The 60948-nt window shown below is 51.7% G+C and overlaps 1 protein-coding gene and 1 pseudogene across 1 annotated transcript; one reads left to right on the forward strand and one right to left on the reverse strand.

The window, feature by feature from the left end:
* Positions 1–18106: 18106 nt before the first annotated feature.
* LOC130017582 (cytochrome c oxidase subunit 7B, mitochondrial-like) lies at positions 18107–18417 on the reverse strand (annotated as a pseudogene).
* Positions 18418–33224: 14807 nt separating this feature from the next.
* CUNH14orf132 (chromosome unknown C14orf132 homolog) lies at positions 33225–60677 on the forward strand. Its single transcript, XM_056108280.1, has 2 exons — positions 33225–33430; positions 60459–60677. Exons 1-2 carry the CDS (start codon positions 33404–33406, stop codon positions 60675–60677), a joined length of 246 nt encoding a protein of 81 aa, XP_055964255.1. The 5' UTR covers positions 33225–33403.
* The last annotated feature ends 271 nt before the right edge of the window (positions 60678–60948 follow it).

Raw genomic sequence — 60948 nt, forward strand, 5'->3', positions numbered from 1 at the left:
ACTATTGCTGCAACATGGGAAGATGCCATTGTTGACAACATTGACGAAGAATATGATCGACTGGTTCAGCACCTCCATGACTATGCAAGGAACGCCAAGAGAGATAGCCACCAAAAAACGCCTGTCTTCGAAAACTCTTGAGCTTATTCACCAACGTGGTTTGGCGCATGCCTCAGGCAACCGCAAGCAAACATCCGAGCTCGCAAAGCAGTGCAGAGATGCGATCAAGGAAGACCTCAAAGAGAGAAGAGCAGAAGTGCTGGTAGATGCGGCAGAAGCCAGGAAAAGCATTCGTAACACCCGCCTGTCCTTCGCCAACTACAATATCAAGATGACTGCCCTCCAACGTCCTGATGGATCCATCAAATCTTCCAGAAGGGCAATGGAGAAGATTATCCATGACTTCTACTCAGATCTCTTCGATAGCCATGTCCACCTGCCCACATACCAAATTCCACAGGATGGATATGTCATTCCCAATGTTCTCCCTTCCGAAATCTGACACACCATTTTGTCAGTAAAGAAATGAACAGCACCCGGCCCAGACAAGGTCAGACCTGAACACCCGAAGAACCTGCCATCAATACTCATCAATACGCTGGCTCAGCTCTTCACACGCTACCTGTCTGAATGCAAGGTTCCGTCCCAGTGGAAAACCAGCAGGACTGTACTACTGTACAAGAAGGGAGACATCCACGACATTGGCAACTATCGCCCGATCTGCCTATTGTCTGTCATCTACAAGTTGTTCACTCGAGTCATCCTGAATAGGATTGGCAGAACACTAGATGAAGGACAACCATGCGAGCAAGCCAGGTTCCGCAAAGGACTCAGTACCATCGACCATATCCACACGATAACCAAGCTCATTGAGGTTTCTTGGGAGTTCAAGATGCCGCTCTGTCTAACGTTCATTGATTTAAAGAAGGCCTTTGATTCTGTCGAATGGAGTGTCAGGAACGAGGCTGTTTGTCATAAACATTGTCTTCGTAAGATTCAGCTGTAGTCTGTAGATGGAAGTGGTCATTGAAGCCCTAGCCAATCAGGGCATTCAAACTCAATACATCAGGATCCTCCGTGAGCTGTATTACAGATTCACTACCAGGATTTCACCATTCTACAAAGAAGTGATCATCGATGTCAAGAGAGGGGTTTGGGCAGGGTGATACCATTTCACCGAAACTCTTCAGTGCCACCCTCGAGAACATCATGTGATGACTGGAATGGGAAGGAATGGGAGTGAAGATAGATGGTTGGCAACTACACCACCTCTACTTTGCTGATGACATTGTTCTAATAACACCAAACATTAGCCAACCAGCACAAATGCTGGCCGACTTCGACCATGAGTGTGGAAAGGTTAGACTACAGTTGAATCTTACGGAGACAATGTTTATGAGAAACAGCCTCATTCCTGACATTCCATTCACTCTCAATGAAATGACCATCTCCGAATGCAACAGTTATGTGTACCTAGGTTGAGAGGTCAACATGATGAGTGACCTGGCACCTGAGTTGCACAGGAGGAAGAGAGTGGCTTCGAATGTCTTCAAGAGTGTTGAAGAAATAGCTAAGAGGACGAAGAACCTCCGGCTCTGGGCACATCTCTTTGATTCCACTGTTCTTCCTGCATTAACATATGCCTCAGAGACCTGGGCCCTACGCAAACAGGATGAGAACGCTATTTGGGTCTCCCAAAGAGGAATTGAAAGAGCTATGCTTGGACTATCACGTTTCACCCAAATGAGAGAAAGAATCCGGAGTTCTGACCTCCATCGAAGATCAAGAATCAGGGACGCTGTCTTGTTTGCCAAGGTGTCAAAAATCAGATGGGCTGGACACGTAATGAGATTTAGAGACAACCACTGGACTAGAGCCGTTAACGACTGGATTCCACCAGAGGTCAAAAGACCACATGGCCACTGCCGCTCACCTACCAGATGGCCAAACTTCTTCATCAAGATCATGAACAATCGGTTTGAGGCTCTTCGTGTTCCTAGAATGAACAGACGCCATTGGGCTACACTGGGACGGCACAAGGACAAATGGAGATGTTACTGGCGCCCGCTCAAGCAAATCGCCAATTAACGGGAAGTCAAGTGATCAAGTGATCATGAGGTATAGTTGTAGACGTACAAATTTTTGTGCTTGGGTTTCAGTTATACAATGATTGAGTACCCATCCCTCCACTAGTGCCCATTCTCCACCTCCAATTCTCCCAGTATTCCTCCCAGCCCCCCACTCCTCTTCCCACCCCACCCCTGTGGCAGGGCATTTCTTTTTGTTTTCTCTCTCCTTTTGGGTGCTGTGGTTTGCAAAAGAGGCATTGAGTGGCAATCATGTTCGGTTTATAGTCTACTTTCAGCATGCGTCTCCCATCCTGGGAGGATCCTCCCAACACCCTTTGTTTGATGCTCCCTTCTCTATCTGAGCTGCCTTTTCCCCCAGCATGTGCGGCTGGCCACCAAGCCATGGAGTGAACCTCCTGGTACTTATCTCGGCTATTCTTGGGTGTTAGTCTCCTATACTGTGACTTGACATACCCCAGATGAATGCAATCTTTCTATGTCTGTCCCTCTCTTTCTGACTCATTTCACTATGGCTACAGGGGTTTTATTTGTTTGTTTTTGTTCCTCGGCCACCCCTGGCCAGTGGCCAAGCTTACTCTTTGCTCTGAGCTCAGGGATCAGATCACTCCTGGTAATCCTGGAGGATCATATGAATGTTGGGGATTGAACCCCAGTCAGCCAACTTGCAAGGCAAATGTTCTGCCCACTGTTCTATCACTCCAGCCCTGGGAGGAAATAAAAAGCCCCATAGAAGGCAATTCTGTGGGAGGATTTTTCACATGTAACCTCTTTTCCTCCTACTAGAAAACAACAACTGCATAATGCAAATATTACAATCCTGTGTTTGAGGGCATGACCTGCTTAAAGGTGTCATTTATAGGCTAAAAATAGCATAAAGAAGGGGGCGAGCAGAGCCATACAGAGCAAAGATTTTGCGCATCATTAAAACCAAATTGGTATTCATTTGGATGGTATTATTCTAAATTACGGTTTATGGTAATTACTAGGACAACCCCTAATCTAATAACTCACGAGGAATAAAAATTGGGCTTTGAGGAGGTGAGTTTGCAGGGATTTCTTTTTGTCAGCCATAAAGAGAAGAATACATTCCCTGCTAGGCTGGGAAAGTCCCGCAGTCCCCAACCCATTTACATTCCAGCCCCCCCTAGGATTCAGCAAGAGACCACCCACAACACAGCAGCCCTGGGCAGGGCCAGTGTCCATCCAGCAGTAAGAAGACGAGTTTTCTCTTCTTCTGCATTTCCTTGCATCGTGGATGGTTACTGCCTCAGATAATTGGGGGCCCCAGAGTTTAAAATAACCATTTTAGCTAACCACAAGTGTATGGAGGGGCTGATGGTAGCTAAGATAGAGAAGAGTCCTCTATGACAATAATAGCTGGGAATGATCACGTTGGACAAGATCTGAGGGTTGAAAGTGGGTAAGAGATACTCTTGATAACCTTTCAGTATCAATATTGCAAACCACAATGCCCAAAAAGAGAGATGGTGGAGGGAGGGAGTGAGGGAGGGAAGCAGGCAGGGGGTAGGGGTAGGGGTGATGGGAGGGAACCTGGGGATACTGGTGCTGGGGAATGTGTACTGGTGGAGGGATGGGTGTTGGAACACTGTATGACTAGAATCCAATCATGAGCAGCTTTGTAATGGTCTATCTCACAGTGATTCAATAAGAAAAGTTTTAAAAAAATAAAATAAAATAACCATATTTCTTGTTTATCCAGGATTTTAGAAATAACCGTAGACTTGGCATAGACACGCTTTGTTGCTTTTAAAATGTGATTGGGGCCGGAGCCATAGTACAGCCAGTAAGTTGCTTGCCTTGCATGTGGCCAACCTGGGTTCGATCCCTGGCATCCCATATGGTCTCCCAAATAGCGCCAGGAATAATTCCTAGGTGAAGAGGCAGGAGTAACCCCTGAGCATCACCGAGTGTGGCCCCAAACCAAAAGACTGAAGAATTCGAATGCTGTTATGATGTAGATTTTCCTTCCCAGCACAACGCTATGTAAGCCAGAGTTTTTCCCAGGGCAGCTAATCAGACTTTTTCTGTTGCCTCTTTCTCTGGACACCCCAAAGGTTAAACTTGAAAAGTCCTGAGCAATAGTACAGAAAGCAGAGGATGATTTTCTTGCATGACCTGGGTTTGATCCTCAGCACAACAAATGGTCCCCTTATCCAGACCAGGAGTGAACTCTGAGCACAGAGCCAGGAGTAAACCCTGAGTATCACCGAGTATAACCTTCCTAACCCCCCAAAAAAAGAAAGAAAGAAAAGAAAGTTTTCTCTCATTGTCTATGCAGTGATGATAATGATGATACGTTAGTTTAGTTCTTTCTCATTTAAATTGACTTAAATATATATATTTGATACAAAACTCAACCCGGGAGCAGGTTGAGTTTCCCTCCCCACCCTGACCAGAGCTCCGGCAGCTGAAGACCTCCAGAACCAGCCACCACCATGCTGAGACCACTCTCCACACGCATGAAGGTACTGGCAGAGGTACAAAGGCATGCGGGTCCCGGGGCTGAGATCTCCAAGCCTGCTCGGATCAGGGCTGAGCATCCCCCACCCAGATCCTCCAAATTCCAGTAGATAGGGGTCACACCCACCAATTGGCCCTCTGGCACCGTGTAATCCCATCAGTGGCCAAGACCCAGAGAGTATAAAACCCAGATCCCGGAAGCTTATTATCTCATTTTTACTTTGGACAAAATGGCAGGTTTCTGAATGTAACCTGCCCACACAGGCAGAGTCTGGCAAACCCCCCGTGGTGTACCCAATATGCCAAATACCAGTAACAATGATGGGTCTCATTCTCCCAACCCTGGAAGAGCCTTTAATATGGCACTTTTTAAAAAATATCAGGGCTAGGACGAAGGAGATGTTACTGGGGCTTGCTCGAGGCAATCAACAAACAACAGGATGGTCGTGATCGTGATCGTGATACAAAATAATAATGGGATGAAGAAATAAAAGGTCTATAACATAGAAAACAAATACCCCAGGCAAAGCATATTTCTATCCTATCCATGATCATATTAAATTTAAATGGTTACATTTACTGACACGTAGACTAAAATGATGATACAGATATATTCTATCTTTAGAATATGCTTTATATTCAAAGAAACAAACAGGTTGAAAATGAAAGGATGGAAAATGATTAACTCTGCAAAGTTAAGCTGAAAGGAAAGCTGAAGTGTCAGGCTAACGTCTGACAAAACAGATCTGAAGCAAAATGAAATGTCTTAAGATGAAAGGAAATGGATATACAATATACCAAGATTCAGAGGCTGCTGTTAAAGCAATGCTGGGGGGATATTTATGGCTCTAAATTCCTATATTTAAGAAGAATAAATATTTCAAACCAATAACCTAATCTTACTCTTAAGATGCCTGGTGTGGGGGCATGGAAAATGAAAAAAACAAACTCCAAACAGTAAGGTAAAGGTAAAGGCCCTCCCGTTGATCGTCGATTTGCTCGAGCGGGCCCAGTAACGTCTCCATTGGAGACTTTGTTGTTACTGTGTCTGGCATATCGAATACTCTCGGCAGCTTGCCGGGCTCTCCGAGAGGGGCGGAGGAATCGAACTCGGGTCGGCCATGTTGGCCGCGTGTAAGGCGAACGCCCTACCCGCGATAGCACAGCGGGTAGGGCGTTCGCCTTACACGCGGCCAACATGACCGACCCAAACAGTAAGAAAATTTTAAAATAATGAAAACAAAAGGGGAGTTGGAAGAGTCTATAAACTCAATAGAGAAATCAATGAGACCTGAAGTCTGTTCTTTGCGAACAATGAACAAAACTGACAAGGCTTTAAAACACTGTGAACGATTATCAGCTGCTTGATAACTGGGCATAACGTTCGTGACCTTGCAAGGAACAATAATCTATTAGCTATGACATCCGAGGCCCTAGCAGCAAAGGAAAATAAGTGAATTGGCAGACTACAAAATCAGGAACTTCCGTGTTCTAAAAAATTAAAATCCACACAGAAAATAAAATTTTAAACAAATCACAGTATTGAGAAAATAGGGCCGGAGAGATAGTAGAGCAGGTAGGGCATTTGCCCTGCACGCGACCAACCTGGGTTCAATCCCCGGCATCCCATATGGTCCCCTAAGCACTGCCAGGAGTAATTTCTGAGAGCAGAGCAATCCCTGAGCATTGCTGGATGTGACTCCCCAACCTCCCGCCCCCCCCCCCCAAAAAAAAGAAAGAATTGAGAAAATATTTGCAGAGCCAGGAGTAAGCCCTGAGCTCTGTCGGGTATGGCTCAAACAACAACAAGAACAAAAATCATACTTAGCTGAGAAGAATTTAATAGACAGACAGCAAGGTTCTATCTCAGTTGCATTGACCTCAGTGAATGCAGTCAGATGAAAAAAAAAGATTCTATTTCTGAGGCTTTTTTGGCTGTGGTTGTTTTGTTTGGGGGCCACCCTCGAAGAACTCAGGGCTTACTCCCCCTCTGCACTCAGGGATCCCTCCTGGTGGGACTCAGGGGACCAGATGGGGTGCCAGGGATAGAATCCAGGTCAGTCGTAGTCAAGGCAACCTCCATACCTGCTGGATTTCTCTCCAGCCTCCTATGCCATTCTTAAGGTAAAACAAAATACTAGAGATCGATAACAGATCAGAGACTTGTGACTGGGGTTACCTGGGGACTGGAGGTGGGGGCGGGATTGGGGAAGCAGCAGGCTGGAGGAGGCTGGAGCACTGAGGGGGGGATCTTACATCTTGATGGTGGTCAATGATACTCATTGTCTGTTTGCTATTGTGTGGTGAACAGGGGAGTTAGAATGTACATTAACTTTTTTTAATGTATTTTTATTTTTATTAGTGAGACACCATGAGGTACAGTTGTAGACTTACAAATTTTTGTGCTTGGGTTTCAGTTATGCAGTGATCGAGTACCCATCCCTCCACCAGTGCCCATTTCCCACCACCACGGATCCCAGTGTTCCTCCCACCCCCCATCCGCCCCATCCCGCCCTGCCTCTGTGGCAGGGCATTCCCTTTCGTTCTCTCTCTTATTGGGTGTTGTGGTTTGCAAAAGAGGCAATGGGTGACAATCATGTTTGGTCTATAGTCTGCTTTCAGCATGCTTCTCCCATCCTGGGAGGATCTTCCCAACACCCTTTATTTGGTGTTCCCTTCTCTATCTGAGCTCCCTTTTCCCCTAGCATGTGTGGCTGGCCTCCAAGCCATGGAGTAAAATTCCTGGTATTAATCTCGGCCATTCTTGGGTGTTAGTCTCCTATTTTGTTACTTTATGTTCCCCAGATGAATGCAATCTTTCTATGTCTATCCCTCTCTTTCTGACTCATTTCGCTTAACATGATACCATGTAATACCATGTAGCACCACTTGAATGTACTTTAACTTTTATGTGCATTATCCCTTCCTTGAATGTTTTACTTGATGCGCATTATACTTGAATTTAAGATGTAGGTAATCTTTATTTTTGTTGCTTGTTTTGTTTGGGGATCACACCCGACAATGCTTAGGAATTACTCCTGGCACTGCATTCAGTAATTACTCCTGGCAGCACGTGATGGATGCTGGGATCTAACCTGGGTCGGCCACATGCAAGGTAAGTGCTCCCCTGCTGTACTATCTCTCCGGACCACATATATCCGCCCCCCCCCCATCCCCAAACATCTTAGAAGATGTGTTAGAACTAATGTGCTAGAACTTGGAGTCTTTACATCCTTTTCAAACTTCTGCAAGAGCATTTCACACCCTGGGTAAAGCCTAGATCATGGATTGTGGCCTTGACTTAGCTGAGTTATTTCTCCTTCCCCTCTTGCAAATCACGGCATTGCTTCTCTCACCTTCTCCACGTGCTTCTTTGTTGTTTTTTTGTTGTTTTGTTTGTTTGTTTTTGTTCTTTGGGTCCCACCCGGCGATGCTCAGGGCTGACTCCTGGCTCTACACTCAGGAATTACTCCTGGTGGTGCTTGGGGGACCCTATGGGATGCTGGGAATCAAACCCTGGTCGGCCGTATGCAAGGCAAGCACCCTACCCACTGTGCTATCACTCCAGCCCCCTCCACATGCTTCTTAAGTCATATGCTGCCTTTCTGCAAGATATAGCTCCGTACACAGAGCTCGGAGACCAGCTCTTACCCTGGGTGTTTACTGCCCAGAAGCAACCCTCAGGAATTCCTCAGCTTTGAGGTAGCCTGGGACCCTCTCTCTGCTGCCCAGTGTTGGGGGCTGGTGCTGATGCTGATCACTGCTCGGTTTCATTTCCTAAGGGCTGGTTACTTTTCCATCAGTGCTCTGGCGGGTGATGTTGGCTGCAACATTTCCCTTTTGTGGTCCATGCGTCTTGCTTTCCAGCAATGCTCTCTCTCAGTGGGTGGCTGATGGATTTGGTTCTCAAGCTACAGAGGATTTGGAGGGCAGCAATACTATTTTTAAAGCGATGGTCGGCAGCCTCCAGGACCATCCTCAATGCACGGATGACTCACACGGGCATTTATGTGTATGCCTAATTGGAATTCTCGAGGAAACCTTGGTTTCCCGAGGTAAGGTAAACACCATCTATTTTTTTAATGTATTATGAGTCAGAGTCTTCAAACTAGGAGGCAGCCTCTCTCCCTGCAAGGGAAGGAACCATGGATAAATTAATCACTTTGAAATACTCTGGCTTGGTCCCTGGCTCGCAGTAGGAGCATGATAAATATTGAATACACAACCCCTCTGGGTCATGCCAGGGAATCTAGTGAGTCAGTTGGAGTGTTTACCAGCTTGAGATTCCGACTGCCTGACAGTTCACATCTGCTACTCCCACCCAGGGTTCCTTCCTGAGCCCCAGACCCCCCACAGGTTCCTGTTCTTCCCCCCACCTCTGCCGGGAACCAACACCCTCTCTTCACCCCTTGACATGCTCCTCCTCCAGCTTTCTGCCCCCAGGAAATGGCAGAGCCATCTATTGGGCTGACCGAACCAGAGACCTAAATACCATCAGTGAAGGGTCTCTCCAGTGCCCTCCCGATTCTCATTCCTTTTCATCCTACCTCCCAACCATTTCTCCTAACTGCTAGTGGAACCTGCCGACTCTTGCCACCCGTTATCTTCAGAAGGTCCCCCAGAAGACAGACACTTGCTGTTGACTTCTGAGACATTTTGCAATTTGCAATTTTAAATATCTTTCTAATGTGTACTTTGAAAGATACCTGGTTGACACTGAGCCAGAGAGATAGCACATGGGTTAGCGCCTATACCTTGCAGACAGGTGGCAAACCTGGTTTGTTGGATACCTAGCACCACAAGGTAGCCCCAACATCACTGGGGTACAGGCCTGGAGGCCCCCAAATGGGGGGGTCCCAGTAACTCCTGGTACCACAGGGCCCAACAGCACCACTTCCTCAGACCCTCACATTGAACTGCTGTTCTGGCTGGCTGAGACTCATACAGAGTGGTCCCTGGCCTCCTGAGCAGCAATTGGGAGTCCTCATAACCCCCTCCCCCAAAGCCCCTTCACTTTTTTCTGTGCTTCCCAGGCTCTCTCTTATGCAGAGTCACTCTCTGCCTCACCTACGGGCTCCTCGACACCTTTCAGGGCTCAGCCCTTCAGCGTCCTTCTCTCCAGACCATTGCTTTGATCAGTTTGGGTCTTTCATCAAGGCAATGTGCTCCTGGAACACCTGGTCTATTTCCATTCTTCTCAAAATGCACTGAAATTGTCTGCTTCTCTATCTGGCTTTTCCAAATTGTCAAAGGGCGGAGGGAACAACTGTGTGTTCTTAATCATGTTAGCCCCTGGTTAATGAAATTCCTCTCAGTGATAGTTGAAAGAGGAAGATAGGGGAAGGAAGAGGAGAAAGAAGGAAGGAGAGGGGAGTCAAATGTGGAGTGTGGAAAGAAGAAGAAAAGGAGGCGGTATGGAAAATGAGGAGAAAAAACAGCTAATATATGGATTGGGGGTGTTGGAATGATTGGATAGATGGATGTGTATATGGATGGAAAGATGGGTGTGTGGATGGATAGTTGAGTGGATGGATGGGTGGATGGGTAGATGATGGGTGCATGGATGGATGGATGAATAGATGGTTGTGTATATGGATGGATGGGTGGATGGATGGATGGGTATGTAGATTGATGGATAGAAGGATGAGTGGATGGATGGGTTTGTGGATGAATAGATGGATGGATGAAGGGATGGGTACATGATAGGTGCATGGATGGATGGATGGCAGATCTGGATCCTTAATTCATTTGGCCACTTAAATGTCGTGCTCATTGGGCAACTGTAGACATTCAGGATGGTGCCCCTCTACCAGTGTGGAATCCCCAGCCAGAGTCTACAATTAACACAGCTCCCTTCCCAGATTGCTAGGAATGTGTAGTAAGAACAAGAAACTGCATTTACCATGTTGAGCCATCAAGACTGCAGTTATGCATTACTGCAGATCAATGTCTCCCGTGCTGATGGCTACACAGCACCTGGGCGAGTTAGCTAACCTTGGAGTGTTCCATTCTCCTTCCTGTGAAATGGGGGTACAAAAACCAATGTGACCACTTTTTTTCCAATTCTAGGGAGAAATAATCAACATATATCACAAAGTTTAAATACAGAGCTTAATGCATTAATTTACATATGTTATTAAATTATTTTCACAATAGCACTGTAGCACTGTCCTCCCGTTGTTCATTGATTTGCTCGAGTGAGAACCAGTAACATCTCCACTGAGAGACTTGCTGTTACTGTTTTTGGCATATTGAATATGCCATGGGAGCTTGCCAGGCTCTGCCGTGCAGGCGGGATACTCTTGGTAGCTTGCTAGGCTCTTTGAGAGGGATGGACAAATCAAATCCAGGTTGGCCTCGTGCGAGGCAAATGCCCTACCCGCTGTGCTATCACTCCAGCCCATTAGTCAGGTATTCAAGAAAAAATGAGAGAGTTTTTATGGACTGTATTTAGAGGTGGTTCAGAAAATAGAGTTTCAGAAGCTATGAGAAATTTTATAAATTGTTCCACAATAGATACAGCTAATATCCATCTTCTCACATCAAAACAATAAAAGGGGACTGGAGAGATAGAACAGAATTTCGGGGGCAGCAGACTTTGCATGCAGCTTCCCCCCGTTTGATCCATGGTACCACATTTTCCCCCTGAGCATCTCTGGGTCCATCCCAGAGGCCTCCAGCCTGCCTGGTGTGGATCTGGAGGACCTCCGAGCATCTGTGGAGTGGCCCTGGGAATTCTGGAACCCCAGAGTCCGAATAGCACTGTACCCTTGAGGTCACTCTCCCTGAACTACTTGGGAAGGTCCTCAGGTCTCCTGAGCACCCTATGGGCAAGCCTCAAGCAGGCCCCAGTAACGTCTCCTTTGTCCTAGCCCTGAAGTTTTAAAAGGTGCCACATTCGAGGCTCTATCAGAGTCAGGGGAATGAGGCCCATCACTGTTACTGGTCTTTGGCATATTTAATACGTCACAGGGAGTTTGCCAGACTCTGACGTGTGGGCAGGATACTTTTGATAGCCTGCCAGGTTCTCCAGAATAAGAACTAGATAATAAGATGTCACAGCCGTGTGCTTCAGAGAGCAGGGTGTTATAGTCTCTGGGTCTTGGCTGTTGATGGGATTACACGGCACCAGGGGCAGTTGGTGGGTGTAATGCCTACATACTGGAAGATTGGGGATCTGCGTGGAGGAGGCCCCCGTCCCAATTCGAGCAAGCTTGGAGATCTATGCCCCAGGTCCCGCACACCTGGGTTCCTCTGCCGGTTCCTTCATGCATGAGGCTCATCTGAATATGTGGAGAGTGGTCTTTAGCATGGCTGTGGCTGGAATCAGAGGTTTTCAGTTGCCGGGGCTCTGCTTGGGGTGGGAAGGGAAACCCAACCCACCCTCCTCCAAGGGGCCCCGGTGAGGACAGCCAGGTGCGGAGGCAGGAGACTCTGCGCTGTTCTCTTCGAGGAGCAGGGTTTTATAGTCTCTGGGTCTTGGCCGTTATAACACATGAGTGAGACAATTCAGTTGCTCACTGCCCCAGTCACTCAGCCTCTCCAGAACCTCCTTTCTATGGATTTGCCAATGGGAGGTCTTATTGAAAATCAAGGTTCCCTTGGTTTTAAGATCCTCTAAACTCATCCGAATTTTTGCCGTTCCACGCCCCTTTCAGCCTCTGTCACCTCCTAGTCATAGCCTCCTGAGTTTTCTCCTCTTTCTTCACCAGTCCAGAAATTCACTCCTGTCTCATCTGATTTCCTCTCCAACTCTCCTGATGAAACTCATTCTGTGACACATCCTTCAGGGTTTGGCACTTCAGGCTCAAAGACAAATTTTTGGAATGGACAGAAATTACTGTTTTTTTCAATGGAATGAGAACCTGCCATTCAGGACTCCGTGCTTTGGATGTGAATGTAGAAAATAAGGAACTTCAAAACACAATTGAAAACTTTGTTCTCTGAGAAATAGGTCATTCCCTGGAGGGCTATAGGCCTCAGCTACCTGCTCTATTTTTAGTGGTGGAAAGATTGAAGGGCAAAAAGAACGATCCAGGGGCTTGCCTTGCATGTGACTGACCTCAGACCAGTCCCTGGCATCCCATATGGTCATAGTTGATCCCTGAGCACAGAGCCCTGAGCACTGCCGAATGTGTCCCCCAAACCAAAACCTGAATCAGATTCAGCCTTGAGCCCTCCCTGTGAATTTCCAGAGCCCCCACTGGCTGCCAATGCATAGCCCCCTTTTCTTGCAGAGACACCAAAGACCCTCCGGTGCTTGTTTTAGACCCTGAAATTGGGGGTGAGATAGGGCAGGAGAGGACTCAAGGAGCTGGAGGAGGAATGGTGTTGCGTGAATATTCTTTCGATTGGAGGCGCAGAGCCGAGACACGTGAGAGGAATGTAGAGAGCACGGAGGGCCAAGGCATCGATCTGGCTTGAGGCGAAGAGCAACTGCCAGAGGCCTCCTTTTATTCTATTTTTTTATCAGTTACATTCTAAAGGACTGGAGTGATAGCACAGCGGTACGGCGTTTGCCTTACAAGCGGCCAACATGACCGACCCAAGTTCAATTCCTTCTCCTCTCTCAGAGAGCCCGGCAAGCTACCGAGAGTATCTCGCCCGCACAGCAAAGCCTGGCAAGCTACCCGTGATGTATTCAATAGGCCAAATACAGTAACAATTGTCACAATGGAGCCATTACTGGGCCCGCTGGAGCACAGTGACATTCTAATGACTTCATCACAGCGAAAGACTCACTAACGAAAGTACAAACAGTTAGAGAATGAGCATTTGTCAAAAGAACATCAGGGTATACATTGTCTTGTCAAAGCTATGCTGTCAAAGCTATGTTGTCATGATTAAAACATCAGAGGAAGATATGGAGCTAGACATGTAGCTCTACAGATTACATCCCCCACATCCTTGTGGCTGGTTACACATAGGGCGAAGAGAAGGCTCATACTGATACTTGAAGGTCAATCCAGATTAAGGATGTGTAAGAGAGGGGGAAACTGCTGCTTCGTACTGCCAAGATAAGGTTTGACCAGGCGGGCATATGAGAGCATGCTGTACTTCTCCAGGTCATCCGGACTCACAAGTTTTATCTTGCCCCCTTAATTCATAGTAGGACCTTGGTTCTGCTTCCTGCTTGTAGGGCAGCATCCAGAGGCTCATCCTAATGTCCTGGCTTAGCACCAACAGGTGGCATCTGGGAGACTCGGCTTCTATCCCTGGTGCCACCTGGTCCCCAAGCAGAGCCCAAGCAACCCCCAGCTTAGCCCTGAGGGATGCCCCTGAGCATCTCGGGGTATGTTCCCCTCCACACACACAATGCTGGGGGTAGCTGCCTCTCTCCGTCACCTCTGTGTTCCCACCCCTGCCTGCTGTGGCTTTGTGGGACGGAGCGCAGCCCTCTCACTGTGGGAATGTGCCCTGTCGGCCCTTTCCCAGCACGGGCCTCTCCTACCCCCACCCAGAGCTCAGGAACCAGCAGCTGCCTCCCTGGAAGAAGCAGTAGCTTCGTTAGGAAACCCAAATGCTCTCTGAGACAGAAGAGGCCGCCTCAGCCTGCTGTGTCTCCCTGCCCCACCTTGTTCCCCGTGGGCCCAAGGAGGGGACAGATTCCTTCTTATGTTTACTAAAGGTTGCAACCAAGAAGTCAGATGCTAATTAATTTGCCCAGTACTTGCTGTTACCTCAGCTTTCCCACAGGTGCCTGGGAACAAATACACCACAGCTGGCAATACACCACGGAGTACTAGAGGCCAGAGGAAGGTGTCGCACTGGACAAACGCCAGCCCAGGTGTCTCAGCAAGGCTCTGGGCCTCGGATGGGCTCTCCAGAGGCTTCGATGTTGCCCTCTTCAGGGCTCAAAATCCCAGCATAGACTGTTGGATGTCATGTCTAAACCCCAGCACTACAAATGCCAGACTCCCATGGAAAAGGGTCTCGTCCTTCTCCTGGGCTGGGGTAGGAGTCTATAGTATTGAATCAGGTCTCAAAAATAAGTGCTAGGAGCCAGAGTGATAGCACAGTGGGGAGAGCGTTTGCCTTGTACACAACCGACCTGAGTTTGATCCCCCGGCATCCCATATAGTCCCCCAAGCACCACCAGGAGTGATTCCTGAGCACAGAGCCAGGAGTGACCCCTGAGCATTGCTGGTGTGGCCCAAAAACTAAAAAAAAAAAGTGCTGTAAATAAAAAAAAAAATAAGAGATTGTGAAAAGGACACAGAGTCCAATTTGTTGTGACTCAAAGGAATTCCCAGTGGCCACTGCCGAGGCCCTGTGGGCATGAAAATATCTCCATTGCTTAGAACTAAGCTGGGGCTCCCCCAGATCATAGCAACAGACAAGGGGTCCGGGGATGTAATGATGATTGACCACAGTCATGGGGGGGGGGGGGGCTTTAAATAATCAGTGTCCACATAAGTAATTAATTGCAGTTAAGTCACTGTAAGACAGGGTGTCCAAGACTGTGCTTTCTCTCTATGCTTGAAGGGGTATGTGTGAGCCACGGCAGGGAAAGGAAGTGGCATCATACCACAGGTGGCCAATATTACTTGGGTTTCTCAGCAAGGCTGTCAGGGGATGGGGGGAAACGTACTCCTCAGTGGCTCCTGCAGGCTCTGTTGCTGCTTTTTAGGGCACATCCCTTCTTCCTTGGCTCTCCTGCGGGGTCCACAAGGTGCTCTGTGGGGGCCGGAAGTCTTTGGTTCTCCAGCTGCTGTTGGGCAGGCCTGGCCTGAGCCCTCGCTCTCCTCTGGGCAGTTACTGAGCCCAGCGTAGTGAGGAAACCTGGGGAATTCCCCGTGCCAAGAAGGAAAACAGTTCCAGTAGGGTAATTACGCCATGAGGGTGGGCACAGACCTTGAGCACCTCCCATCGGGTGAGTTCCTGGAGGAGGGGGTGTCTGTGTGGATTCTGGGGGCACCAGGGGATGCAGGCAGGCAGGGCAGAGGCAATGGGGCGGGGGAGAATGTTTGGGGCAGGAAGGAAGCCATGGACCAAGGCCCGGGAGGGGAGGAGTAGGCCTGGTTCAGATTCGCTGGGTGGCCAGGATGGTCAGAGCAGAGAAGCAGGGATGGGAAGGGGTACGGGGGAATCTGAGCAGGCGGAGAGCCCATGGGGAGGAGGAGGCTGAGACTGCAGCCTGTGTTCTGATGGAGGAGGCTCCAGCAGCTTCTGGGAGTCGGGGAGGGGCTGATTCGAGAAAAATCCTCACCCTCCTGGAGCTGGTGGCGTGTGCCCCCACATGGAGTTCCCAGTCGACAGATGGACAAGGATGAGGCTGATGCTTAACGTGGCTGGCCTGGGCCTCAAAAAGGTCCCCAGGAGAGGTTGTCGACTACAGGAAGTAGGGGCGTGAAGAGGCGGGTGACGGCAGCCAGATACAGAGCTCACCCCAGATTCTGCTGCTGAGCTGGGGACTCTAGGAGAGTCAATAAAGACGAGTGTGCAGACACAGGAGACGTGTGTGCAGATATTGAAGATGGGCATGAACACACAGAGACGAGCGTGTACATGTAGAGATGGGCATGCACACACAGAGATGGGCGTGCACAGGGGAGACGAGTATGCAGGCACAAACGAGTGTGTACACACAGGAGATGGGCATGCACACAGTATACGGGCATGCAGACCCAGGAGACAAGTGTGTACACAGGAGACGGGTGTGCACACAGGAGACAAGTGTGCACAGGAGAGACAAGTGTGCAGACACAGCAGATGAGTGTGTACAGAGGAGATGGGCATGCACACGGGAGACATGAGTGTACACAGGAGATGGGCATGCACACGGGAGACATGCGTGTACACAGAAGATGGGTGTGCACTTGAGAGACAGGAATGCCCATGGGGGACTAGCATGCAAATACAGGAGATGAGTGTGCAGACACAGGAGGTAGTGTGCACACAAGAGACAGGGGTGCACACAGGAGATGGGCGTGCACACAAGAGACAGGCGTGCACACGGGGGTTGGGTGTGCACACACAAAAGACAAGTGTGCAGATACAGACGAGAGTGCAGACACAGGAGACGGGCATGCCGACACCAGCAGCAGTGAGGGCTGTACACTGTGGATAACCACGGGAAGCCAAGAAGGGGTAGGAAAACTGCCCTATGTGGGCCTGAGCCATGGGTCACCACACATCCCCTGTCCTGCTATGTTGGCTGTTCCGGGAGGGGTCAGGTAGGGGCTTCCTGGCAGCAGAGTGGGACAAGCGTGTCCCGCCCCGCCCCTGCAAACCCAGGGCCAGCTCCCTCCCAGCGCAATCAGGGTTTTAATTAAAATGAGTTCTCAGGGCTCCAGAGACAGCAGCAACGAAGGAAGCAGAAACAGTAATCACCTTCTGGGGACCGTGTCTGGGGCTCTGGAAGTTTCCTATGGCTCTGAGGCTCTGGAAGCTAGTGGGAAGGGGGGCAAGGAGGGGTTTTGCCGGGGCTTGGGGTGGGGGCGGGGCCCCCTTTCCAGCCTGGGCCACGGGGTGGCAATTTCTGAGGGGAAGGCACCACTGCTCTGCTCCTTATCCCTCTCTGGTCTGGGTGTGTGTGGAGAAGGCTGACCCCCCCCCCCGCCTCCAAGTGCACCCCTGCACGCAGCTGAACTTCAAAAACTCATCTGCAATATCCTTGGAAAACTGGGTACTTTGGGAGAAGGTACAACTGTCAACCTACTTGAAGTACCTTGTCTGTCCCCTCTCTGCTCACCTGTCCCCAAAGCAGCCCGACTGCAAAGACCACAGAGCCTGGGGAGGGGTGGGCTGGGGGGCTGCCCCCATGTCCCCTTACTGGCTAGCATCATGGGTGAGTTTTGAGGCTTTGATCAGGTATAGAATGGGAGCAGCACAATGAACCTCAGATTCTCTGGTCACTGCATCGCACAAAGAGAGCTGGAGCAATAGCACAGCAGGGAGGGGGCTTGCCATGCATGCTGCCCACTGGGGTTCGATCCTTGGCACCCCAGAAGTGCTTCCTAAGACAAGCCAGGAATGATCCCTGAGTGCTACTGGGTGTAGTCAAGAGCCCCTCCCCCAAATGCAACAACTAAAACAAAACCAAGACTGGAGAGGTAGTAAAAGGATGATGGCATTTGCCTTGCATGCAGCCGACCTGGTTCAACCCTCAGCCGCGCATATGATGCCCCAAGCATTGCCAGGAGCGTGACCCCTGAGCACTGAGCCAGGAGCAGTTCCTGCACACCCCTGAGTGTATCCCAATACCACTCCCACTCCCCAAAGCAAAAGTGAAGCTATATAATTGCTTTTATTTTTTTTTTTGCTTTTTGGGTCCTACCTGGCGATGCAGAGGGATCACTCCTGGCTCTGCACTCAAGAAATTACTCTTGGTGGTGCTCAGGGGACCATCTGGGATGCTGGGAATTGAACCTGGGTCAGCCATGTGCAAGGCAAACACCCTACCTGCTGTGCTATCGCTCCAGCCCCTTTGTAATTGCTTTTTTTTTTTGAGAATCTCAAATTACTTTATTGTTTTCAATCACATCGTATATTTAATGGGTACATTATCGTATCGTATATTTAATTGAGCTTTTATTTGGCATAAATTATGACTTGATGTTGAGACAACTCATTATTACACCAGTCGAGATGATTACTGATCTCTCCATTCCTTTGGGGTGACTCTGCCAACTGGAGATAGGTTCCATTCTACTCCAATTTGTGTTGCTGTATAAGTCCATACAGCAATGCAAAAAGCAGCTCCACTAGCTAATACAGCATTACCATACTTATCATGGAAATCAGGAGTTCATTTCTGGTGGCTCTGCCTTGCCACTGCCTGCTGAATACTTTAAACTCGGAGACGACTCAGTGCGTCTTTGCCCAGAGGAAACATCGTATAGCTGAAGACAGGCAAGACAACAGGAACAGTAGTTGCAACCCAGTACCCTTGCTGTAACTGCTTTTAACCTCAGCCATTTTGTCTAATGTGACCCAAATGCTGTCCTTTCACCAGGGATCCGTATCAAGGTGCGTGACATTTTTATACTGAGCCTCTGAACCCTTGAGTACTTTGCACTTCCACAGAATCCAGGGGGATGGGCCAGGGCTGGTGAACCAGGTTCGTACTCTGCCAAGGGTGGGAGCAAGCCGGCCTTGGTGCATTTCTCTCCCACGGAGCTACAGCCCAACAGGGGTCAACACAGTCACCTCCATGTCTGTTCTTGGCATCTCGAGTGATGGCCCTAGCCACATCGTAAGCAGTGCCAGGAGATAGGTGGTGGGTGGGTGGTGTTTCTGATGTACTAGACTGGCCCTGGCCTGCAAAGGTGTTTTCAGAGGCTGTTTTTGAAGACATTTTTTTGAGGGTGTCAGGAGATCCCATGCCCGAGGTGCAGTGCTCGGGGCATCTTATGTGGTGCCACAGGGGTTGGAACCCAAGTCAGCTGCATGCAAGACAGGCATCTCCACCCACTGTGCTGTCTCTCCCCCAGCCCAGGAACCTTACTCTGGGTTCCTTTTTATTCCTCTGCTGCATCCGGACTTCCTGACCTGGGGAGAAAAACATGAGCCCGGAAGGAGAGAGCTCATGCCTCTGCATGAGCTCACTCCAAACATCAGCCCTGGTGGGGAGCAGGTGAGGTCAGGGGGCCCCCAGAGAGAGGAGCTACCTCTATCCTCCTACTAATTCCATCCGCTCATTTCTTCGACGCATAAACACTTGTTCGTCTCATTAGCTTATTCAGGCAGGAGCTGTTCCAGAGCGAGCTCCATGGAAGGGTCAGCGCACTGCAGGAAAAGCTAGACTCCCTCCCGCTCTCTCGGGCAGCCCCTCCGTGTCCTACTCTGGCAGAGAGCGGTGCTGAATGCGCTCCCGTCGGAACCGGGATCCACGGGGGTTGGAAAGTCGTGTCTGCACTCTGTCCACAGCTCAAGACACTGCCAATGCACCAAGGGCTGCTGGGTGCCTGACCTGCAGTCCCCTCGGTGCCCCAGGAGGGTGAAGGCACCCCTGCTCACTTGCCTAATGCCATGCAGAGAGGAAGGGACGGAAGCAAGAAGCCCGTCTTGTCCCAAGGAGGCTTCCCGACCAAACTCCCTGTGGGGGGAGGAGTCCACCTCCCCATTTTTTGACATGGGGACTCCGCCCAGCTGTGTCCACCCCCATTCTCCAGGCACACATAGTAGGTGCTCAGGAACTCACGGTGAAGGCAGGGGCTGAACACATAGATGCATGGTCTGGATTGGAAGGGTGGAGCATGGAGGGAAAGGACCCACTGATAGGCCAATGAGTGAACGGATGGATGGGAGGGCGGGGCATGGAGGGAAAGGACCCACTGATAGGCCAATGAGTGAACGGATGGATGGGAGGGCGGGGCATGGAGGGAAAGGACCCACTGATAGGCCAATGAGTGAACGGATGAATGGGAGGGCGGGGGATGGAGGGAAAGGACCCACTGATAGGCCAATGAGTGAACGGATGGATGGGAGGGCGGGGCATGGAGGGAAAGGACCCACTGATAGGCCAATGAGTGAACGGATGGATGGAGGGCGGGGCATGGAGGGAAAGGACCCAGCGACAGACCAATGAGTGAATGGATACACATAGGGCAGGCACCAGAGCACGGAGGACGCGGAGGCAGAGGGTGGGGTGGGGGCTGTGGACCCCGCTGCTGTGTCGGGGTCACCTATGGCTCTTCCCTGGTTGCTGAGGGTTTGGTTTTGTTTTATTCGGGGAGGACTCACCGGGTGGTACTCAGGACTTCCTCTTGGTTCTGTGCTCAGGGATCACTCCTGGTCGCTCAGGAGACCATGTAGGATGCCAGGGATAGAGCCAGGGCTGGCCGTGCCCTCCCCTCAGTGCTCCCCGTCCAGCTCTGAGCCGGGGTCTTCACCGTCCTGAGCCTGTCTCCTGGGGTTCTGCTGCAACAGTGTTACGGGGGGCGGGGGGGGGGGGGAGGGGCGCTCACCTGGAGCTTCACCTGTCTTGTTCTCTGCTAACACTCCATAAACAGCCAATGAACTGCAGTTTCGGAACAGAATTCCCCAGAGATGTGGAGGAGGGAAGGGCCAGGGCTGGGAAGGGGAGGGCCTCGGGTTCCCATCCTCAGAGAGAGACAGAGACAGAGACAGAGACAGCAGAGGGAGGGGGGTCATCCGGGGAGAAAGCAAGCATCTCAGGACCATTTGGGGAGCCACTCAACCCTCACTGCAGCCCGCCCTTCCCAAGAATCTGCCTGGCAGGAACCTCTTTCACAAGGAGCTCTAGATTCTGATGGTTCAGAATGAGTGGAAAAATCTGGGTTCTGGGGGTGTGGCGTGAATCTCTGGAAAAGCGTGTCTGGCCCTCGGCGTCTGCAGAGGGAGTTTAGGGGGTTCACAGGACAGCAGGATTTCTGCGCCTTCTTCCCCTCCCCCCTTCTCCGCTGGCCCCTGCGTGGTCAGGCTGCGGGAGCCCTGGGCCCCTCCTGAGGTCACAGAGAATCTTGAGTAATGAATGGACAAGGCACTGGTGAGAAGCTGGTGATTACTTAACCCCCAGGAAGAGGCAATGGCCCCCGGCTCTCTCCCACTGGCTGCCAGATGGCGCTCCATGGCCAGGCCTGGCTGCCCTGCTGTGGCCTGTGAAGGGACACAACGTTCCTCCCACAACCCCAAGCTCTCCAGGGCATATGAGTGATGGATCCAGCCCAGCCAAGCGCTATCTGGGGACTGTCACTGAGCTACTTCCTGGAGCAGCACCATGCCAAGGCTCAGCCTTGCCTGGCACCCAGATTCACAGGGAGGAGGGGAATACGCAGGTGGCCCTACCTGGCCGGGCTGGGGCTGGGGAGTGCTCATACCACCTGGTCTGATGGACAGGGCCAGAGGGTAGAGTAGGGATCAGGCAGAGTCCCGGGACCTTGATGCTTCAGAGGGGCAGGGCACGGGGGTTGAGGGGGAGGGGATATTCTTGCTGACCCTGCAGACTGGTCCCCACCCTCACTGTCCCCTTGGCCACCCTGGGCTCTTGACCATGATGAGAGCATCCCCCACTCGAGGATGGATGGATATAATCTCACTGTGTTCAGGGCGCTCTCGGCACAAAGGGGAGGGAGGGTGAAGTTAGGACAGGTGTTAAGGTGCTCGCCTGGCACCCCAGATTGCCCCCGAGTCTGAAAGGGCACGTCTGCTTTCCCTGGCCGGCTGCTCCGAGCAGTCCCGGTTTTCACTGTCCCCCTTCTCTACATTTTTAACATTCCTTCAAATTCCTAGGCTCTCTCGGGTAAACGATAAAAGAAGGTAAAGTGAGATGCATGATACCCTTTTAGTACCTGTATTGCAAAGCATAATACCAAAAAGGAAAGAGAGAGAGAGAGAGAGAGAGAGAGAGGTACTTTCATAGAAGCAGGCTTCAGGGGATGGGCATGTAGTAGAGAAGGGGAGCTTCTGGGGACATTGGTGGCAAGAAATGTGCACTGGTAAAGGTACAGGTGTTGGACTTATGACTGAAACTCAATCATGGACAGATGAGCTAGACACGTAGTGAGATTTAGAGACGACTGCTGGAGTAGAGCCATTACCGACTGGATTCCACAGGACTTCAAAAGATCGCGTGGCCGCCCACCTATGAGATGGTCAGACTTCTTCATCAAGACCCTGAACGATTGGCTTGAGGCTGTTCGTGTTCCTAGAACAAGCAGATGCCATTGGGCTACATTAGCACGCAACAGGGGCGAATGGAGATGTTACTGGCACCCACTCAAGCAAATCGATGAGTAACGGGATGTCAAGTGATCAAGTATTTCACAATGATTCAGTAATTTTTTTAAGTTTTTTTTTTACAGTTACAAAACTTTGCTGTTTGAGTTTCAGTCATACAATGATTGATCACCCAACCCTCCACCAGTTCATATCTTCCACCACCAATATCTCCAGTATTCCTCCCATCCTATCCCTCCCCCTGCCTCTATGGCAGACAATCTCCCCCACACTCTTTTGGAATTCTAAAATTTTAGATAATTAGAGTCTGGAGAAATCTCTGCAGTGAGCTGCTCCTTTTGGAGATTCTTTTGTGTACCTCTGGATCATGGCGGTTATGGGGTTGGGGTGGGGAGGGAGATGAGAAGGACCAGCCCATCCCCTATCCCTTGAGGCCTGAAGTTTGCTGTCACTGAACCTGTGTGCCTGCATTTCTCATTGGGTTATGGAAGTTGGCAGCTGCTGGAGTTTTTAGGGGGCAGGAGGAGAGACGATACCTGCCCCTATCTGAGGCACCCCATGAGGTCGGCCTGGCTTAAAGTCCACAGCAAGCTCCTCAGTTTGGAGATTCCTTTGCGTGCCTCTGGATAATTGCCCTTGTTTCCATCTTTTCCAGAGAAATAAACTATTGGCATATGCCCTGCAGGGTGTGCCCGCTCAACTGCAGTGAGCCACACCAATGACCCTAACTGCGGCATTTGATCTCTTTCGAGATTTATGGGTCTCTGAAATAAGGTCAATAAATGAGCTTGTTTAGCTGAGCCAGAGATGGTTTGTGGGTATGGCTCCCACATACCCAACTTTTGGCCATTTAATTTCTTGGTAAACTTGGCCCCAAGTTGTTGGGGTCTGGCCAAAGGAACAGCGGCAATTTGGGGGTATCAGGAAGCCTGAAGACACCATCAGGCTGCTGATGCACTCGCCCCGCAGGTACAGGTTGACCTGCTGATGGCACCATACCCCCGAAGGTTTTTTTTTTATTTGTTTGTTTTTAGGTTACCCCTAAGTAGGTTTACTTCTGGATCTGTGCTCAGGGATCTCCCCTGGTGGTGCTCGGGTTATGTGGTGCTAGGGATCAAACCTGGGTCGGCTGCATTTGAGGAAAGAGCCCTGCCTTCCGTACTATGTCTCCAGTTTGGTTTCTCATTGACACTTCAAGAAAATGAAAAATACCACAGGCTGGAATGGGGAGGTTTGCAGTATCTGCATCTGCCTTAAGGTTGGGGTCCCAAACACAGAAAGAACTCTGAGGACTTGGTCATAAAAAAAGACAATCGGTGCCGTGTTTCCAAGATTGGGACAGTCCCTTTGTCCCCCAGTCCCCACTGGAAGGTTGGGGCCACGGCAGCCTGAGGACCAGCCAAAGGGAGTCATGGGGCTAGTTGAGTAGCAGCCTGCAGGCGGACTTGGTCCTCACAGCCACTACCCTGTCTACACATCCCAGGAGAATCTGTTAACTGGCAAGAACACAGACGAAGAGAGGGTCACAGATCAGTAGGCCCAGACTGAGCAATCATATCCTCTGTGGTCTGCTCCCCAGGGCACACTTGTCTACAAACCCAAACAAACAGACTTTGGGGGAATAGGACAAAATGAGGAATAATCTTGATCTTTAGGCCTTTTGGTGGGGGCTGAGGAGGGTTAACTGAGGACAAGCTGTCCCTGTCTTCAGGCTGTGAGACAAAGATGGTTGTCCTTGTCTGCTGGATATTAATCCGAAGTGTTTTAGGCTTCATCAGTGAATTACTCCTTTTTTACTCCCCCTAGAGAAGTTTAAGTGCTCTTGTGAGCACCCCAACCCCTTGAGTTTGTCTTTAACCTCTCATTTCTGCTTTACTTTTCATTGTCACAACTCCCCAAGTCAAATCTCAGTTACTTAGAAGTCAAATCTTCTGTTAACTCAGGCCTTTGTTTTTGTAGTGAATTACTTGCTTTTCTATTTCCCCGACAGCCTTGTTTTACTATAGAGCAATGTTTTTTACTTAAACAGAGAAACACCTATAATGCTATGCTCCTGATATCTGGGAGGTGAATGACTCTGAAATATATCTACTTCGGGGCATCCGTCATAATTACTTGACTCAATCATCAGTTGCTGCAGTTCCTAACACCCCACAAAGGGAGATTCTGCCGTGGGACCTGGATGGACCCCAGGCAGGTGGCAATGCTACCCTGGCATCGAAATGGGAAGTCTGGAAAGCATAAAAGCACGGTCTTGATGTAAGCTGTTATGACTTCAGGGACAGAACCCCTATAGGTAAGGAAGGACAAGCTGAATGGGCCTGAGGACCTGCTCTGGGATTTACGGTAAAACATTTGCTTGCCCGCATAACCCAGAGAACTATTTTTTGGAATCTATATCTCTTACTGTGTTTATCCAAATACCTTCAAGTATTAATAAGAAGTAAACTTGATTGTTTAATATGTACCACTAAAGGGAAAGAGAAAAGCAATATGGACATCCCTGGGAGACAGAGTGTCTCCTTGAGTTAATTCCCCTAACAGAATTGCCTCCGCCAAAACACTTTTACTTCTGTAAATGATCAATCACACCTACGTGCAGTCCTACACCTCGGATCCCTTCTGATGTTCTATAAGCATGCTTGCAGCTCTGCATTAAACGGGCCATCTTCACCATCTGTCTGAGGTCCCGTGTCTCTTGGTTCCTTTGCTGGGGAGGACGGGGAGGCGGCTCTCGTCCACTGAACACACGCATTGTGCATGCACCCAGTTTTGGACTCACACTTGTCTAATACTGATCTTTGGCCTGGTTTCACTTTCACAAAGGAAATACATGAATGGTCAGGAATGAGTAGAGAGCAGCAGCAAAGTGTGAGTTGAAACCACAAGGAAAACACACTTGGAAGGACCAGAGAGATGGCAAAGAGGTAAGGCTTTTGCCTTGCATGCGGTCAACCCCAAATTGATGTTATCAACTCATATGATTCCCGCAGCACCACCAGGATGCAGAGCCAGGAGTAAGCCCCAAGAACTGCCGGATGTGCCCCCAAACAAAAAGAAACTGATCAACAAACCCCCAACCTCTGCACCGTGTAAGGACTAGCATGGTTTCAAAAAAAAAAACTAGCATGATGTCAAAGAAAAGGCCAAATGTGGGTGAAAATGTGAAGGCACGGGAATGCCCATTTGGTATGATTGTAATTTTTGTTTGTCTCTTTGCCTTTTGGGTCACAATGGCAATGCACAGGGGTTACTCCTGGATTTGCAGTCAGGAATTACTCCTGTCAGTGCTCAGGACACCATATTGGATGCTGGGAATTGAACCCCAGGTCAACCACGTGCAAGGCAACTGCTCTCCCCTCTATACTATTGCTTCAGCCCTGGGAATGCCCATTTGGAAGCCACAGAAATGTTTGCTTGATAAAATAACTTAGCCATTATTAATCAACACATACCTCAGCACTTCCACTACAGGTTTTTGCCCAAGGAAATGAAAACAGTTCAACAAAGACTTAGACACCAACATTCACAGTCACTTTGTATGCAAAAGCCACAAGGCCCATCACAGGAAAGAAAAACGGTGGTGCCCATCTTAGAATAGAAGTCCAGTTGTCAGTAAACACAGAGTGATCGGAACAATGGTCCAAACAGCAACTGAAGACAAGAAATAGGAGAGAAGAATATTTCCTCTATGAGTCCATCGGTAGAAAAGTCCTGAAGAGACAAGTGTCAGGGTCTGAAACCTCACAGGAGGCAGCATCCGGAAGCTGGTGGGCAGTGGAGGAGGACCCCAGAGGGACAGGAGGATGGCCAGGGCGGAACATTCGACATTTGAGTTTAGACTCGTTCTCATGGGCACACGAGGATCTCTCATGGTTCTGTCTGTGTCCAGTGGGTCACTGGTGGAAATGACCCATGACTGGGAGAATGGATGGGAAAATAGCTCAGTGCAAGCTTTGGGGGCCGCAGGGTTACCTCCTTGGGTCTTTCTCATCACTCTGAGGTCTCAGGAAATAAAGATAACAGAGCCCAGACTGCTGTCCTGGGGCTTGGGCTTGTCTCCTTTAGCCCGGAGTCCCGGATGGGCCGAGGGGTCCCTGCAGCAAAGACTGGGAGCTTCAGTCCCCTTTTCAGATGAGAAGCATGCTCTAGGGTGCAAGATGGGTCCCGCTGAGCTCTGGGCATCTCCTCAATTCATCTAGGCTCGCCCTGTACTGGCATGGGTTCATCCCACTGAACCCTGGGGGTCCTGATGCCTATAGTAAGGCAAGGAGACTCTTGACAAATGGGGCAGGGCCAAATACAGCAGATCTAGCTGCAGATGGCATGACTTGCCACAAAGAAAATCCGAAAGGTTGGGGCTGGAGGGATAGTCCAGTGATGAGAGCATTTGCCTTGCACGCAACCAAACCCGGTTCAATCCCAGTCATCCTCTATGGGGGTCTGAGCCTTCCAGGAGTGATCCCTGAGCCCAGAGCCAGCCCTGAGCACAGCGGGTGTGGCCCCAAAATCCAAACCAAAAAATTCCAAAGGAAAAGGCGTGATGGGGTTGGGAATGGAGGGAACCCAAGAAAGAGTAAGTTCTAGGTCACAGGAGGAAATATCGTTGGTACTTCTATATACTGGCAGTGAAAGGTGGACACCAAGGTTATTCACTTAATCACTTAACTTCCCGTTAGTCGTCGATTTGCTCGAGCGGGCGCCAGTAACGTCTCCATTTGTCCCTGTCGCGTGCTAGTGTAGCCCAATGGCATCTGTTCGCTCCGGGAACATGAAGGGCCTCAAACCGATCGTTCATGATCTTCAGGAAGAAGTCTGACCATCTGGTAGGTGGGCGGCCACGCGGTCTCTTGACATCCCGTGGAATCCAATCAGTAACAGCTCTAGTCCAACGGTCGTCTTTAAATCTCATTACGTGACCAGCCCATCTGATTTTCGACACCTTGGCAAATGAGACAGCGTCCCTGATCCTTGATCGTCGACGGATGTCAGAACTCTGGATTCTTTCTCTCATTTGAGTGAAACGTGATATTCCAAGCATAGCTCTTTCTATTCTTCTTTGGGAGACCTGAATGGCGTTCTCATCTTGTTTGCGTAGGGCCCAGGTCTCTGAGGCATATGTTAATGCAGGAAGAACAGTGGAATCAAAGAGATGTGCCCGGAGCCGGAGGTTCTTCGTCCTCTTAGCTATTTCTTCGACGTTCTTGAAGGCGTTCCAAGCCGCTCTCTTCCTCCTGCGCAGCTCGGGTGCCAGGTCATTTGTCATATTGACCTCTCGACCTAGGTAGACATAGCTGTTGCATTCGGAGATGGTTGTTCCATTGAGAGCGAATGGGGCGTCAGGAACAAGGCTGTTTCTCATAAACATTGTCTTCGTAAGATTCAGCTGTAGTCCTACCTTTCCACACTCACGGTCAAAGTCGGCCAGCATTTGTGCCGCTTGGCTGATGTTTGGTGTTATTAAAACAATATCATCAGCAAAGTGGAAGTGGTGTAGTTGCCGACCATCTATCTTCACTCCCATTCCTTCCCATTCCAGTCGTCGCATGATGTTCTCGAGGGTGGCACTGAAGAGTTTTGGTGAAATGGTATCACCCTGCCGCACCCCTCTCTTGACATCAACGATCACTTCTTTGTAGAATGGTGAGATCCTGGTAGTGAATCCGCAATACAGCTCACGGAGGATCCTGATGTATTGGGCTTGAATGCCCTGATTGGCTAGGGCTTCAATGACCGCTTCCGTCTCAACAGAATCAAAGGCCTTCTTTAAATCAATGAACGTTAAGCAGAGCGGCATCTTGAACTCCCGAGAAACCTCAATGAGCTTGGTTATTGTGTGGATATGGTCGATGGTGCTGAATCCTTTGCGGAACCCTGCTTGCTCGCATGGTTGTCCTTCATCTAGTGTTCTGCCAATCCTATTCAGGATGACTCGAGTGAACAACTTGTAGATGACAGACAATAGGCAGATCGGGCGATAGTTGCCAATGTCATGGATGTCTCCCTTCTTGAACAATAGTACGGTCCTGCTGGTTTTCCATTGGGACGGAACCTTGCATTCAGACAGGTAGCGAGTGAAGAGCCGAGCCAGTGTATTGATGAGTACTGACGGCAGGTTCTTCAGGTGTTCAGGTCTGACCTTGTCTGGGCCGGGTGCTGTTTGTTTCTTTACCGACGAAATGGCGTGTCGGTAAACCCCGGCACCAAGGTTATTATTATTTTTTATTTTAATAACTGTTCTTCCTGTATTAACATATGCCTCAGAGACCTGGGCCCTACACAAACAGGATGAGAATGCTATTCAGGTCTCTCAAAGAAGAATTGAAAGAGCTATGCTTGGAGTATCACGCTTCACTCAAATGAGAGAAAGAATCTGGAGTTCCGACCTCCATCGACGATCAAGAATCAGGGATGCTGTCTTGTTTGCTAAGGCATCAAAAATCAGATGGGCTGGACATGTAATGAGATTTAGAGACGACCGCTGGACTAGAGCCATTACCGACTGTATTCTCCAGGAGGACGTCAAAAGATTGAGTGACAGCCCACCTATGAGATGGTCAGATTTCTTTGTCAAGACACTGAATGATCAGTTTGAGGCGCTTCATGTTCCTAGAACGAGTAGATGCCATTGGACTACTCTAAAACGCAACAGGGATGGATGGAGACATTACTGGTGCCCGCTCGAGCAAATCGATGAGCAACAGGATATCAAGTGATCAAGTGATCAATAATAAAACCATACTCTGCAATGCTCAGGGTTACTGCTGGCTGTGTACTCAGAAATCACAATGGGTGGTGCTCAGGAGACCCTATGGGATTCCAGGAATCGAATTCAGGTCAGGCTCCTGCAAAGAAAAACAAACGCCCTACCTGCTGTACTTCATTCTGGTCCTAACACCAAAACAAAAAGAACAGTACCATTTACATAATGTATGAAAAAATACTTCAGGAGACATCTGGCAGTGGCACCAGTGTGAAGACAAGGGCCCTGGGGCAGAACGCCATGCCTCTCTTCAATGTACAAAAAATATTGGGTATGAACATAGACCACTGGGTGACAATCCAGAGCGCTGCCATGCTTTTGGAAAAGAATGGATAAGAAGGAACGCATGGGATTAGTGCCGCTCGAGCAGAGAAGGAGTGTAAGAGAGAATACGATGATTTCTCTAAGGTCTGCTTCGGCAGGAAATGATCCGTCACCTGCATGCCATCAGGAAGCAGTGGGATAAACTAATCAAGGAAGGAGATTACAGTCTCTGCCTCACTACTCTGGCCAAGGGGAGCCCCGGCCCCAAGTGGAGGCTGCGGGGGACCCTGCTCTTCTCCCCACTGCAGAGCTGAGCCACTAAGAAACTTCTTTGTGAAAGTGTCTGAAAATTAAAAATCGCTCCATCATAAAACAAAAACAAAACTCAAAAACACTTCAGGACAGGAAAGATATCTCAATGGGCTGAGTGGGTGCTTTGAAAACAGGAGGCGTATGCAGAGCACAGAGCCAGGAGGAGCCCCTGTGCACCCCTCATGCCTGTCCCTAAAATCTAAACCAAACAAAATAAACAAACAAAAAAACACTTCAGTCCAAGTTTAACAACAAATGTCCAGGATTTCTAAGCTGCAAACTACACTGCAGCTATTTATTTATTTTAAAAAATTATCAGTGAATCACCGTGAGGAACAGTTACAGACTTACAAACTTTCATGCTTGTGTTTCAGTCATACAATGATGGAGTACCCATCCCTCCACCAGTGCCCATTTTCCACCACCAATGGTCCCAGTATCCCTCCTCCCACCCCCACCCCATCCACTCCACCCTACCCCGCCTGTGTGGCAGGGCATTCCCTTTTGCTCTCTCTTTCCTTTTGGGTATTGTGGTTTGCAATAGAGGTATTAAGTGGCCATCATGTTCAATCTGTAGTCTACTTTCAGCACGCATCTCCCATCCTGAGCGGGCCCTCCTAGCACCCTTTGTTTGGTGGTCCCTTCTCTATCTGAGCTGGCCCAGCATAGGAGGCCAGCTTCTAAGATACAGCAGCTATTTAAAGAGAAAAACATTTTAAAAGGTTGGGGGAATCTATAACAACAGAGACAAACTGTGTGTGTGACTTAGATGCCTCAACAAAGAAAAGATGAAGTATCCCGCGGTTTGATACATTGGTTTAATATGATTCTATGCAGAGGATTTTTTTAATACCCAGTCAATATCATTCTATAATGTAGAAAGACAAATTGGAGGTAGGTTAGTCCCAGTTTTTTGGAAAAGAAGAAATTAAGTGGGGAAAGTCTACTCAATTTCCAGGGCAATCAAGATTGTGTCAGAACACCAACAGGCAGACACCTGAATCACTGGAGCAGAAAAATGCCCGTGACCCTCACAAACATTTCTAGTTCATTTTGGCCAAGATGGAAAAACAATTCGGTGGTAGAAAAATGATCTTTTCAGCCAAAAGCCCATCAGCAGAATATGAACTTCCACCTAAGGCCCATGCTGGGTATAAAAATGAACTCAAATGAACTACAGGCATCGCCATTTAGTGAAACCGAAAACTGCAGGTATTTTAGAAGAAAATGGGAGAAATTTTCCAAGAACTAGAGCTAGGTAGAGTTCCTAGACTAGACATCAAAAGTGCAAGTCGTAGGGGCCAGAGAGATAGTATGCCAGAGAGGGCGCTTGTTCTTTCATGCAGCCAATTCAGGTTCAATCCCCACTCCCTTTCATATAGTCCAGGGAGCCTGACCATAGAGCCAAGAGTAATCCTTCAGCATAGCCAGGTGGGCCCCTTCCCTTCCCCCCCCCCAAAGTGCAACCCATTAAAGTAAGCATTGCTAAGCTGGGCTTTGCAAAAATGTAGACTAGCTCCAGTGTGGTAGAGGGAGAGCCCGACCTCCATCTCTTTGACATAAACAGTTTTACGGATGAGAGCACAAGCACACAGAGGAGCTTTCTAGGCACCGTCCAATGCCAGTGTGTGCCTGAAACACCTTCACAGACACCCAGAATCAGGGCTAACCAGCTCTCTATGCCTTCTGGGGCCCAGACCAGTCAACGCATAAAATTAACCATCAGACTAACAAAGTCAGGATGACAGGATAAGGAACCAGTCAAGGGACAGACTAACCACCCCAAACAGACCAGCCCAAGAGGAGCTGGGAAGCCCAGCGTTGTAGGTAAAACACCTACTATTATTTATTGATTGTTAATCATTTAATTACTAAGATGGGAAAAATAAAGTTGTTTTTATAATTCATGTAAAAAAATCAGGTACCCAAGGGTTGACTTATAAGCATATAAAGAAAATATGCACGAGTATCTGATAGCCTTGGGGGGGATTTATTTCAGTTAGCAGTTGATGAGTTGGAAGACAATATGGCATTCCTCAATAAAACTAGAAATTGAGCTCTCCTTTGACCCAGCAATACCACTTCTGGGAATATACCCTGGGAGCCCAAAATCACAGCAGAAATGATACCTGCACTTGTATGTTCATTGCAGCACTATTTACAGTAGCCAGAATCTGGAAACAACCTGAGTGCCCAAGAACAGACAGCTGGGTAAAGAAACTATGATACATCTACAGAATGGAATATTACACAGCCATTAGGAAAGAAGAAGTCATGACAATCACTTATAAATGGAGGGACATGGAGAATATCATGCTGAGTGAGATGAGTCAGAAGTAGAGGGTCAGACATAGAATGACTGCACTCATTTATGGGATATAAAAAAAATAGTATGCGACTAATATCCAAGGCCAGGGTCCAGGAGAACTGGTCCATGGTTAGAAACTTCCCACAAGTGTGTGTGGGGGGCAAAGGGCATTTAGGACAGAGAGGGGACCAGTATGATGATAGTTGAAAATGATCGCTCTGGACAAGAACTGAGAGCTGAGGGTAGGTTAAGGAACATAGATGATAATCTTTTAGTTCCTGTATTGCAAACCATTAATGCCGAGAGAGAGAGAGAGAGACAGAGAGAGAGAGAGAGAGAGAAATCCTTTTCATAGAGGCAGAGAAGGGTTATCCAGAGGGAAATTAGGGACATTGGTGGTGGGAAATGTGCACTGGTGAAGGGACAGTTGTTGGAACATTGTATCACCGAAACCCAACCACGAACAACTTTGTAACCGTTTCACTGTGATTCAATTAGAAAAATAAATGTTGACTAAAGGGAAATACATGAAACTTAAGCCCAGAACTTCTGCTCTTGCAGGTCTTGGAAGAACCTTCAGCCCCACTGAGCCCGGCCCATCAGGACCAGGGAGGAGTCTCTCAGGCCCAGGTCCCTCACCTGCATCTGGAGGGATTCAGCAGGCTGAGCTGTGGGAGGGCACTGGGTGCAGCCCATGACCAACAGTAGGGGCTCTCCTCCTCCCCCATCTCCTGGGGGTTCCCGCGGCGGGGTGACCTGCACTCTGGCATCACTCCGAGGGGACCAGAGGCACCTGGGAAGGTCTTCAGCACCCAGGGACTGACAACCCTTCTCTCCCGCGACCTCTCAAGACACAGGGGCTGTGTCCCCTCTTTCCTGGGCCAGCCACCAAGCCTGCGGAGGGGCGTCCTGTGCCCTGCTTCCGCGCTCTGCTCGGCTGTGGCCTCCGCACGGTTTGGGGGACGCATGTCAGGCGACTCCCAAGCCAGCCCTCGAGTCACGGTTGTGCGGGTTGCGCACGGCGCAACCCTAGAAGGCGCGTTCACAGGTCACGGGATGTCCTCGACGTGGCCGGGGGCCGTTTCTTTCCCACTATAAACGTGAGACCCGGGCAGGCTGGGGAGCCCCTCACTGCGGGGCTCAGTTGCCCTGAGCACCCCAACTCTGGGCGCACCGACCTGGAGGCCTCGGCGCGCATCTTGGTCCTGCAGCCTGGAGCGACACTCGGCGGACCCCCTGGAAGGCCAGACGGGTCCGGGATCCCCGGGCTCCGGGCAGCGGCTGGACAGCGCTCGGGGAGGCAGCCGGGCCCGCCTCTGGGGGTGGTGCTGGGAGTGGTCACGTGGCGGGGAGCCCCTGTCCCCACCCCCACGCGCCCCGCCCGCCCCCGCGCTCGGGGCCCTCCGCCCGGCAGCAGAGCGAGCAGCCGCGGGCGCAGCGGGGTCGGGGGCGCCGCGTTGCTGCAGCCGGGGCGGCCCCCGCCAGCCGAGCCGCCGCTGTTGCCGCCGAGCAGCCCGGAGCGCGGGCGACAGCGACAGCACCATGGACCTGTCCTTTATGGCCGCGCAGGTAAGGGCAGCCCCCCGCGCGCGCCCCCCGGCCGCCGAGTTTGGGGGCGGTTCGAGGCCCCGATGCGGTCCTTCCTGCCCGCTGGGATGGGCGCGGGGCGGTGGTCCCCGCCGGGGGACACCCCCCCGCCCCGGGTCCGGCCCTTTGTTCCAGCCCAGCTCCCACCTGGTGCGCGTTTCCGAGGCGGCGGGCGCGGCTGCTGGCCCGGGGGGGTGGGGCGGGCGGCGCCCAAAGGTCCACCTGGTCCTAGCGCGTCCCCAGTCGGAGCGGTGCCAGCCGCCTCCTCCCCGCCTGCCCCCACCCGCCTGCCCTTCTCCCTCGGGGGTCCCGGATCTCTCCAAAAGCTGGCGGAGCCCGGTCGGTCGGTGCCTACCCGGGTCGTTGCCTCGCTCCTCCTCATTTGGCATCTTCCCGGGGCGCCGAGTAATCTGTCCCTTACGGGTGACCCGAGGTAGCCCCGACTTCACTTTCACTCCCCTTGAGCGGAGACCCCCAGCCCCACCCCAGCCCCAGCCCCGGGAGAAGGCGCTGAGGACGGCTTTGTGCCAGCCAGCCGCGGGCGGGAGCAGCCTGGGCTCGTCTCCTCGGTGTCTGGGCACCATAACTCACCCCGCGACACCGACCGGGACGGCCAATGACCTGCCGTTGTCTGGCCCCTGAAGGGGGTGGCGGGAGGCATGGGGCGTCCCGATCCCGCACTGATCCTCAGGTTTCCCGGCACTGGCCCCTGTGAGACAGACAAAGGCGGTTCCACGAGGCCGCCAGCGTCTGTGTCCACCGCACATCCCGTCTGCTGGCCGGTCTAGGACAGGGAATCCAGCGCACCCACCCGGACTGGGGCGGCTGTTAGGAGCTGGTGGAGTCCCCACGGGCTCTGTTCCTTTGCAGGGACACTCCCCCGCTCCCCAAACTTCACCCGAAGTAACAAGCAAACCGAGAGGAGTCTGGGATAGTCCTCAAATGCAGGCTTGAAAGGAAGCAGGACCCCTCCTACCCCCTAAGCCCGGCAGGGAAGCTAGAGTCCCGCTCCTGAGCGCCTCTTCACCAAGTTTTCCAAAGTACTGATGGCCCCCAGGGCCTTTGCTGCCCCTCCGTATTTATGGATCCTGATCGGTCACTTCCCGAGATTAGTGAGTTGACATATGCCAAACACAGGAGCTGCCCCAGCTTCCTAGCTGGAGCTGGAACCGCACACACAGCCATCATGCCTGCCTCTGCCTTTCCCCCCCTGCATCCCAGGGAACCCCTGGCATCTCCATGGTTACAAGATAAATTGATCCCTGCTATCCCTGGGGTTGCCTGCAGCATCGCAAGTTGCCATGGTAACATGACAAACTAGACATAGGACTTCTCAGCACCCATCCATGGAGCCAGCCCAGACACTGGATTTTTTTTTTCTGCTTCTGTTTTTTTGTTTACTATAGTGTCATGTCGCCAGCTTCTTCTCCCCATCCTGAGCAGATGTTTGGGCACTGATGGCGCCTTGGAGCTGCCGCAGGAACAGAAATAAGAAGTGCTAGCAAAGGGGGGGGGTGATCCTGAGGTGTCCGAGTGCCCATGAGGGGTCAGATCAGTCATTGGCATGTGTACCCTTTTCTTAGCGTGAATGTTGCAAGTCTACCAGGCACTGGTTCCCATGACGGAGATCAGGGCACACCGGTTTGCAAAGGGGGTCTCCAGTCTGAGTCAGCATCTCTTACCTGCAGGGGCACCCCCTTTCTGCTGCTCCCTGGGGAGAGAGCCCTGTGTGAGGATGGGGCAGAGATGCTTAGGGATGACTCATCTCTCTTGACCCCTCCCCCGGGCTCCATCCTTCCCATGTGCGTCCTGCTCTGATGGGTCATTTGCTGTCATGCCTGTCCCCAGAGGGCTGGGGACCCTTAGAGACCCACCACAGTGGTGCTCCCCGCACCCGACACACCCAGATCCCAGCTTAAGTCATCAGGGAGCTAAATGGTGCCCATGTTCGAGTTAGCACAGGTGGAGGTGCTGGGACCCCATGAAGGTGTGTGCGCAAGTTTTCCTCGTGGGTACTTCTGGAGCACTGGAGAAGCGAGGAACTGGGTTGTTCCCAGCCAGGAAGGGGCCAAGAAGGGGTCAGGCACGCAAAGGTCCGGGGGCAGGGAAGGTCCTCTGCGTGTTTCTGGTGGTGGTAGATGGGTCAGGTGGGGACTGTAGCAGGAAGAAACCAGCCTCTGGGCTGTGCGCTGCCCTCCCCACCCCCACCCCTCCTTTTGCTGCTCCTCAGGGTCTGGTGGGTGGACACGCTTCTCCCGCAGTGGACAGCGGCAGTGGACACCAGGGTCAGGGCCCGTGCAGAGGCAGACGGAAGGAAGCCCAGAACAGTCACGCGGCTGAGGAGCTGCAGGGTGGGGGCCCTGGAGAGAGAGAGGCCACGGCCAGCCTGTACACAGTGCGGAGACTATGGGCTCTGAGACTTGTGGGATTCTAGAAGGATCCACAGGAGTCAGGTGGTCTGCAAGCCTGGTGGACTGAAGACTGGAATGGTGGGCGGGACATAAGGGGTGCGTAGCACCTCGGTGGGAGGAGTTGCGCGTGCGCACCTGCCTGCTTCACGGATGGTGTGAAATCGTTTCCATCAAGGGGGGGGGGGTGGGAATGGGCTGGAGGTATAGTACAGTGGGTAGGGCGTTTGCCTTGCACGCGGCCAACCCAGGTTCGATTCCCAGCATCCCATATGGTCCCCTGAGCACCGCCAGAGGTAATTCCAGAGTGCATGAGCCAGGAGGAACCCCTGTGCATTGCTGGGTGTGACCCAAAAAGAAAAAAAAAAAGATCAAGAAGAAGGAGCAGAAGAACCAGATCCTGTGACCCTCCGCAACCCGCAACCCCCCCAACGCAAGCCTCTCCCTGTTGTGAAACCGCATCCTGTCCTAGGTGTTAGGTTCCTGGAAGCCTGTTCCAGCGAGGGAGTTCCCTTCCCTGAACGTTGGGTGTGCCCGTTAGCGTCGGAGCTGTTGGGTCACCCTGCGTTTGTACGTGCCAGGTGGGGTCCCCGAGAGCTGGCCCTGCAGACAGGGTGCATGCTCTCCCCTGGCTCTGTGCCATCGTCAAAGGATGGTCAGGAGCAGCCCTGGAGCTGGGAGCCCCGAGTGGCCCCCAGCACCAGGTGGCACCCAAGAGCTAGAACAGCAATAGTGCGACCAGAAAAAATAAAGCATCACCAACAATGCAACCACAAAAAAAAAAGCCCAGCAACAGGGATTTCTCCTCTGCTCCATCCGGAGGCAGAAGTTCCAATTCATGTCAGCAGGGACATGGCAGCCCTGGCCTCTCCGGCCAGCGCTTGATGCACCCAAGTCAAACTGGCTCAGCTCTGCACCCTCAGACTCGCTGTCTCCAATGCAGGATGGTCACAGATGGGGGCTGGGACCCAGCGGCTTTGGGGGAAAACACTCAAGATCTGAATCCCTTGAAGAGGAAAGTGCTGGACTGGTGTGAGTGGCCGCCTTCTTCCAGAGAAGCCCCCCCAACCTGTCCTGTCACCTGTGAGACGGGGACAGAATCTCGTCTTACTGGGCTCCTCTGCACCTCTCAGGAAAGGAACCCCTGGACCAGGTTTCCCTGTGGAGTCCCAGGGGGAGGTGGACAGGGGTGGGTCTCGCCATGTGATTGGTGGTGAGGTGGAAGGCGGGAGGGCTCCTGGGAGTTGGGATTGAGCAGGTTTGCGGCGTGCAGAGCTGCAGTGTAGACAGGTGCCAGGAGGTCCCAGGTGGAGGGAATGCAGGGATGGGGACCTGGGGAGGGGAGGTGGCTGTGGATGGCTCTGCTCTTCTGGGGCGACTGAGCTGCAGGCCGCCATTTCTTTGTCAAGGGGCAGGTGGCAAGGGGTGATCCTAAGGCCAGGGACAGGGGCGAGGGTGTATGACCTCATGGGGTGAAGCTGCGCCAGCTGGGGCCTTGGGTGACCCGGGAAGGAGGCACCTGGTTTGAACGAGGCCCTGAGCGGCAGCTGCTGAAAGGGACACCTGGGACACAAGCTTCTGGCTTTTGAAGAAAACGGGATGTTTGCACGCAGGCTGGGATTTGAATTCACTCATTTGAGGTGTGTGTGTGTGTGTGTGTGTGTGTGTGTGTGGTGGAGCTTGAGCCCTGGTCTCCTGCAGGGATAACACACGCACACGTTGCCATCCAACTCCCTGGCCTGCCCCTATCGGATTTTAATAGCTGGCCTTGAAAACAAAAATGTTTAGGAAATCAACCAACCATGGTGGGTTTCGTTCTCAGTTACTATTTCAGTTACTTTTGGCGGATGATTTGAGTTAGTCAGGACTCCCAGCCCTTACCAGGCTTCCTGGTTTTATGGGAATAGGATTTGGGAAGGGCTTGGCCAGGGAGTGAGTTTCTGCTCCAGAAGCCCGTGTTGGGATTCCAGGGACTGGAGGCGCCTGTTGATGGTGGGATTGTGCCCGGGGGAGGCCAGACTGGCCACATCTGCACCAGTTCCTGCCCAGTGTGGATGCTCAGGTCCTGTCAGCCTCACTGAGCAGCCGCTGGGCTTCCTGGGAGACCCACTTCCCCCCTGCACAGCTGAGGTTGGCTCCTGGCTTCCAGATTTATTTTATTTTATTTTATGGCTTTTTGGGTTACGCCTGGTGATGCTTAGGGGTTACTCCTGGCTCTGCACTCAGGAATAACTCCTGGCGGTGCTCAAGGGACCATATGGGATGCTGGGAATCGAACCCGGGTCAGCTGCATGCAAGGCAAACACGCTGTGCTATGACTCCAGCCCTGGCCTCCAGATTTTTGAGGGTCTGTGGTCCTCAGACTGACATGATCTTAGACTCATCATGGGCAAAGGAGAGGTCAATCCCCATCTACACTTGGGGGCCTTGGTCCTTGTCTTTTTTTCCCAGGAAAGAGCTTTGGGAGAAGACAGTGATGCCAGATCATTTTGTTAAGGAGGGAACCAAGTTCTCAGAAGAGAGAGAAGAGGTCCCGGAAGTAAAGGGAGATTTCACAGCTGTGGAGAGGCACACTGACAAACTCGGGGTGGAGGCTTGTGACATTAGATGGAGCAGTGACAGCCCAGGGAGCCCGATGGCAAACAGAGCGGGGGTTGGGCAGATCCTGAGTGGTGTGCTTTGAGAAGCAAGAGGACTATACAGGATTTTTTTCCCCCTTGGGTTGATTTAAGGGCTGTCACTAGAGCGTTATCAAGAAGTAATGCTGATTTCTGCCAAACTGGTTCTGCAGCCCCTACAGCCAGGGCTGGTCTCAGAGAATGAAGCAGAACGATACTGGGGTGGGGGGGGGGGGGAGGGTGGTGGCGGTGTCCTGGATAGAACAACGGGTACGGCACTTGCCTTGCATGTGACTGACCTGGTTCCACCCTTGGCACCCCATATGGTCCCCTGAGATCTGCCAGGACCAGGCCAGGAGTAAGCCCTGAGCATAGCCAAGTGTGACCCCAAATAATAAAACAACCCACAAGATAAAATAAAACAACACACAAGGATTGTCCAAGCTGTAGGGTCGCCTGAGCATCCACAGGTGAGTCAACAGACTGGCCATTAATCCGGTACAGTTGGCTCCCGGTCCTGGACAGTGACATTAAGGACAGTCGTAGACACAGGAGAATTGCCCGGTGCATGAAGACCATAGGGATACCCATGTCGCCGGTCAGCGGGTCCCTTGCAAGTCAAGCCTGAGACTGAGATCCTTTCCTGTTCTCTCCTTGCCTGGGCGCACGTTTGCTGCCCTCATGTTACACTTGGGCTGGAGCGATAGCATAGTGGGTAGGTCAGGTAGGTTCGATTCCTCTGTCCCTCTCGGAGAGCCTGGCAAGCTACCGAGAGTATCCCGCCCGCAAGGCAGAGCCTGGCAAGCTCCCCGTGGCGTATTCGCTATGCCAAAAACAGTAACAACAAGTCTCACAATGGAGACGTTACTGGTGCCCGCTCGAGCAAATCGACGAACAACAGGAGTGAAACAGCACAGACAGTGCTACTATTGTGCGTGTTACACTAGCTGAACTTGTTTTACCCCAAGGACTATCCCAGCCTTGAGTTTTTGTTAGAGAGACGATTTCCCGCAAAGATGCAGAACTTTGAGATCTGATGGGCTCTCTCCTCCTCTTCCCAGACAGCATGGGTGTGTAGTGTAAGGAGCCTGAGCAGACTTTGTAAACCGTCCCGTCTGGGAGATAAGTTAGTGACTGGTAGTGGGGCGGGCTTTTAGGAGACTGAGCAGAGGAAGTGGCTGCGTTTTCATCCTTTTCATCCACTGAGCGACCACTGCATGTGGGTCGACTTAATGACCCCGCGTGGGAAGAAGATAAGACCACCAGTGCCAGGGTTACTGAGGGGAGAAAACTGGGCATGGGGTGGGAGTGAACAGATCTGCGTCTCCCTCCCAGCTGATGTCCTGAGTTTGAGAAGGGGGCTTTCTCCTCTGCTCCTCTCAGATTCCTGACCTTGGGGCCGGACACAGCCGGACACAGTTGCAGCTGGGACCGGATGTCTTTGTGGAGTGAGAACCCATGTAGCCTAATCATGACTGAGGTGCCCAGAGAGATGCTCCCCAAGCCCCGCACACACATACTCAGACCCCTGGTCCTTAGAGAATCACAGAAATAGTCATGTATTTTTTACAGTGCAAAGATACAAACATCTCTGAGTTTTGTGGAATATAAAGTAACAGAATGGGAGACTTATACCCAAGTATAAGAGATGAGTACCAGGAGGACTGTCCATGGCTTGGAAGTCGGCCTCACGTGCTGGGGGGAAAGGCAGCTCAAATAGAGAAGGGACGACCAAGTAAAGGGTGCTTGGAGGACCCGCTCGGGATGGGAGATGCGTGCTGAAAGTAGACTATAGACTGAACACGAGGTCCACTTAATACCTCCATTGCAAATCACAACACCCCAAAGGGGGGAGAGAGAGAGAGAGAGAGAGAGAGAGAGAGGGAATGCCCTGCCACAGAGGTGGGGTGGGGTGGGATGGATAGGGTGGGGGTGGTGGGAGGGATACTAGGGACACTGATGATGGAGAATGGGCACTGCTGAAGGGATGGGTACTCGATCATTGTATGACTGTAACATAAGCATGAAAGTTCGCAAGCCTGTAATTGTACCTCACAGTGATTCATTTAAAAAAATTTTTTAATTAAAAAAAAAATCTATGAGTGCTGTGAAGAAGTGACTCCAGGATTTCTGGAGGTGGTTGTAGCTATACTAAGAGCCTAGGGGAATCTTCCAGAAGGCCTGTAGGAACGGGAAACAGAGGTCTGGTCAGCCAGCAATCCTCACCTAGATGGTTTCCCAGCCAGCCACTGTTCCCTCTCATAAAGCAAAAATAGTCATTAAAATGCAAATTGTCGAGGCCAGAGTGATAGCACAGCAGGTAGGGCGTTTGCCTTGCATGCGGCCGACCTGGGTTAGATCCCCGGCATCCCATTTGGTCCCCCAAGCACCGCCAGGGGTAATTCCTGAGTGCAGAGCCAGGAGTGACCCCTGAGCATTGCTGGGTGTGACCAAAAAGCAAAAAAAAAAAATGCAAATTGTCGAGGCCAGAGAGACACTATAGTGGCTAAGGTAAGCGCTTGCCTTGAGTGTGACTGACCCTGGTTTGACCCACCCACCCACCGGCACCCCATATAGTCCCTGAACCCCACCAGGCGTGATTTCTGAGTGCAGAGCCAGGAGTGAGCCCTGAGTGCCGCCAGGAGTGGCCCCAAAACCTAAGGTACAAATTGTCTCTTATCTCAAATGTTTTTTTTTTTTTATGGGCTTGCTGTACTTTATGTCCTCATGTAAGAGGTGTAAATATTTTGTCATTCTGAGGAGACCTGCTTGGGAGAGTGTGGGAGAGAATGTGTTTCAGCAGGGGCGTTCCCTGAGGCGAAGGGAGAAGAAAGCTCGGCCCTGCTCCAGGAGCCTGAGAATCCCGGCACAGACTCTTCATTCGCCTCCTCACTGTCACCTCAGACGATGGATGTGCTTTGACTGTTGGTCTCCAGTTAAATAAGCTCATGTTAACAGAGCACAGACCTGCCTCCTGCCAGAGCTCCTCCCAAAATGCAGCTCCTACTTTTTTTTTCTTTTTGGGTCACACCCAGCGATGCGCAGGGGTTACTCCTGGTTCAAGCACTCAGGAATTACTCTTGGCCATGCTTGGAGGGATGGCCATGTGGGATGCTGGGAATCGAACCCAGGTTAACCACATGCAAGGCAAACACCCTACCCGCTGTGCTATCACTCCAGCCCCAATCCTATTTTTTTGAGAAACTGAATCACCTTGAGCTGGAGTGATAATACAGACGGTAGGGTGTTTGCCTTGCACACAGTTGACCCAGTTCGATTCCCAGCATCCCATACAGTCCCCTGAGCACTATCAGGAGTAATTCCTGAGTGCAGAGCCAGGAGTAATCCCTGTGCATCTGCCAGGTGTGGACCCAAAAAAGCAAAAAAAAAAAAAATGGAATCACTTTGAGATACATAATTACAAAACTGTATGTGGTTGGATTCCAGTTTCCAGTCATACAATGTTCCAAGACAACATCAGTCATACAGTGTTCCAACACAACATCTCTCCACTCCAGTATGCCCAGTTTCCCTCCCACCACCCCTTCCCCTGCCCCTCACTCCTGCCTCTGTGTCAGGAGCTTTCTCTCTCTTTCTCTCTCTGTGTCTCTGTCTCTGTGTGTGTGTCTTTCTTTCTCTCTCTGTCTCTCTCTGTCTCTGTCTCTCTCTCCTTTTGGGCATTATGGTTTGCAGTACAGATACTGAGAGGCCATCATGTTTGGTCCTTGACCCACTTTCAGTACACATCTCCCATTCAGAGACATCACTCCCAACCATTATTGTCATAGGGGTCCCTTCTCTGTCCCAACTGCCCTCTCCCCCAGACCTTGAGGCAGGCTTCCAACCCTGAACCAGTCCTCCTGGCCCTTGTTTCTACTGTGCTTGGGTATTCGTCTTGAAGTCAGTGGGCCCCACGGATGACTTATGTAAGGCAAAGAGAGAGATGGTCACTTTCTCCCCATCTGCCTCTGCCACCTTGAGACGCAGGGTTACTAGGTTCTTGTCTTTCCTTGCAGAAAAGAATTTCAGAAGTAGATGAGCAGTGAAGTGAAACAGATTTTTTTTTAATTTTGTGCTTATTTTTTTTTAATTTTTATTAGTGAAACACCATGAGGTACAGTTGTAGATTTACAAATTTTTGTGCTTGGGTTTTAATTATACAATGATCAAACACCCATCCCTCCACCAGTGTGCATTTTCCATCACCACGGGTCCCAGTATCTCTCCCAATCCCCATCACCCCATCCCACCCTGCCTCTGTGGCAGGGTATACCCTTTTGTTCTTTCTCTCCTTTTGGGGTGTTCTGGTTTGCAAAAGAGGCATTGAGTGGCAATCATGTTTGGTCTATAGTCTACTTTCAGTATGCTTCTCCCATCCTGGGAGGATCCTCCCAACACCCTTTATTTGGTGCTCCCTTCTCTATCTGAGCTTCCCTTTCCCCTAGAATGCCCGGCTGGCCTCTAAGCCATGGAGAAATCCTCCTGGGAAAGATCTCAGCTATTCTTGGGTATTAATCTCCTATATTGTTACTTCATGTCCCCCAGATGAATGCAATCTTTTTATGTCTATCACTCTCTTTCTGATTCATTTCGCTTAGCATGATACTTTCCATGTAGTACCACTTGTATGCAAATTTCATGACTTAATCTTTTCTAACAGCTACATAGTACAGCTACATAGTACTGGCAGTGCTCAGGGGACCATATGGGATGCTGGGAATAGAACCCGGGTTGGCTGCGTGCAAGGCAAACGCATTACCCGCTATACTATCACTCCACCCACTGATTTTGAATTTTTTCTGACTGTGCCGAAAGTTCACTAGACCCCCTGGAATGTTCACTAGACCCTTTCCTGGCCCTGGGCAGAAGCTTCCCTCCACGTCGTCCTCCTCCATAGTATCCCAGTGTCTGGCGGGGTCACTGGGGAGCAGCCCCAGGCTCACCAGCTCTTTGCACTGAGTCCTCTCATCACACTGTAAGTGGGTTCTTGGAAACTGAGAGTTTATGCAGGTAACCTAAAATGAGGCCAGGTCATCAAATGCCTTCATCCAGTGCCAGCCAAGATAGTTTTTCGTCAATGTCATAGTGTCATCAATATCATAATGAGACAATGTTGAGGGAAAAAGGTGTTTTTCAGTGACCTGCAAGGCACTTCTCTACCATTTCCCGCTGGCTAGCGTCCAGCCAGAAGTTAGCCCCTGTCCCCTCTCTGCCTCCCTGCATGGCGTGGTCTTTGGGCTCCTTTGGCCACGGTTATAACTGGGTCCCCGTGGTTAGTTGTGAGCTTTTTATGCAACGGGTGGCAGCTTCCTTTTCTTCGTGCAGCCTGTGCTTGGACTTGAGGGGACTTCCCGCATCTGTGAGTCTGTGTTTTTGGTGATTCTTCTATTGCTCTTTCTTTGCAGACTGTTCATTTGGGGACTCCTTCCACACCTCTACTAGTCTCCTGAATCGTCTCACAGCCCACAGACTTATGTACTGAATAGTTGGTGTTCAGAACATTTAACTTGTGTTAGTGTTTTGAATAGTTATTGATACATCCTCAAGTTTTTTTAAAAATATGTATTGAGGGCTGGAGCGATAGCACAGCGGGTAGGGTGTTTGCCTTGCGTGCAGCCGACCCGGGTTCGATTCCCAGCATTCCATATGGTTCCCTGAGCACCGCCAGGAGCAATTCCTGAGTGCATGAGCCAGGAGTAACCCCTGTGCATCGCCGGGTGTGACCCAAAAAAAGCAAAACAAAAAAATATATATGCACTGAATCACAGTGAAATGCACATTTACAAAGTTATTCGTGATTGAGTTTCAGTCATACAATGTTCGAGCACCTGTCCCTTCACTGGTGTCCACTTTCTGCCACCAGTGTCCCCAGTTCCCCCTCCCTACACACACACACACACACACACACGCACACACACACGCACACACACACCCCATTCCCCCAGCCTGCCTCTATGGTAGACACTGGTGTTCTTCCTGTTTTCCTTTTAGGCACTGTGGTTTGTATCCTGTGGGTGAGAGGGTACCTGCCTGTCACTTCCCTTCCTTTCAGCACCCAGTTCTCATCCAGAGTGACGCCATTATCTTTTCTGCAGTGTCGAATCTGCTGTGATTCGACAAACCCATCCACGGTTTGTTCTTGGGTGTTTTTCATCTTAGACCTTATGGTTTTCGTGTCTAGGAGCTTCATCTGACTCTGCCTTCTGTTTTCTACTCTCTTCCATATTCAGAATTTAATTGGGTACTCGAAGAGCAAGTTTCATATTTCTTCAAGCTTTGTAAAAATAGACACAGTTGTAACAACTGTTTCATTTTTTTCCATGAGATACACACAGTTGTAAAACTGTTTATGACAGGGTTTCAGTTACAGGATGTTCTGACACCTCTCCTCCAGTGGTGTGCATTTCCCACCACCAATGTCCCCAGTTTCCCTTCTGCCACCCTACCCCCACCTCGAGCCTGCCTCTATAGCAGGCACTTTTCTCTTCTCTCTCTCTGTCTCTCTCTGTCTCTGTCTCTCTCTCGCTCACTCACTCTCGCTCTCTCTCTCTCTCTCCCCTTGGGCATTATGGTTTGCAATACATAAGAGGTTATCGTGTTTGTTCCGTTACCTACTTTCAGCATGCAGTTCTTTTTTAATTTTAATGAACCATCGTGAGATGCAATTGCAGACTTAATTTTTTGTGGTTACATTTCAATCGAACAATGTAGAGAACCATTCCTCCACCAGTGCCCATTCTCCACCACCAATGTTCCCAGTGTCCCTCCCGCCACCCCCACCCCTTCCCACCCCCTTCTTCTGTTGCAGACATATTCCCTCTTTCTCTCTCTTTTTGGGTGTTATGGTTTCAGCACGCAGTTCTTAGCCAGAGTGATCATTTCCAAGTATCATTGCCAGACTGGTCCCTTTTCTATCCCAGCTTCCTTCTCCCCCAGCACCTGAGGCAGGCTTCCAACTGTGGACCAGTCCTCCTGGCTCTTGTTTCTACTGCCGTTGGACATTAGTTTCATACTGTGTTTTTTTTTTAAGTATATCCCCAAGTGAGTGCAGTCATTCTATGTCTGTCCCTCTCCCTCGGACTCATTTCACTCAGCATGATACTCTCTGTGTCCATCCACTTATAAGCAAATTTCATGACTTTATCTTTCCTAACAGCTGCATAGTATTCCATTGCGTAGATGTATCATAGCCCTATTCACAATAGCCAGAAGCTGTAAAATTGTTCTAATGTCTTCGAGATTCCAGTCCTGAGTTCGAGCGGCCTTTCTTCCTCTGAGGAGGTTATGCTTCCCCGCGGCCTGACAAGCCAAGCCTTCCCAGCCGACAGTAGCGAGGTGGGCTTCGCCTTCTGGTCTGGAGCACCATGTATTCTTGCGTACTTGCAAGTATCTCTGAGCTTTGCTCTGGGTACAGTTAGCTCTTGGTGACCATATTTTCGTCCTTTGGATCCCGGCTTTTTCCGATCGGGCAAGCCAACGCAGTGCCCATCAGTCAAAGCATCATTATTTCCCAAGCCAGAGCCAGGCTGTCCGAGTGCCCCACGGTGCCTGAGGTCTTCACAATGCTTGGGAACAGGCTCTGCCTCAGGGCGCCAGACTCCTGCCTTTGTGGCCTTCCTCTCACCCGTTACCTCCTCCATCCTCTGCTGGGAACTGAGCGTCCTCTGCACACCCCCGGGGCCCTCTCCCTGGCCGGCTTCCTCCTGAGCTCCCCAGGGCTGGGGCTGGGCACAGGCCCCTGCTGGCCCCACCAGGGCTGGGTCCCAGTCTTGGCTGCCTGTCGCTGTGGGGACAGGCTTCTGCATGATAGCTCCAGATTCTCCCTGGTGGTTCCACGGGATGGAGAATCTAGGGAATGGAGGCATGCGTCGGGAGCTGAGCTCTGGAAAGGGAAACCCCTCCCACCTCCCCCTTCTCCCTAAGCCTCCTCCTCTCCCTTTGCTCCCACCCCTCCCCTCACCTCCCTCCTCCCCTCCTCCTTCTCCCTCTACCCCACTCCCTCCGCTCACACTTGGGTGTAGCACCCACCCCACTCTCCCTGTTCATAGTTTCTTGTCATGCAGGTGCCAGGGGATCCGGGGTCACCCCTGGCCCTGGCTCAAATCCTCCTGATGGGGGCGGGGTGGGAGGGGACGCTGCCCCCTTGCAGCTGAGCGGCACCGTCTGAAGAGGCATTTGTGAATGGCGCTGGCGTCCGGGAGCTGGGGAAAGTGCTCCCTGGGCAGGAACGGAGCCTGGGCTCACCCAAGAGTTTCCTCCAGCAATTTGGCTCCTGTCCGCAGGGGCGCGCAGACTTGAGGCTCTTGGCCACTGGCGCTGAGAGTCGCCACCAGGAGGTGGGGACGGGAAAGTTGGTGCCTTCTTCCACCACTGGCAGGAGGAGGTGTGGCCCCTGAAGGGCAAGGTGGGAAGTTAACCGGAACTGGCATGTTTCTCCTCCTCTCTGACCCAGGAAAGGTGAGCAGATCCCCGCTGGCCCCAAAACCTGCCCGGCTTCACATCTGAGTTTATTCTGAAGCTAAGGGTGAACCCCGTGGACCAGGGTGTGGCCCCCTGAGTCAAGCCACTCTCACCTGCATGTCACGTTGCCCGATGGGGGCTTCCCACGCTGACCTGTCCTGTGGCCCGGGCCCTGAGGCCAGGACGGTCCCCACCGGCTGCTTGCTTGGGGTGACGCGTGTGTCGAAAGTGTTAACGAGAGGGTTTGGGGAGCTCCTTCCTGAGGGTGGGTGTCTGGGGGGGTTGCCCGATGGAGGGGCCTGTGAGGACCGTTCTAGTGAGACGCTGGCCAGGTCCCTTCACCGCTTACATTCTAGTCGCTCTGTCACAACTTGTGCTGGGAAAGTAGCACCCTGCGACCTCACAGTGGACCCAGGAAGCCTGCACCCCCTTCTCCACCCGAAACCTGTGCCCGGTTCCTCACTTGGTCCCCACCTGGGCCCTGCCCCGGCCCCCACCTCCAGCATCCTCCATGACCCTACCTGAGCCCTGCCCTGGGCCTCACCTGGGCCCTGCCCTGGGCCCTGCCCTCACCCCCACCGATGCTCCCCCACACACTGTTCCCTGGGCTGATTTTGCCGCTGTCCTTATACTCTAAGAAATAAGTGTCTAGGGTCCTTCTAGCACATCTCCCATGATGCAGTTGAGCCTGGAGAGCCCAGGCATAGAGCCGCCACCCCCTCTCTCTCACACACACACACACAGCCTGCCTCCCAGCTCACAGTCCCCAGAGTGCTCCCTCCCAGCCTGCCTCCCCACCCCTGTGATCCCTGTTCCCTCCCGCCCTACCATCCCCCAATCCTGCAGCAGCTCTTGGCCACGACCTTCTCACCCCATCCGTTTCTCTGCATCTGTTGGCAGGGGAATTCATCCTGTTTTCCTTTCTCCCCTGCACATGGCTTACTCACAGAAAACACCTTTTGTCTTGGGGAGGGGGAGGCAGAGCTACTCCCCCAAGCTCAGGAAAATGTTCCTTAAGGACCCCAGCTCTCCACTGCCGCCATGTCAAGAACCTGTCCCCCTCCCACCCCATCAGAATGCCCCAAGGACCTTCAGAAGCCGCCTCTCCCTTTTTTTTTTATCTTTTTGGGTCACACTTGGCAATGCACAGGGGTTACTCCTGGTTCTGCACCTAGGAATTACTCCTGGCGGTGCTCCAGCAACCCTATGGGATGCTGGGAATCGAACCGAGGTCAATGCCCTACCTGCTGTGCTATTTCTCCGGGTCCAAGCCGCCTGCCTTTTTTTTTGCTAGAGATTTCTCTAAGGTTGCACACTGGCTCTGCAAATATTTTAGAACACAGCAATGATCCTCGGGTCTCTTTTTCATCGACTTGAACAACATTGCGATTTTTCCGAAACAGCCGGCTAATGTTAGCGAAGCAAGAGGTGACAATTGATCTCCGATACTGGAAATGCCTCTCTACAAATCTTCACTCAGGCAGAGCCCTGCTGGGAAGCGGGAAGGGTGCGCTGGAGTTTCCTCCCCCAGGGAGCTAGGGCTTCTCCTGCAAAGACGATTTTTATGTCAATTTTTAGCTGGAGGAGCTGGGAAAATAAGGTGACATGGGGCAGTCACAGTCAAGACGGGAATCAGCAAGGGGAGAGCCCAAAGGACTTACGGCCTCAGCCCGACACCCTGAAATCCTGAAGGAACCCGCATCACTGCCCTTCCTTGGTCTTCCCTGCTGTGTAATTCATATTTCTGCAAACCCAAGCCAGCTGCCTTTCTGGCCACACTTGAACAAGGCGCTTCATGTAAACAGATGAGAACGGAGCGGCCTGGGTGCCTGATAGTCACAAACTTCTATGCAGCAGAGAATTTTACGTTCCTTGACACTTTCTCTCACCATCATTATTTGGTTTGGGGGCCACACGTGGCTCTGTGCTTAAAATTACTCCTGACGGGGCTCAGGGGACCATATGGGATCCTGGGGATGGAACCCAGGTCGGCTGCTGGTGCAAGACCAGGCCCTCCCCCATCCTGTCTCTCTGGCCACTTCACTTATTTTTTAAATTTATTTATTAAATCACCGTGAGAAAAGTTGCAAAGCTTTCCGGTTTAAGTCTCAGTCATACAATGACCAAACACCCATCCCTTCACCAGTGCCTATTTTCCACCACCAAGAACCCCAATGTACCCCCCATCCCAACCCTCCCGATGCCTGTGAGGCAGATGATTTCCACTTAACTCTCTCTCTCTACTTTGATTACACTCATCATTTTGACAAAAGATGCACCATTATTATTTGGAATTTCCCCCCCAACACTCAGACCTGCTGAAAAGGCATTGGGAAATAATTTCTTTTCCATTGCTGGTTATGAAGACCATATGATGCGGCCTTGCAGTTTTGGATTTCTGATATTTTACTAATTAAGTCTGGAGGGATTTCTGCCAAAAGCTGCATAGTTCCGAGATTGGTTTGTGTGCCTCTGGGCCCATGGCCGTGCCAGAGAGCCGCTTGTGGGGGGCAACCCACTTCACTTATTTTTGACATGAATGTTAATGTCATTCCCAAGTGTCCTTTGTGTCTGAAGGAGAGTGAGGAGACCCCAGACTCAGTCCCCCAACCATGGCATACGGGGTCTTAGGTTAAATCTGTGGTGAATATGAGACCAGGGTTACATTAGGGGTGTGTGTGTGTGTGTGTGTGTGTGTGTGTGTGTGTGTGTGTGTGTGTTCGCAGGCTAGGGGCGTGTGTGTGTGTTCACAGACTAGGGGCGTGTGTGTGTGTGTGTGTGTGTTCGCAGGCTAGGGGCGCGCGTGTGTGTGTGTTCGCAGGCTAGGGGCGTGTGTGTGTGTGTGTGTGTGTGTGTGTGTGTGTGTGTGTTCGCAGGCCATGTCTGGTGATGCTCAGGCTCTTACACCTGACTCTGTACTCAGGAATTACTGCTGAGTGCAGAGGGACCCTGTAGGGTTCCGGGGATCGAACCGGGGTCAGGCATGTACAAGGCAAGTGCCCTCCCCACTATACTATAGCTCCAGCCCCTGAGTGTGTACATATTTTTATAACCATTAATTCCATTCATTTGTAACTGAAATCTGAGAAGAAGGAAAGCTTCTGGGGGCAGGCTTGATGGAACGGCTGACTGGTGGAGAAAGGGAGCAGCCGCCTTGAGGGGGGCATGTCCCAGGCGGGGGTCCCACTGGGTTCTAGCCCTGCGGACCCAGCTTGGACCCACCCCACCAGGTCCCTGAGCAGCTTGTCACCTGGAGTCCGCCTGAGGGTCTGAACCTGAGGGGCGGTGGCTGTGCGTGAGTGCCCACAGCTTTGCCGGTCCAGCAGTGGTTCACATGCGGCACCCCGGACCCGCAGAGCCCTGGCAGGCCCGGGACCCCTGAGTACAGCTCGTGGGGGAAACTTTATGACCGGGAAAGTGCTCTTCATGTCCCTGTCCCCACCCCAGCCCCGAGTCACACATGCCGCAGAGGGGGGCTGAGGCAGCAGTGGGGCACCCGAGTCACCCTCCCTGTGTTCAGCTTACCTGTCGGGTGTCACCTGCTGGGTGTGACCATCATTCAGGGAGATGGCAGTTCCTATCTGGGAAATACCCATCCCCAAGCTCTCAGGCCATCTCCTCGCTAGCCCTTAGGGGTGCCACTCACCCTGTGGCTCCTGGCTCCACTTCCTCAAGCCTGCGAGAGGGGTCTTCTCCTGGGGGTTCCCAGCAGTGACCCCAACCCCGGGACTGACTTTCCTCCTCTCCCTGTCTTCCGACTCCAGCCCACTGGGACGGCCCCGCTCCTGGTGTCCCCTGCCTCCTTCAAGGCCGGTTCTGATCCCCGTCTCCCACACTAACCACCCCCACCCCGTGCTCCCACCCAGAGCGAGCTCTCCTCACAACTCGCATTTGCTCTCTGCCAAGGTCCCCTCTCCCCAGAGCCCCTCCCCGGAGCCCCCCACTCTGTGGAGTGGATTCTGCAGCCAGGAGGCAGACCTGGGTCTGGGGTGCTGACACCCAGCTGTGTGCACTTGGCTCAGTGCCTTGGAATTCCTTGAAGCAGGTGGCTGTGGGCTTCCTGCTCTCACTCCTTCTGCTGGGCCGGGGACACCACTGCCCTCACCTTCCTCCCGGCACCCCCAGCTGCACTGCAGGACTCTGGTGCCATCTGATAAGGGGCTTCACAGGTGTCCCCCGGCCCCCCAACCTGCCTGCTCAGTGCATATTTGTGACACGAACCAGACAGCACTGAGCTTAGACGTTCACAGGTGCAAGAGGCTCACGGCAGAACAGTCACGGGTTTGGGGGTTTGGGGGTTGTTTTTAGTTTGGGGGCCACACCTGGCAGTGCTCAGGGGTTACTCCTGGCTCTGTGCTCAGGAATTTTTCCCGGCGGTCTCAGGGGACCATAGGGGATGCCAGGGATCGAACCTGGATCGGCCGCATGCAAGGCAAGTGCCCCAGCCGCTGTACTATCTCTCTGGCCCCAACAGTCACAGTTTTTTTTTAAAAAATTTATTTTTTTATTTATTTTGCTTTTTGGGTCATACCCAGCAATGCTCAGGGGTTACTCCTGGCTCTGCACTGTGCAGAATTACTCCTGCCGGTGCTCGGGGGACCATATGGGATGCTGTGGATCAAACCTGGGTAGGCCACGTGCAAGGCTAATGCCTACCCACTGTGCTATCGCTCCAGCCCCACAGTTTTATTTTTGAAAATTTGTTATTAATTCACCGTGAGGTACAGTAACAAAAGTCTCATATTTGAACTTTGATTATACGGTCAAAAACCCATCCCTTCCACCACCCAAATCCCCAGATTCCCCCTCCCCCCCATCCCAACCTCCCCCTGCCTGTGTGGCAGGCAATTTGCAAAATATTCTTTCTCTACTTTAGTTACCTTTGATATTTCAAGACCAGGGCTACCACCCCCTCATGCCTGCCGAAAATGCAATGCTAGACAACGTGTTTTGTTTTGCTTATTATGGATATAATATAATGGCAAGGAATTCTAAGTTTTTAATAATTAAGGTCTGAAGAAATCGCTGCAGGTCCAAGATTCATCTGTGTGTCTCTGGATGGTGGCCACGTGGAAGCTTAAGTAGATGGTGGGTGGATGTGACATCATCTCGGTGTCCCATGGGGTGGGGGGAAGGAGGGCCCACTCCTCCCCTGTCCTAAGAGACTTGGGATTTTCCATCATCACTAACTCGTACCTGATGCTTCTTGCTGGCTTCTAGAAAATGGAGCCCTCTGGGGCTCTTAGAGGGCCAGTGGAGGGATAACACCCGCCCCCATCTGGAGCAGCCCAGCGGAGAAGGCCTTTTGCAAAGTCCAGGGCCATCTCTGTCTCAAGTTGCTCAGGTCCGAGATTCATCTGTGTGTCAATAGTCACAGTTCTTTTTTTTAATCTTTGGAAGATTATCTTTATATATTTTTTTAAATTTTTATTAGTGACAAACCAAGAGGAACAGTTGTAGACTTACAAATTTTTGTGCTTGGGTTTCAGTTGTACAATGATCAAGTACCCATCCCTCCACCAGTGCCCATTTTCCACCACCACAGATCCCAGTGTCCCTCCAACCCCCATCCCCCCATCCCACCCTGCCTCTGTGGCAGGGCATTTCCTTTTGTTCTCTCTCTCCTTTGGGGTGCTGTGGTTTGCAAAAGAGACATTGAGCGGCAATCATGTTTGGTCCATAGTCTACTTTCAGCATGCTTCTCCCATCCTGGGAGGATCCTCCCAACACCCTTTACTTGGTGTTCCCTTCTCTATCTGAGCTGCCTTTTCCCCTAGCATGTGTGGCCGGCCTCCAAGCCATGGAGTAAACCTCCTGGTATTTATCTAGGCTATTCTTGGGTGTTAATCTATTTTGTTACTTTATGTCCCCCAGATGAATGCAATCTTTCTATATCTATCCCTCTTTTTCCGACTCATTTCGCTTTGCATGATGCTTTCCATGTAGTACCACTTGTATGTAAATTTCATGACTTCATCTTTTCTAACAGCTACATAGTACTCCATTGTGTAGATGTACCAAAGTTTCTTTAACCAGTCCTCTGTTCTCGGGCACTCAGGTTTTTTCCAGATTCTGGCTATTGTAAAGAGTGCTGCAATGAACAAACAAGTGCAGATGTCACTTCGAACAGTCACAGTTTTAAAGTGGGAAAATGCTTCCTCAAGCACCGCCCACTGGGCCTACTGCTTGCAGTGTGGGGGTGGCTGAGAGGTTGTGTGCGCGGCCCCGTGTTCAGTTCAGGTTGTTCCGTGTGGGCCTCCAGCAATAGCAGCTCTGGGGTCTGACCACGTTACAGCTGGGTAGAGTGAGGTAGAAAGGGCACAGATCCAGCCACGTCATGCAGGGCAGTGGGTCAGACCAGACATATACCACATCCCAATGTCTCCACTCAGGAGGGTCCCCGTGGAGTTTGCCTCTTCCTTGGGCATTTCCCTGCTGTCTGTTAATTCTCTCCTGCACCCCTGAACACAGTTGACTATGGCCCCCAACTGCCCACCAGAAAGGAAATAAATAAGTTGACTCCTTTGGTGTGTTTGGCAGGAAGAAGTAGCCAGGGCTAGTGGGGGCGCCCAGTCCACCAGGGGGCTTAGGGTGAGGAGAGGGAGAGTGTTTGTGTCTAAATGTATCTTCCAAGGAAACCCTGGGGGGTGCAGGAGGGTTGGTTCACACCTGGCAGTGTGACTTGGCGTGTCCTGGCTCCATCTTCAGGGGTCACTGGAGTCAGTGCCCAGGGGAGCAGGCGCTGTGCTGGAGGTCAGACCCGGGCAGGTGCCTTACCGGGCCTCTCTCCAGACCCTCAGTCTCTGCTGTGTAAAGGAGTCTCCTGCAGAAGAACCTCTGCTCCTTTCCTTGGGGGTCCCCACGTCACCCCCGTGGAATCTGCTCTTTCATTGTAATTTTCTTTTGGTCATTGGGTCATTGGCTTTGTCATTGGGGGGAACCCCAGGTTAGTAGCTGTCCCGTCCTTCGGATGACCCTCTGTTCTGCCTCTGTTGTCCCTCTCTCTGTCTCTGTCCATGTCTCTCTCTCCTTTTTTCTCCCTCTCTTTCTCTCTCCCTCTCTCTTTCTCTTCCCCTTCTCTCCCTCTCTCTCTCCCTCTCCGTCTCTGTCTCTCTCCTCTTTCTCTCCTCTTTCTCTCCCCTTCTCTTTCCCTCTCTCTTTCCCTCTCCCTCTCTCTGTCTGTCTCCCCTCTCCCCGCAACTCTCTCTCCCATTTTCTTTGAAAAACCAGCATCTCCTGGTCTTTCCCCCAGCGCCCGGGCCAGCACAGTGTGCGGTCAGTGTATGGTTGGCCAGTGAGTGAGTAGGCAGTGGGGATAACACGTGTCCCCCTGACACCCCAGATGTGACTCTGCCTCATGCAGGGCATTTGGGAGGATCAGGGGACACAGACCCGCCTGGGGTCGCCGCTTCAGTTGTGTCTGCTACTGAGCCACTCCACCACCAGGCCCTGGACTCCCCGAGACAAACGTGACGGACCTGGGCTGCCCCCTGTGGGCTGGTCCCCGAGGGAGGCTGGAAATCTCCACCTTGGTTCCTGCTCAACTGCTGGTCCCCGTGAGGCTGACATGGGCTTCTCCGGGCAGAGTAGCACGGGCTGTGGCACCCCAACATGCAGAGACCCCCAACTCGCAGGAGACCCCCTATATGCAGGATTCACCGACAAGCAGAGACCCCCAACACACAAGAAACCCCCAAGATGCAGGGACCCCCAACATGCAGAGACCCCCTATATGCAGGAGCCTCCAATATGGAGAGACCCCCAACACACAGAGACCCCCTATATGCAGGATCCACCAACACTCAGAGACTCCCAACATGCAGAGACCACCCAACACACAGAGACCCCCAACATGCAGGAGACTCCAACACGCAGAGACCCCCTATATGCAGGAGCCTCCAATGTGGAGAGACCCCCAACACGGAGAGACCCCCACACTCAGAGACCCCTAACACGGACAAACCCCCTATACGCAGGATCCATTAACACACAGAGATCCCTGACACTCAGGAAACCCCCAACACACAGAGACCCCAACATGCAGAGACCCTACAACATGCAGAGACCCCCAACATGCAGGAGACCCCAACACACAGAGACCCCCTCTATGCAGAATCCACTGACACTCAGAGACTCCCAACACGCAGGAAACCCCCAACACACAGAGACCCCCAACACGCAGAGACAACCCAATATATAGAGACCCCAAACATACAGGAGACCCCAACACGCAGAGACCCCCTATATGCAGGAGCCCCCAATATGGAGAGACCCCCAACACACAGGAAGCCCCCAACACGCAGAGAAACCCAACACGCAGTAAACCCCTAACACACAGAGACCCCAACATGCAGAGATCCTACAACATAGAGACCCCCAACATGCAGGAGACCCCAACACACAGAGACCCCCTATATGCAAGATCCACCGACACTCAGAGACTCCCAACACGCAGGAAACCCCCAACACACAGAGACCCCCGACACACAGAGACGCCCAACACGCAGAGACCACCCAACATACAGAGACCCTTAACATGCAGGAGACCCCAACACGCAGAGACACCCTATATGCAGAGCCCCCAATATGGAGAGACCCCCAACACGCAGGAAACCCCCAACACGTAGGAAACCCCCAACATGCAGGAAACCCCTAACACACAGAGACCCCTGACACACAGAGATCCCCCACACTCAGGAGACCCCAGCATGCAGAGACCCCCTATATGCAGGAGCCCCCGACACACGGACCCCCAGGGACGCAGCCAGGTGGAGGTTCAGTGCTGCTTCTCAGACTCAGCCCGCCGTGTCTCCTCAGCAACCCGAAGACTCCCGTGGAAAGGGGGAATAGCCTGCGTTTCTGACCCCCACCTGGCTGCAGGCAAGTGTCCCTTCCTTATTGATAATCAGCTGCTACACTCTGATCGCTGCAGCTGAGTTTCTATGGCAACGGTTGCCAAGGGGTGAACTGGGGTTTTCCCTCTTAATTCTACAACGTTTTCTTTTGGGCTTTGAGAAAACATCCTTATTTCCCGCAGTTCTGTGTGGGCCCAGAGATGTCTGGAACCAGCGTGCAGAACCTGGTTTGTAAGGGACAGTTGGGGATGGACGAACTCGGCCTCAGCAAGGCATGAGCAGGCTTGTTTTTATCCAGAGTGTTTACTCTGGGTCCGTGTACCAAGTGCCAAGCCGAATGCCTCAGGTCAAGGAGAAAGAAGACTCGAACGCTTTCTTGAAGAGTTCAGAACTAATCACGCAACTGAGTATAATACATGGGGACAGGGCTGGAGCGATAGCACAGTGGGAAGGACGTTTGCCTTGCACATGGCCAACCCGAGTTCGATTCCCAGCATCCCATATGGTCCCCCGAGCACCATGGGGAGTAATTCCTGAGTATAGAGTCAGGAGTAACCTCTGTGCATCGCCGGGTGTGACCCAAAAAGCCAAAAAAGGGGGGACATAAAATTAGTTCTAAACTCTAATATCATGTAAAGTAGCAAACTATGATGCTCTGTACTATGGTAAGGCTCGTCCATGGCTGTGATACAATGTAACATACCATGCTATAGCAGACTGGAGCCATAGCACAGCGGTAGGGCGTTTGCCTTGCACGCAGCCAACATGGCTGATCCGAGTTCGATTCCTCCGCCCCTCTCTGAGAGTCCGGAAAGCTACCGAGAGTATCTCGCCCGCACGGCAGAGCCTGGCAAGCTCCCCGTGATGTATTTGATATGCCAAACACAGTAGCAACAAGTCTCATGATGGAGACATTACTGGGCCCGCTCGAGCAAATTGATGAACAACGGGAGGACCGTGCTACAGTGCTACCATGCTATATTAGTACACGGATAATTATAGTGAAATACAACAAAAATGTTTGTCCCATGGAATAGACTGCAGTTAGAACACAGCTAATAAGAACATGGGGCATAGCGATCTGTGTTAGTCCCTGGCTGTAATGTGAGCATTGAGGTAGCCCAAACAACAAACCTCCCGTTGTTCATTGATTTGCTCGAGCGGGCCCAGTAATGTCTCCATTTTGAGACTTGTTGTGACTGTGTTTGGCATATTGAATACGTCACGGGGAGCTTGCCAGACTGCCCTGCTGAGCAGGTGAGATACTCTCGGTAGCTTGCCAGGCTCTCCGAGAGGGGCGGAGGAATCGAACCCGGCTCGGCCAGGCTGGCTGCGTGCAAGGCAAACGCCCTACCGCTGTGCTATCACTCCAGCCCGAGGTAGCCCATATATCACAATGCAGTTACCTACAATATAATGTGACAATGCAATAGACAATAGATGGACAATGCAATAGAGAGCGTCAGTTCTAGGGACTGGTGCGTGGGGTGCGGGGGTCTCTTCCGGTTCAGCCGAGAGTGACCTCCGGGGTAGGAGTTGGCAGGACCGTGTGGTTCCCAGGGCAGTGCTAATAACAGCTCGGGAAAATGATTTCTCTATTATTTCTTGTTGGAATGGTTCTACTTGGATTGTACCTTTATTATTTCCATCCTTCACTTTGCTTCAGGTGTCATTTCACCCTCCCCTGTTTTTTTTTTTTTTAAGGTCAACATGACTGATGAAATGTCCCTTTTTTAATAAAAACATTGGGGGCTGCAAATTCCCCATCAGACCCGGCTGACGCCACTGCATCACTAAGTCTCATTTTCCTTTTTCAAGTTTTTCTTTGAGTTCGGGCAACATGGTGACAATTACGTTCAGGTGTGTGGTGAGATGTATAGTGTCACTGCCGCCTCCCACGGCCCCCGTCACTTCTTGTCATTCTTGGTAACTGTCTTCACATGTGGGGTATTTTGGGGGTATTTTCTCTGTTCATCTGAGACTTGGGCGCCCTCCCTGGGTTATCTTGAAGTGTGCAGCTATCTTCTGGTGCTGAGGAGAGCTTCTCCAATACCTGTCTGTTCTGGACTCCACGGGGGTGGAGAACAGGCTGTGCTCCCTCTCGGTGCTCTCAGGAAAGGCCCAGGATGTGGCCTGTCTTGATCACTGTCACAGACGAGAAGAACGTGTGTGCTGGCTGGAGGCTGGGTGCGGGCCCGCAATGCCAGGAGCCGCTGTGGAAGGCTCTCCCTTTTGTCTTTGAATCACAGTGAGGCACACAGTTACAGAGATGTTCATGGTCTGGTTTCAGCCGTACGATGTCCAACACCCATCCCTTCTCCCGTGCACATTTTCCACCGCTAATTTTCACCAGTCCCCGTCCAGTTTCTCTCCTACCCCCAAGTCAGCCTCCATGGCAGGTACTTTTCTTCTCTTTGTCTCTCTCTGTCTCTCTTTGTCTGTCTGTGTCTCTGTCTGTGTCTCTGTGTCTCTGTCTGTGTCTCTCTGTCTCCCTCTGTCTCCCTTTCTCTCTGTCTCTCTGTCTCTGTCTGTCTCTCTCTCTCTCCCCTCCCCCTCCCCCCCCCCCCCCCCCCCCCGCCGCCCTCTCCCCGCACCCGAGGCTGTTGAAGACTCTTCTGGCCTGTCCTTGGTGACGTCCTTGTCCCTCCCCTAGAGTAGAGTGTCGGCCTGCTAAACTGTGGCGTCTTCTGAACATCACGCTGTGAGATGCCGGGAGTTAGGGGCTGGCAGTAAGGTCATGACACACATAAGCCTAGTCCAGTTTGTCCTCCTGAGAGGAGGAATTGAAACACCTTTGGGCCCAAGGAGAGGACCGTGTGCGGACAGAAAAGACGGCTGTCTCCAAGCTTGGAGAGAGACCTCAGGAGCCAATAGCCAAAGATTGACCTTGGACTTTGACCTCCGGACTTGCTGGAGGAAGATTGAAGGAAGACTGAGTGTGTGTGGGGCGGGCCACCATGGCAGGCCTGGGCTTTAGGGGCAGGCCACAGCCAGGCCGACTGTGGACACACAGACACACACACTCAGACACACACATAGACACACAGATACACACACTCAGATACTCACAGACATACGCAGACACAGACACACACAGACACACATACACCCGCACACAGATATGCCCACACACAACACAGACACACACAGACACACATACACACTCAGGTACGCACAGATACACTCAGATATTCAGACACGCACTTAGACATACACACAGACACACATGCAGATATGCATGGACACAACACATACACACATACTCAGACACACACACACACGCACACTGGCATAGCTCTCCTTGCCCCAGAAGAAAGGAGTGCTGTGTGGGGTGGTCTACCTAGTTCTGAGGCAGGAGAACGGTAGCAGGGTCCTGGCGCTCCCTTGCACATAGCTGCACCACACAGGGCCTGGGAGCACCCTCAGACGAGTCCCTGCACCGCTCCAATGCAGGGAAGCTGAGTTCGCAAAGATTAAAATCTGTGCCTCCCGGGGCAGCTGGAGGAAGGGGAGGGACCGTCCCCCATCACAACCCTCTGGGGACAAGTAAGACCTGCTTACCCATGATCCCCAAAGCAGCAGGAGGGCTGGGTCGAGAGGGCCAGTGGGCCTCGCTCTTGCCCTGACTGTGACCCATCAGGGTTCGCTCCCTGGCCCGGCCCCGTCAGAGATATTCCTGAGTACAGTGCTAGGAGTAACCCTGAGCCTCGCTGTGGGTGGCTCCCCAACAGAACCCAAAAAGTGAATTTTTTTTTTAATGTAGGAGTACTGCTATTTATTCAGCCATTGATTAAGCTGATTGAATTGGGCATGAATGCCTCATTACCTTTTTTTTTTTTTAATTCAGTAGCACTGCACTGTAGTACTGTCCTCCCGTTGTTCATCCGTTTTGCTCGAGCAGGCACCAGTAACGTCTCCCAACAAATTGTGAGACTTCTTGTTACTGTGTTTGGCATATTGAATACGTCTCAGGTAGCTCGCCAGGCTTTGCAGTGCTGGCAAAATACTCTTGGTAGCTCGCGGGGCTCTCTGAGAGGAGCAGAGGAATCAAACCAGGGTCGGCTGCGTGCAAGGCAAATGCTGTACCCACTGTGCTATGGCTCCAGCCCTTTTTAATTCAGTACGTTCATTTAATTTAATTATTATTATTTATCATTTTTATTTTTCATGATAGCACAGTGGGTAGGGCGTTTGCCTTGCACGTGGCTGACATGGCTGACCCGAGTTCGATTCCTCTGCCCCTCTCGGAGAGCCCGGCAAGCTACCGAGAGTATGTCGCCCGCATGGCAGAGCCTGGCAAGCTCCCGGTGATGTATTCGATATGCCAAACACAGTAACAACAAGTCTCAAAAAAATGGAGATGGTACTGGGCGCGCTCCAGCAAATCACCGTGAGATACAGTTACACAGCTTTTCCGATTGAGTTTCAGTCCTGCAATGATAGATCATCTCCCACCACCAGGGTCCCCAGTGCCCCCATCCCGACCCTCCCCCTGCCTCTCTGGCCGACAATCTCCCCCACCCTCCGTCTTGCGTTACTGGTTATGATCAGCACACACTGTTGTGGCATTTCCATTCCACTGAGAAGCCAAGAACAGCCACAGTGTCGCGTCCCTGTCCCCGGAGGGGCCCAGCCCGGCCGCCCCGCTGACTGTCGCCCTCTCCCGCAGCTGCCCATGATGGGGGGCGCCTTCATGGACTCGTCCAACGAGGACTTCAGCGCCGAGTACCCGCTCTTCGCCGCCTCCAACCACGTGCCAGCGGCGCCCACCCCGGGGGCCGATGACCCTGGCCGCTCCTCGCACGACGCCGTGCTCCTGTGGATCGCCGTCATCGCCACGCTGGGCAACATCGTGGTGGTCGGGGTGGTCTACGCCTTCACCTTCTGACGCCAGGGAGACCGCGGGGGTGGGGTAAGGGGTGGGGCAGGCCGGGAGCAACCTGGTGGAAAGTTCTAGAAGCTGCATCGCCCAGGGGTGGACCAGCGGGCACTGCCGGGGCTTGCTGGGAGTGCGGGGTGCGGGGGGCCTTGGGGAGGGGGCGGGCGCTGTGTGTACCGGGGCGCCCCCACTTAGGATGCTGCTGACCCCTGCAGGGAGGGACGCAGGTGGACCGGAAGTGTCCCACCCCCCCCCCGTGCCCCCACAGCTGGCCCCTCGG

Source organism: Sorex fumeus, unplaced genomic scaffold (genome assembly GCF_029834395.1).
Source record: "Sorex fumeus unplaced genomic scaffold, SorFum_2.1 ptg000201l, whole genome shotgun sequence".
NCBI lineage: Eukaryota > Metazoa > Chordata > Mammalia > Eulipotyphla > Soricidae > Sorex > Sorex fumeus.

Coding starts and splice junctions, on each gene's coding strand:
- CUNH14orf132 (XM_056108280.1), top strand. CDS start 33,404: ATGGACCTGTCCTTTATGGCCGCGCAG. Junction 33,431..60,458: donor TGTCCTTTATGGCCGCGCAG/GTAAGGGCAGCC, acceptor CCTCTCCCGCAG/CTGCCCATGATGGGGGGCGC.